The sequence below is a fragment of the Micromys minutus genome, assembly GCF_963924665.1.
Source record: "Micromys minutus genome assembly, chromosome: 2".
Taxonomy (NCBI): Eukaryota; Metazoa; Chordata; class Mammalia; order Rodentia; family Muridae; genus Micromys; species Micromys minutus.
In genome coordinates, this window is record NC_137971.1 from 88,223,491 (window position 1) to 88,295,579 (window position 72,089).

The 72,089-nt window shown below is 38.8% G+C and overlaps 1 protein-coding gene across 1 annotated transcript; it reads left to right on the plus strand.

Annotated features, from left to right (window-relative positions):
• Positions 1–4,865: 4,865 nt before the first annotated feature.
• OVCH2 (ovochymase 2) lies at positions 4,866–25,669 on the plus strand (the record flags this gene model as incomplete). The annotated part of the gene is made up of 16 exons (XM_080913030.1): positions 4,866–4,953; positions 8,577–8,686; positions 10,044–10,135; positions 11,695–11,867; positions 12,696–12,791; positions 13,054–13,205; positions 13,701–13,890; positions 15,379–15,402; positions 16,952–17,042; positions 17,162–17,286; positions 18,134–18,274; positions 18,621–18,751; positions 22,161–22,254; positions 23,044–23,175; positions 25,245–25,325; positions 25,554–25,669. 16 exons carry the CDS (start codon positions 4,866–4,868, stop codon positions 25,667–25,669), a joined length of 1,836 nt encoding a protein of 611 aa, XP_080769156.1.
• Positions 25,670–72,089: the final 46,420 nt, after the last annotated feature.

A 72,089-nucleotide genomic window follows, 5' to 3' on the forward strand; every position in this document is an offset into this window, starting at 1 on the left:
TTCCTAAATAGCTTATGAATATTAAATGTTTTAAAATATAATGCCATTTGGAGAGAAAAAAATCTAAACAATAAAGTTGAATTTCATTAAAGACAGAAATAATTATTTTGCATTTATATTAGTGAGTATGAGAGAGAGAGTTAGTTCATAGATTTATTTTATACAGCTGGAAATTTCATCATAAAGGAGTGAGGAGACTTTTAGATTGACATTCATTATTTTTGAATATGTGGTGTCTAGGAGGCTCGTAGAAGCATTTCATGTTCCTACGTGGTTATGGAACTGCCAGTCCACATGCATTTCTTGCACGTGATGTGTGCCTTAGTTGGGGTTTTTATTGCTATAATAAAATATCATAATCAAAAACAACTTGTGAAGGAAAATATTTGTTTCCTCCTGTTACAACTTGTAGTCAGTTCATCATTCAGGAAAGTCAGGGCAAGAACTCAAACAGGAACTGGTGCACAGGCCATGAAGAAGTGGTGTGTTCTTGCTGCTCATGGCTTATTCAGCCTTTATTATACTGTCCTTGGTCAGGAGCCATAACAGGACAAGCTAATAACTAGCAGACAATCATCCTGACATGGCCTGCTTCAAACTATTATATAATCTGCAACAGATTCATCCTTATTAGGCAAGGCTATAAGGAAATTCATTTTAGAAACGAGTCCTGCTATTAATATGCTTTTCCCATTATTAACAAACATATATAGCAATCACTAAGTAATACCATACTCCTTTAGAGCAGATCTCTTAAGATCTAAAAAGATGTCCTCTCTTGTATTAATGCCATATAGACAAATAGATGACTTAAGTCTTAATGATGATTCTATAAGAATTCCTAAAATTATAACAGTGATTATTTAGCTCTTTTATGGTGGAACTGCTATTAGGTCCTTTTCTGATAGTCAAAACTGCAATGAGAACTCTGCCAGTCTCCCATATGTCTATAGAGTATCACAATAATCAAACCCATATTATTACCAAAGTATTATTACTCATGATACTTAATTGCACTTAGATAGTAACCAGACTTTCTCATACTCAGAGCACATTCCAAGAGGATATAAATCAATTAACCAAAGGTCATAAAAAGGGAACTAAAATTATTATAGATGCTAGGACAGAGGATAAAATATTGGCTGTTTTTTTCTATATAAAACTTCACTGATAATTATGGTTTTAAACCTTAAGTGAATCTGTGGGGCTGTAACAGGTTATGAATGTTTAGCCAGATAATTACTCCTAATGGACATGCATGTAAACCTGTTTCTGTTGTAAACTTCTATTTCAATTTATGATTCAGTTTTTGTGTGAACTTGTGTTGGGCTTTGTAACATGTGATCATGTTTTCTGAATGATGTTTAAGTGCTGAGGACAACGAGAAGAGTCAGAACTGAGCTGAGAAGAAGTGAGCTGAGAAAGGAACGGAGCTGAGAAGTTTTCAGACAGAACTGAACTCAAGAACTTAAAGGTATAGACATATAGAAAGGACATTGAGAGTAAGAGCATTATTATGACATCAGAGCAGGTGAGAGCAGGATTAGAAGAAAAATGCAGAGGGGAATAACTTAGAGACTATGGGTAACATAGAACTCTAAGAGAGCAATGTGCAGAATGCAGAGGGGAAAGAGGAAAAGAGAAGAAGCTACAGAGAGCGGGGAGCAGGCAGGCTTTTCCTCACCATGCGACAGAACAGGACCTTTCTTAGTAACAAGGCAGGCTTAGTCTTGCTAAAAGAAGCAAATTTTTTTTCTTACAAACATGGGTTTGATTCGTTTAGCATTAAAGGGGTAGAAGCTTTTTCTCTCTATATGCAATAAAGAGTGGAGCTCATTTTTCATCCAGAATGAGTGAGTTCTTTCTGCACCAGTGCTTGGTCTTTTGCTCCATATGCATATGTAAGAATGGATGTGTGTGTGTGTGTGTGTGTGTGTGAGAGAGAGAGAGAGAGAGAGAGAGAGAGAGAGAGAGAGAGAATGTAATTGTGAGAATGCATACAAGTTGGAGCCAGATGGTTTGAGTAGAAATGTATAAATGCCCATTCTTGAATCCAAATATGAACTTGTGTGAGTTTACACATATTTGGCTATGTAAAAGTTGTTATTCTTCTGCAAGCGCTATTCTCTTCTTTTGGTTCAGTAGAAGTTTATTGCTCCAAACTTCTCCCTAACCTGACAGCAAAAGGCATCTGGACAAAAGTGAAAAGGCTGTAGCAATTAATCGTTTGCTTTATCACCTGCTGTTTTAGAAAAGGGTACTAAGTGCTGGAGACTGAAGTTTCTGGTCTCAAAGAAACACAGAAGGCAGGTCAGCTGTAGTAGCATAACTTAGACTTAGATATGTAAACTTTTTATTATACAGCAACTCTTAAGTATTTCATAAGAAAAAGCCTTACTCCGCCCTGCTGCCTCAAGAAGAACCAACAAGAAAGAAGAAACACTGCCCACCAGGCCTTGGCCCCCAGCAATCCTGGACCACCTGCCCAAGTGTACACTGCCCACAGTGAGCTGGACCCTCCCATGATTGTTAACTACTAAAATGCATCACAGACTAGCCTCTAAGCAAAGCTTATATGGCACTTTTTTTCAGTTGAGAGTTCCATGTGTCAAGTTGATAGAAAACTGATCAACACAATGTGCCAACCAATTCAGCCAGGAAAGAGGAAAACGTGGAAGTAATCATAGCCACTTTTCTGTGTCTAGACATCTACCTGGTACAGAAGTGAAGGTTGTTTGCCTTCTAGAATATGTGTTTTTTTTTTTTTTTTTTTTTTTTTTTTTTTTTTTTTTTTTTTTTTTTATGTTGGAAAGTGAAACTTCACAAACACTCCAATGAATGGCATCCTGGAATCCTAAAATAGTGTCTAGCAGTATGCCTTAGGGAATGTACTACTTGGCTAGTTTGTCTCTCCTCTCCCTCACTAATACAAGGTAAAGCAGTTACACTTGGAAAAGAACCAGAGTAAAGTGTTTTAAGAAATTCTGATGAGCTATTTGCAAACTGCTAAGAATGTCTATCCTTGCAAAGGGACAATGTTGATATTTGTTGTGTAGCAAATTTTTTAGGAGATAAAACATTTTATCATGGAAGGAACCTTTTTAAGACTTAGGATGTTCCAATGTCTGAGAGATCTCAAGGGTCCAGGTCCTCTTACAGGGTCAGGCTCCTTCTCAGCTTTCTCCAGCTTTTCCCTAAATCAACCACAGGGGTCAGCAGCTTCTGTTGTTTCTGTTTCTTTGTGCGAAAAATATCTGCATCTGACTCTTGCAGCTGCTTGTTGGGTCTTTCAGAGGGCAGTCATAATAGGTCACTTTTGGTGAATGTTTCATAGCCTCTGTAATGGTGTTGGGATTTGGGGCCTCCCGTTGAGCTGGATCCCCTTCTGAGGCTGTCGCTGAACCTTCTTTTTCCTCAGGTTCTTCTCCATTTCCATCCCTGCATCTCTTCACCAACCAGGCAGTATACACCAGCTGATATGATGCTCCCAACACATATACAAGAGTCTGTGCTCAGTCAGAGAAGATTCACCTAACCCTCAAGATACTGGAGGACCCAGGGAGTTTAGAGGGCCTGACTGAGTGGGTGGGCAGGGGACATCCTCGTGGAGACAGGAGGAGCGGGGAGGAGATATCGGATGTGGAACAGTAGGAGAGTGAACCAGAAGTGGAATAAAATCTTGAGTATAAAAATTAATTAATTTCTTAATTAAAAGAAGAAATGGGAATGTGAAACTATGTATATGTATTATCCTCCTTTCCTATGTAATACTGAAATAAAATGAGTTTTTAGCTGCTTGACAAAGAAAGCGGGGAGTGGAGAGGTGGCTCAGCAGTTAAGAACACACACTGCTTTTTTGAGAGGGTCTAAATGTGGCTCTCAGTAACAGCTCTCAACTATTTGCCACTATAAAAGCAGAATACCAGTTCCCTTTTATGGCCTCGGCTGGCACCACTACTGAGCATATTCCCCACAAAGATACATATATAAACACAATTACAAAATCTTCAAAAACTAAAAAAAAAAAAAAACAGACTTAGGATGTTGTAAAGGGAGCCTAGTTCAGGCTCAAGACGTAAACAAATCAAAGACTGTATGAAGTCCCTGAAACTGATCAGATTCATTAGGCCTCTCCCTAGCAAACATAAACAGTAAAGACAGCTGAAAGACGATCTTGGATCCACTGAGCTGTCTAGAAAGGCTCAAACCAATAAAGCTGCCTACAAAAGATACTATCCACCTTGTGTCTACAAACTACATTGTGTTCTAGGTTTTGAGCTTATACAATTTGTCACCCATGCTGGAGTCGGCTTTTGTTGCTGCACTGTCTTTGAGTCATTTCAGCTCCTGTGACTAACCCCTCACCCATATCCCTGTAAGTAATGCCAATAAAACTCATTAGTCGGACAATGTTGGATATTGGTTTTATCCTTACTTTAATCTGTTATCAGTTCCCTACCAGGGATGAGTAGAGAGTTGTTTGCATCTCACCAGAAGTAGTATTACACACCAAGATTCAATCCTCTTACAGAAAAATGAGCAAGTAACAATCACAACAAAACCTCAGACACAAATCGCTTTGCTAAGCCAGAAACACTGGAGGAAGCAACTTATTGATGTGGGTGGAATAGAATATGTTATGCTGCTCAACCAAGACTTCAGTTCTGTAGTTGATTCCCCACATCTTACAAAAGACATTTTCAAGAAACCACATGTAAAGACATCTTATGAACAAGGTTGAATGCCTCCAGTCTCAGTTAATAAATAAGCTTATTTTAAGTTGGATGACTGCTATTCTTCTAAAGCTGGCTGCCGTTGTTTTCATCGGCCTCTCTACATTTCACAGGAAAGCGATGAATCTCAACATGCCTATAAGCAAGGACAAGCTGATTTTAATATTAGGAATGATCTGCTTGGAACAAGGTCATTCTGCAACCTTTTCTTCTGTCAGAGGTAAGTTTCAAATTAACTCTATAACTACCTTCATTTTTCTTTCTGGTGGGATTACTCTTCTCCCCTTCTTGTTCCCTTGGGAATACAAGAGAAGTAAATTAGCTCATAAATGTGATTGGTTCTCAAAAATATTTCTTTGGAATTTTCTCCTGTGATAAGCATATGAAATCAAAATAATATGAAATAAATATAAACATCTGTAGGGGTGTTAAATATTTTCTCCTAGTTTTCCCAACTGACCTAGGATTGTCTGCTTATTTAATGCATTACACAACCTGCTATTCTTTCATGGAGCAAATGCTGGAGATCAGAACAGGTTTGGAAATATTTAGAACCTTCAGGGAAATTATTCCAATAGCCATATGACACATATTCACTAACATATAATATAAATATTTTTGCATTAATTATAATGAACTTAAAACAGTTGTTGGCAAGCTTGTCTGTAGTGAAACTTGTGCCAGAGAATCAACATGTTTTCTGTCTCTGCTTCAGTGACTTCAGGGAATATGAAGTTTTATGTCTAGCAGATTTATGGCTCATCCATCTGAAGTAGCTGGAGCACCTTTTGATCATACCTGCACCAGGCTCAGAATTAAAATACAATTGTTTGTTTCATGCTCTACTGTTATTAGCTACAGGTCACTTTGATTTTTAGTTCTCACGTCTTCTACATGAATATGTAAATACATTTTTCAGGCAAAAAGTGGGGATTAAGAAATAAGTTAAAGGCAAAAACTTTATATGATCTGAAGAGAAAACAGAGTATAGGGTCATTCAGTCCCCACGTTGTGACCTCCAGGTTGAGAAACCACTGTGATAGGACATCAGCTTAGCTGACATTTAGAAGATGGAAACACTGAGATGAGAAAGAGTCATTGTTTGTTCTATTCCACAAATAGTTTAGAAACGCAAACAGGATCTTTGGTGGCATGAACCTGTTAAAAGGAGCCAATGGAATTGCAGGGTGTGATTTCCAAGGACCACATGGCAATCTTTTATCGTAAAGATTATGACCAAATCCAGGAGAATAAATAAAATTGATCTGAAATTTGTTTTCATTAATGTTTCAAATCCCAGAGACTGTACCTTGAGAAAATAACAAAGGAAAAATGCACTGTGGTGGTTTGTGCTTTCAAAGTTTTCCATTCCACTAGTTAACAGTGATGGCTATTTCCCAGCTATTAATTTAACTTTTGGGTATTTTGTACTAAAAATAGAAAGAACAAAAATATCTGTTGTCACATTAAATTCTGTCACATCATTGAACAAAGTAATATGTATATTATGTGTGTATGTATAGGGACAGATATATATATATATATATATATATATATATATATATATATATATTGTTTAAAAGCAAAGCAAAATATAACAATAATTTATCAATAGTCCTTAAACAATGTTATTTTGTTTCCTTCATAAATATACTGCAATTAAATTTCAAAAAAAGAAAAAAGAAATAAGTTCTATTGGAGAGATGATTTAAGTAGCTGTCCTCTTAAGAATATATTCCCAAGAAAAGTCACTTGCTCAGTCAGTCATGCTTCTCAGGTGTAACTTGTAAGCCAGGAGCTGTGCTAGACATTAGAAGGGTGTATATATGCATTATACCCACATTCCTAAGTGTCTCACTGAAGAATTCCACAGTCCAACAAGGGAAGAAGACAATTTACTCTCAAAATGTAGCTTGGAAAGGACTGTTAAAGGGAAATGGGGAGTGGGGAGAGAGAGTGCTCTTCTGTGGGAGAGATCTAGAACCCAGTTTGAAGAAATCAATGAAGATTCTCAGATGAAGTGGTCAGTAAGCATTCAAAGAGACATCTAGGTGAAGAAGCTCAGTGGTGATGATATAGAGTTTTATATGTACTCCTGGAAACATCATAAGAAAAAACATGACCTCAAAGAACAAATTCACCACTGAATTACACAGTTTAAGTAAACAAATTTAAAATTACTGCTTACTTAAGGTATCAAAAGCCCATAATTAAATTTATGAACAGAAATAAGTCTATTTACTAATAATATTGATTTATTAGAAGATAAAGAAATAATAAAATCAATTATAAACAAAATACACACATATTGAAGTGTTGTCAGGGATCAAGTCTTTCTTGTAAAATTATTTCTTCTATTTACCTGACAAGCGCCTGTCTTAACACCAGTGTGTGAATTGAAACTATCATCATATCACTGTCCCTGAGCAATGTGTTTTCTGCCCTGTAGTAAATCTAATCAGATTTCTTCATATCTAACTGTCTGGCAGGCAGTCTATTCCTTAAGACTCAGTCTCATGGGCAGAGCAGACAGAGAGAGATAGACACAATTACAAAGTAGGAAGAAGTACAGCATCATCCATAAGTTAAATAAGCAACTCTGCATCTCAGGACTTGTAATACCATTGTGCATATGCCAGATGTGCTGTTACACACTTGTAATCCAAACCTTCCAAAGGCAAAGACAGGGAAAACATGAACTTAAGGTCATCCTGAGTTCCACAGTGAAATGAACTTGTCTCACAAATGAAGGAAGGAAGGAGGGAAGGAAGAAGGGAAGGAAGGAGGAAATACTGAGGAAGGGAGGGAAGGATGGAAGAAAGGAAAGAAGGAAGGAAGGAAATGGAGAGAGGGAGGGATGAAGGAAGGAAGGAAGGAAAGACTGAGGAAGGGAGGGAAATATGGAAGAAAGGAAGAAAAGAAGGAAAAAAGGAAAGGAAGAGAGGGAGGGAAGAAGGAAGGAAGGAAAGAAAGAAGGAAAGGGAGAGAGGGAGGGAAGAGGGGAAGAAGGAAGGAAAGAAAGAAGGAGGGATGGAAGGAAGGAAAGACTGAGGAAGGGAGAGAAGGATGGAAGAAAGGAAGAAAAGAAGGAAGGAAGGAAGGATTAAATTTCAATCATTGTGGAGTCCACAATCCAAATGGGTTGAAAGCCAGAAACAATCATCTCAACACACAGTGAGTGTCACAGGGTACTACAATGTGATATTAAGAACCTCTTTTCTTCAAGAGCAGAGAGCTCTGAAAGAACAGAAGCTGTGTTCCTAACAACTCAGTGCCATTATATCCCTGCAGCTCTTAACCTTGACATTAAAAGTCAGTCCTTGGTCTGGGGAGATGATTCAGTCAGCAAAATGCTTTCTATGTGAAGACAAAGGATCAGGCTAAATTCCCAGAAACCATCTTTTACAAGATGATGTAGTAATGTGCATTCCCAGATACAGGTCTTGAGAGTCTGTGAGAGGCAGATCCCTGAGACTAGCTGGAAAGTCCAAGCTAGTGAGAGAGCTCTTGTCTAAAAACAATTAAAAATGGGCTAAGGAAGATAGTCAAAGTTAACTTCTCCCCTTAATATGCACACAGGCGCATGTGTGCCCACACATGGATATATGGATGAACACACACACACACACACACACACACACACCATAGAAACTGTCTCTTGATAGTACACATCTTACATAGGATGAAACCTGAGTAATATCTAATCCCAACAATTATAACTTAAAGCCATGTTGTAATTTCTCTACATATCCTATATACTGCAGTTTGTTCTTGTTTAGAAGATTTTTTTATATCTTATTCCTAAAAACTAATTACTCAGTGCCTGTCTTGTCTTTTCTCCAGCTCCTGACTGTGGGCAGAGTCTGGTTAAGACCCAGCCTCAGAATCACTTTAACCTTTTCAGTCGCATTGTTGGAGGAAGCCAAGTGGAAAAGGGTTCCTATCCTTGGCAAGTGAGTTTTAGAATCCCTTCCCTAGTGGGTGAACTAAGGTATTTCAAGCTTGTGTCTCCCCAGATCACATGCTACCTCCTTTTGGTCACCCTCTCTCTGGGAAATAAAAAAATATACTCATAACATAAGCTATGCTTTCTTAACCTTAAAAGAAAATTTATATTCATGACTGAATTTGTGCTCAGTGGGTCACCTGAGTGTCACTGATAAACTTAACAAATACTTGTTTGAGTAGATGATTAGTCGCTTGATCATTAATTGATCATCTGTTTAATTCAGAAGTTCATATTCAAATTATAATAATGGTAACCCATTGGCTTTTCTTTTATGTTTTGCTGTTACATGCCTTCTGTCTTTAGCCTCTTCTCAGTGTTCCTCCTGAAGTTTGTTTTTCATTATTTTTTTTAGTTCAAAGAATTTACATCTAGAGCCTAAAAAGCTCTAAGCATTCACTGTACCAATGAGCCATATATAGCCTTGTCAGACTTTCTGTGTTGCTTTGTGTTTCATGTTTTCTTTTTTTTGATTTTTCATAAATAATTTTTGCTTAAAAGTGAAAAATCCTCAAGCTGGTCAGAGGTCCCCAGTGCATATGTAGCAGAGGACTGGCCTCACTGGGAGAGAATGCACCTAATCCTGTAGAGAATTGATGCCTCAGGGAAAGGAGATACCAGGCATGGAAGCACCCCTTAAAGATGAAGAGGAGGAGAGATGGGGTGAAGAAGAACTATGGGAAGGGGACTTGAGATGAATAAACAAAATAATTAATTTTTAAAAAGTGAAAATTTCTTATAAATTATCATTTTCTTATCCAAATAATGTGAAACTATTCATTGAAAGTATTTGCTAATTACAAGTCACCTTAGAATCAGATCAAATATAGATTGAGTTGAAGACAGATGTTACTAAGAATCAGAGACAGTTCATTGAGCAGACATGCTTTCTACCAAGCCTGACAACCTGAGTTTGATCCCAGGGGCCAAACAGTGGGAGGAGAGAATTGATGCCCAAGATTTGTCCTTTGATTACTACATGGACATTATGTGCTTTGTACATTCACACAGACACACACACACACACACACACACACACACACTCAAAGAGTAGGGAGGGAGGGATAAATAAATAGATAGAAGTAGCAGATTAAAGCACAGACTTTAAGTTCTAGGGGTCAAATAGTCCATTACGACTATATAAAAACAGTAGGTCCAAACTACTCTCATACACGCTGTCATGATGCCTGAGTCATGATCACTGAGGTTAAGCTAACAGTATCTTCTTTCAGAATATGCTCAGACATAGGTTTTGGGGAAACCCACAGGCTTAGCTTTCACCAACTTATATCTCTGTCATCTAGGTGTCTCTGAAACAAAAGCAGAAGCACATCTGTGGAGGGACCATCATCTCTTCACAGTGGGTCATCACGGCCGCTCATTGCATGGCTAACAGGTAGGAAAGCTTGTCTAATGGTGGAAGACCAGGTTACTCCATCCCTAACCTTAGAATCAGAATTGCTTACTCTCGTAAAACACAAGAAAGCTAATTAGTTGTCACAAAATAAGTTTTAGTAGCATTGTAGGCTGATTCTTGCTTTAGTAGGTAAAGGATTGTATGCAAAGGCAAGATGCTGTATTTACAAAAACCCACTGAAGTCATCAAAGAGACTGATTTGTGAAAGTTTCCTAATACTGTAGTAAAAAACCATTACCTAGTTCATTATACATGTTAAGAAAACAAAGACAGACTAGTAAAATACAGATGCTCGTGCCTGTATTTTTTGGACTTTTCTATTGGACTTGCTTCTCTGAGCTTCGACCTAAGAGCTTTAATTTTTAGAAGCTTTCTAGTGTGATTAAATACTCCACTGTTGGCATTCTATGCATATACCAGGCTGTATCCAAGATTATGTTCCCATAGTTGTCCTTTCATTTCAAGTCTGAAAGCATTCTTCAGATGCTAATTAATGGCCAGTTGCCAATGAGCACCAAAGACACAAAGGAGACTGAGGCATGATACCCCCCTGCCAGTAAGTCCATAGTTTAAAAGAGAAATTAGCCTGGAATGGTGGTGCACATTTGTAGGCACAGCTTCTTGAGCAGCTGAAGCAGTAAGATTGCATGAGTCCAGGAATTTGGGGGCCAACCTGAGAAACAAAGAAAAACTCTCTGTTGAGTAAAAATAAAAATAAGCAAGCAAACAAACAAATAAACAAATATTTGACAATGTCTTTACAATGTAGACAGTGGTAAATGAGAGTTATTCTATGTACTATATTAAGTACCCGATATATCCAAGATTCAGGAAATCATTTCAAGAGAAATGATAGTGCCCTATCTAATATTATATAAAATATCACCATTGGAAAAGAAGGGTCCCAAAGAAAGGAAAGTTCAAAATGCTTACTCCACTCTGACTCATCCTATCAAGTTCCTTCTAGATAACACTGACCTGAAGAAATGGCATTATTCTCATTTCATGGGAGAACAATAAATTACAAATATAAAGAAGGTAAAGAGACACTCTCAATTTCCCATTGTTGAGATTGATCCAAAATTCTTGAGTATGCATTCTCCTTGGAACATCAGAGTTAGGTTGCTGCCCTTCATAATACATACACCACATGAGATTTTTAACACTAATGTAACACCCTTACAAGGAATCACAAATAATTCACAAAATAACTCACTCGTATTATAACTAGAACTAGAACAACTTAATAAGATGCTTGAATAGTCTCTTTCACATATATTAATAATATATATTAGCTCCTTGAATTGCAATGCATGTATACTTCTCTAGCTGATTAAAAATAACACTGGCAAATATTAAATATATCATGACACTATCTCTACACTGTATTTTTAATAGCAATAAAGCCATTCTCATTCACTTTGCTCAGTCCTCTTGTGCTCCACATTGTCCACCCATGTCAATTTGAAGAGGCCAATTTTTCAACAATACTCAGCATCTCATTAAAACTCCATCTTTTCCCTTTTCCTTTTTTATAGAAATATTGCATTAACTTTGAATGTAACTGCTGGAGAACATGACTTGAGCCAAGCTGAGCCCGGAGAACAAACACTTGCCATTGAAACCATCATCATACACCCACAGTTCTCCACCAGGAAACCTATGAACTATGATATAGCCCTTCTGAAGATGGTTGGAACCTTCCAATTTGGTAAACATTTACAGGGTAGCCTGAGTAATCTACACCATAACCTTTGATCCATACTATACCTCCACAGATCACATTACGTAGCATGAGACCAGCTCTTCTGGATCATACACTGACAGCAGAGACTTGTCTGGAGAGTCCTCTTCCTAAAATGTCTTCCTCATGGTTCTGGGTTGTTCCAACCTGTGGGACAGTCAACGGGAACCTGGGATCACCTAGGGAAGAATGGGGGAACAAAAGGCCCAAAGAAGGCCAGCAAGTAAAGTGATCTGATCAAGCTGACAAATTTTTTTTTACATGCTAATTTTATACAGGTAGAAGAAGGAAATAAGGCATGGGAAAGTAAAGCATGGGACTAAAGGAACTTTCCAGTTAAAGGATTTCTCATAATACCCTTTGTGAAGAATTACTTGAGAGGGGGGACAACCTAGATGCAGGAGGGAATGTTTTGCCATAAAGAATTTGTTGCCTGACCGTTCTACTCAGCTAGCTACATGACCAAAGATAAATCACCTATTTTCTGGGAAAAGGCCTTTACAGTGGGCACAGAAACCTAGAATGAGATCTATGTAAAATGGTGTTACTCAGGCTAAGGAAGTTTCTTAATTCTGTCAGCTATCAGGCTAAGGGAATTTCTTAATTCTGTCAGCTCCTGGCACTGGGTGTAGAGTTATGTGGAGTCAGGAGAAGGAAGTTGACAAGTGACCCCTAAAGATGCCAGGCTGATCTATCAAAATTCTTAAGGGGGTTGGGGAGACGGCCTGCATGCCAATAGGTGTGACTGTTGTTAGCTTCTCCATAAGCCAAGTCCTGTCTTGATCTTTTCTTCAGGTCAGTTTGTGAGGCCTGTGTGTCTTCCAGAGCCAGGAGAAAACTTTAATGCTGGATTTATTTGTACAACTGCAGGCTGGGGTCGTTTGTCTGAAGGTAAGGTCTCCTGTACCTCTCCTTTTGATCAAAATCTTTCTGGTGGATAACCAGAAACCAGAATTTTTAATTAATTATTTATTACACTTAATTAACAACCAGCCAAACATTTCAAAAGTCAAAGAAATTCACAGTGTGCTTAAGAAATTGAGATCCTTCCAAAAAGACACAAACTTGCATCTGGCCATTGATGATGAAAGTACAGGGTATCTTCATCTCAAGAGGAAAAGCTTATCTTGATAGACCCATGTCTTCATTCCAGGTGGCAGCCTCCCACAAGTCTTGCATCAGGTGAACCTTCCAATTTTGACTCAAGAAGAATGTGAGGCCGTCATGTTGAACTTAAGGAACCCCATTACTGGGAAGACCTTTCTATGCACAGGAACCCCTGATGGAGGGAGAGATGCATGTCAGGTAAGTGGTTACAGCTAAGCTCCAGGCCCAGTAAAGTTTATTACCAGATGAGGAACCTAAGAATGCTGATACCAGATAAAACTAGAATCTGATTTCCTCCTACTCCAAAATAGAGATCTTGTCAAGGATGAGGCTCTCAGAGTTCTCCACCAATTAAAGTGTCTCCTTTTATTTTGAGGTTCCTAGATTAGAGGTGTTGGAAACATCACTATCCTCAGTTCTCAGCATCTAGGAAGACTGCAGTCAGTTGTATCACTGGGCAAAATGTAGCTGATTCTGTAGTATGAACAGGAATGAGAAGCGTTGATGAGCACCAAGGATGTGAAGAAGGAACAGTAATTGACAGATTATGATGTTTCATATCCTCTCAGAGTCTAAATTATTAGAAGCGAAGACATTGGTGCTTGTCATTTGCATCCTAGTGGGGAAAGTGAGCACTTTGAGGTACCTCTGCCAACAATCAAGTTAACAGAAGCTTCCTTCTTCCTTCCACAGGGAGATTCAGGAGGGTCACTTATGTGTCAGAATAGGAAAGGGGCCTGGACTCTGGCTGGAGTGACTTCTTGGGGTCTGGGCTGTGGTCGAGGCTGGAGAAACAATGCAAGGAAGGAAGAGCAAGGATCTCCTGGGATCTTCACAGATCTTAGGAGAGTGCTTCCCTGGATCCACGAACATATCCAGACTGGTAATGAAGTCATCCTGCAAGCTTAGAAAGCTGCAGTTCTACTGGGGTAAAGAGCATCAGCAAGCTAGACAATTGTGACTGGACAGGGCCATTTCTTTTCTCTGTGCAACGCTTGGGGATTTTGAAGTGCATGACCTAATACAAGATCAAAACAACATATACATCTAAGTATTAAAATAGTCAGTAAAGAATGAATGCATTCCTTATGAATTGATTAAACTTTGCCTAAGATAAAAACTATGTCAACCACTGATATATAGAGATAGATGATAGATAGATAGATAGATAGATAGATAGATAGATAGATAGATAGATAGAGATGATAGATGATAGATAGATAGATAGATAGATAGATAGATAGATAGATAGAGATGATAGATGATAGATAGATAAATAGATAGATAGATAGATAGATAGATAGATAGATAGATAGATAGATAGATAGATAGATAGATAGAGAAATAGATAGATAGATAGATAGATAGATAGATAGAGATGATAGATAGATAGATAGATAGATAGATAGATAGATAGATAGATAGATAGATAGATAGAGATGGTTGATAGATAGATAGATAGATAGATAGATAGATAGATTGATAGATAGATAGAAATTAGATAGATAGATAGATAGATTGATTGATAGATAGATAGATAGATAGGTAGATAGATAGTTGGTAGATCATAAATAGGTGGATAGATAAATATCCACATACTTTGCAAGCTAAAGCACAGCTCAGTAATGACCAACCAGTCATAATCTGAGTACCCAGAGAATAATATTACTCAGAAAATATTTTTTAGATGTCGCAATTAAAGAGACGACACTAGCACCTAGTGGATAGAGATCACAGGGGCTGCTAAGCCATGTACAGTACAGCAAATAGTGCTTACTATAATGAATAATGTCACCTAAATATAATAAGACAAAAGATTTAGAAACCCAGGTAAAGAAGCAACTGTGGTAAATCTGAGGGATGAGCTCTATGTGCTCCCTTCTAGTAGACCAGCTAGGAAAAAAAAGAATTCAACTTCATTTCTACCTCCAATCTGTTTCCTTAACTGGTGTCTTCAATCTCAACAAGGCTTCCATCATTTCTCAGTGGATTAACCAAAGTTAACTCAGAATTTTTTTTAAGAGTTTAGCACAATGGCAAGTTTCTGAACTTCAGTGTGTAACTATTCAAAATGTGCGTGGTTGGAGAAAGATCATCTCTATCTCTGGCCTCCACTTTTATGCGTTCTTGCCTCCTTTTGCTCTGTGTAATCTCCAAGTTAATCACTATTTCTTCATTAGTAAGAAGAAAGCAAGTGAAATCACCTCAAAACACCAGGACCCCGTCCTGCTTTGTCATTTTACCCATTTTGTTCTTTTCACAGATTAAATTCTCAGTATTTGCTTATTAACTTAAAGTGTTCTGCTTTTGAGTCAGTTTCCTGTCCAAGGTACCACAAGTTTAGAATTGCATCTTTCTTTTTCTTTCTCAGGCCGTCGAAGAAAGAGCACCAAAGGTGGGTGTTCCTTGTAGCCTGCACTCACAGGAGCATGAACTAACATCCTAACATTTCTGGGAGTCAGTTGCTGTTACCATCAAAAATCTTCCTCTGGTAGGGTTTCTGTGATCACTGATAGGCATCCACAGCTATCCCTGCCAGTTGGACAATTCCATGTCCACAGAACCCCATTCCCTTCCATATGTCTTCTTATCACATCATAGCTTCCTACAATTCAGCAAACACTAACTCTTGGGTAACAACAGAATAGGGGAGGTAATACAGAAATAGATCATAAGTGATATACTACCCCTGAAAGTTCCCGTAGTTACACAGGGAACCTATCCCCCATTCATCATGAGTCTTCAATGAACTCACTCTGAAGTTCAGGGCAAGCCTTTTCCTTAGTTACATTATTCATAAAGAAATGAGATTGGATCTTGGCTTAGCTGTCCACTTGGGCTTTGAGCCTGTAGGACTCTCTCTCAAAAAAACAAAATGGAAATTAGACTCCTCAGAGCTAGGCTGCTCACAGACGTAAGTGACCAATGTCATAGGCTTTGGAACAGAGACATCCTTATCCAGGATAAACCACAAAGGATAAAGAAGGAAAAGTATGGGCAAAACATCAAGTCAATCAAAGCAGCTTGAGTGTAGAGTGTATAATGAAGTCTCCCAAGAGAAAAGAATAGAAAGATAATTTAAAATCAAATTCTGGAAACTGCCCATGGCACTCAAAAACTGGCCTTCATTTTACCATGGAAAATTGATTGATTAAGGGAAAGAATAAGTCAAGTAGAATTCGTGACAGACATATAGATTATATTACATTTAAATATACATATATATGTGTGTAGATAGATAGATAGATGATAGATAGATAATAGATAGATAGATAGATAGATAGATAGATAGACAGACAGACAGACAGACAGACAGACAGATAGATAGATGAAGGATTAAAACAGGATAAGGGCCAGAAAATAAAATTGTAACCAATTTAATGAGGACTGAAAATGAAGTGAGGAATAAATACAATGACTCTTGATATCATCACAGCTTTGAACACAAGAGCCTGAAAGCTCATTCAACAATCAAAAGTAGCTGCAGTTTTGCTGAAGAAGGTTATTTCACTTGTACTGATGGTTGAGTTTGGGGGAATATAACTAGACATTAGTATAAGTCTGACCTAAAGTTCAGAAGAGCATTGGTAAGAGTTGAAACTACCAGTGTGACTAAGCCTATACTGAGGTCTCCAATAAGAAGGGAAAAGGAAAACTTAAAATCAAACGTAGGAGGTGCCCTCACCCACAGAATGAAACCTCTGGGTCGGAGTTAAAGGGGGATTGGGTGAGGTCACAGCATCTCAAGGGTAAACACGGCCTAAAATGGACAAAAATGCAAAACTTTGAAGCATTATAGAATTCAAGGTAGAAAGAAATGGTGCAGGAAAAACAGAAGTGGACAAAAGGAGAAACAGTGGCCCCCGTGCCTCCAGCTTCTGTTGGGATGTTTTGGTGATGAAAGCATTGGCTGCCATCTTTAATGCTGTGGTCTTCCCTCTCAGCCTCATGCAGTGAACCTAATGGTTTAATCAGTGGATCTGAGGGAGAGCTGCACTTCCCAGAAAGCCCCCACCTATACTATGAGAGCAAGCAGTGAGTACTCCCTCTGTGGCCTCCCCAGGCTCCACCTGTAGCCTGCCTGTGCCCATTAGCAACACTGTGACTGTCGCTTTCTGGGTAGAAGTTACACCTTCTCATGTATCTGCCTGCAGACTGTGTGTCTGGACTATCCTGGTTCCAGAGAACATGCACATGTTGCTCAATTTGTCACACTTGGATGTAGAGTCTTGTCACCACAATTACCTGGCAGTCTACACTTTAGAAGACAGACTCATTGGTAAGTGGTTCTTCACACTGCCATGTGGAAAGCAGGGCTAAGTAGACTTAACAATATGTGGTTAAAATATGTCTGACATGGAGCCATCCGTAAATGGAACACTCTCCTCCTCCTCCAGTTTTGAGAGTCTGCTCTAAAGCTGGGAGAATTTAGTCTGAGCCTGCTGATGAGCGGCTTCGTCTGATACTTTTAAAGCCAGGCTGCCTGGGTTTTTAGCCCCATTAGGAGTAAACTTTACATGTATTGCTGTGTCCCTCAGTCACCCCTAGTAAGACACTGCTTAACTATGGTGGCAAGTGGTTTATACCTGCTTCAAAATAGTGGGAAGAATGACACCAAGATATGGCCATGAGGAGACAAAGCTTATTTACATAATAAAAATAAAGCCAGGTACAGTGGCATGTAGCCATAAATTTAGAATTTAGAAATTCGAGGCATGAGATTTGCATGACCATGGCCATCCTGGTATACAAAGTGGTATCTTGTCTCAAACAAACAACAAATTACAAAAATGGAATAGGATTTCAGTGGGTCTCACCCTCAAGTAACTTTGCTCATCCCATTGACGATGTTTTAGAAGTATTCTTGGCTGGTATAACTGAAGAGAATACAGGAGATAATATCGAATATATGGAAGATTATATTAAAAGATAGTACATTTTTTTCAAGTCCTGCAAAAGTCAAAGAGCAACATAAACACAGCATTCTGGACAAAAATCCTACTAGTGCAAAAGCTGAGCAGTCAAATTCAGACAATCCTGAGCTTCCAGGACAGAATCACATCTCCTTAGGTCATGTTGTCATGCCATTTTCCTGACTCTGAACAAAGACTCTGCTCATGTTGCAGGGAAATTCTGTGGAGAAATTCTCCCTTCATCCATTCTCATTGGTTCCAGTTCTATCCAGCTGAGATTCATCTCAGATGCCACAGATTATGCCACTGGGTTTAATCTCACCTATAAAGCACTCAAGCCAAGCTACCATCCTGGTAATACCGTTTACTTCTGTTGTTTGTTGAATATCTAGGCCCTTTGCAGAAGCTCTAGCATCATGGGAGTTAGAGGTGGTAGGCAGACTTGAGGTCTGCGGGCTCCATAGTGTAGAAGGAATCTTGGGTAGATGAAAAATGTAGCCTCTCCTCCCTGACCCTGAAAGTTCCTGATCATTGGCCCAAGTGAGCTAGGAGGGCCTTAAGAGTTCTGTAAGCCAGAGCAAAGGACTCTCCCTTGGTGTGGGCCCTACCAAAAGATGTAATTTATCACATAGAGACAGGAGGGAGAACACAAAAAGTCTTTCTTGTGTGCTTGAGTTTGCTCTGCCCTCCTTTGTTTTAGATTCTGGCTGCAGGTCTCTAACTATTCTCTTTGAAGAAGGCACTATACAGAGTCTTCACTATCCTGAAGACTACACTGACATGACTAGCTGCACCTGGATTTTTCAAGCCCCCAGCCATTGTCTAATTAAGGTATTAATTGTATTTGTCCTAAATGACACACGATGTAGTCACAAGAGAGCTGGCAAAGGCACTGTTCAGGCAGAGATTTTATCCGATATGCTTACAGCCATATTTTCAGTCCTCAGTACCTGGCATATGAACACACTAAATATTCACACAAGTGGCCAGCCTTCTTTTCCCTGTTGCCACCACTAGATGGCACTTGCATTCTTTAGCTCTCATTCAAAACAAAATAAAATTTCCCACCGTTACCTTAATCTTTAAACTTGGTGGCTTTCACAAGTCCATATGTCCTTTTAGAAACAAACATTCTTCCTTATAAACTCAAATTCTGGAGAAAATAATTATGACTAATTATGAAGTCAGTAACAATCGTGTCAATGTACAACGAAGAGAAGCCAGCCCAGCCCAGGGTCAGGGAGTGCTCGACTCACAGAGCTGTAAAGTGTACTTGGAAGAGGATGTAAAAGTGAGGCTGAGGCCAAAATATAGGCCTGTTAATATCAAGTTTGATCTCAGTAGTGTGAAGGAAATTTGTTTGTTGCCATTTAAACAGTACTGAGTCCTCTGTGGAGATATATCACATGGGTGAAAGTAGGCCAAGATTCTGGAAAAGGATGGAGATAGGCATGTATTTGTTAAAATACATAAATGATCGGTGGGTAGGCTCAAGCCTTTAATCCCAGTTTTGGGGAGGTAGAGGAGAGGCAGGTGGGTCTCTGTGAGTTCAACGCCAGCTTGGTCCACAGAGCAAGTTCCAAGATAACCAGGACAACACAGAGAAACCATGTCTAGAATCACCCCCCTCTAAACTCCCTCCAAAAGAAAAACAAAAAATACAAACAAAAACCCTCAAAACAAAAACCCAATAACAACAAAACCAGCCAAATAATAATAATAATAATAATAATAATAATAATAATAATAATAATAATAATAATAATAATAAATGATCAAAAACTTTCGAAGAAAAAAAAGGAAAGGGAAAAGGGCTAAACCCTAAAACTCGTACACAGTGGATCCCACTGGTGTATACATTTGTATCAGTTATTTCTATTATTGCTGTGACTAGACCCCTGGCAAGAAGCAACGAGAGGACGGGTGTGCTTTGCTTTACAGCCTGAGACAGTACTGACAGTGACAGGGAAAGCATGTTGGCAGTGGCATAAGGTAGATGGTCATATTGTATCAGCACTCAGGAAGCAGAAAGTGGACACAAAGTGGTCACAAACCCCTAGAGCCTGTCACTCAGTGACCCACTTCCTCCGGTGAGGCTCCAGCCCCTCAAGGTTTCACACCCTTTCAACATAACACCATCATCTAAGGACTAAGTGTTCAAACATGTGAACCTACTGGGGACAGTTTATATTCAAACCATGGTATTATTACGTGTAATTACCTAAACTTAGACAAGTACGTCACTAGACAGTACAGTCAGGGAGATTGTCATCTTATACATAGGTCCTAGTTAACCACATTGTTATCGGTGCCTATGTCTGAAGAGGAAAGGGGTTTGAGATACAGGCAAAAACCCAAACCAAACACCCAAACCAATGAGGCCTCATGACAGGTCAAATAATGGAGTTTTTAAAACACAAAGCAAACCAAACAAATGTGGCCAATAGTTTGTGTTTACCACAAGAATTAAAATTTAGATTAAAATTAAAATTGGGAATTAACTGTTCAGTCCCTACCTCAAAAACAAGGCAGAATAACAGGACTAAACTATTGAACATTTAGGAGAAGCTGGGATTAATGTTACCTGAAATGTCAAATACAGTCAGAGGTTAGAAGCCTAAATAGATCCAGCCTGTTTTAAGAGTGGGTGAGGATGGAGACTGCAGGGCAGAGAGAGCATCTTCAGTGATTTCCATATCTGATCAAGTACTGAATCCAGAATCATCAGTACTGAAACTTATCCTTGCAAAAATACAAATATGGCAGAAGTATGTTTGGGGCCCTTTCAGAAATAGCTGGAATTTTTATCATGGCCCCAAGCCAAAATTCTATTTTTTTTTCTAATTTCAAGTCATAAACTCAAACAGAAGTTCTTAAGGTCAAATATTCTAACACAATCAGACCCAAGATCTGGTGATTTGACTCATGCCGAGGAATGGTGGTTGGGAAATATTCTGATCTGTCTTCTGTTATGAAGCTGTAAAGAGCAGGAAAACACTTTATTAGCAACAAAAGCACCTGACCTCCTAACAGGCACAGGGCTTGCTTCTAAGCCACGATGTTTCATGCCCTGTTCACCAGCATTGCATATGCTTAGTGCAAAGTCTACTTGTTATATATTCGAAACCAAAGCTGTGGTAGAGTCACATAATGCAACATAAGCAAGAACACCAGAAACACTGTGGGTTTGTACTGTGTTTGATTTTGAGTTATGTTTTGGTCACTGAACCTTAAAAAACAATAAACAAAAAACCTTTCACTGATGCCAAATTTTTCACAGTCCCTTCTTCCCCTCCATATGAAACTTCCTTGCCCCCCCTTCAAGTTTCATTGCTCCCCCTTTGTGTACCCCTCCTTGCTGAATATAAAACAAATGTACCACATAGAGACCAAGGCAGAGGAAGAAAGGTAATTGCATAAAGATAGCTTAGGACACACTTTTGAGATAACACAATGGTACCATGTGCAAGAGAGATAAGGGAGATGTGCTTCAATTTAACATCAGGATAACCGAAACTGTGGAGCTAGACTGGTCATACTAAGTCCTTAGTAAACTGTGGTGGTTCTCTCTACCCTTCACTAAGATTTCTGATTTGATCCGTGAGTTCTCCAAGTTCACTGTTCTGTTTCCAAGTTCCTTTTACGGGTGTTTCCAGTAGCTTCCAAGCAACACTTTGACAGCAGCTCTTTCACTTATTTGTAACTTGGCGAGGCACTGATACATACACATCAGGAGCAATAGAGAACAAATGTGAAGAGAAGTCAGAAAGGTCCTTCTGGGTACATCCTCCCAGGCAGTAAGACACACCTTGTGAGAGATATATCTACCTTCCACTTTGAGTCAAGTAAACTGGATATTAAATACCAAGAATAAGGTGAATGGTGTGTAATATCCCTAGAAAAGTAATATGTACCCAGACCAGCACTTACGTGTCCAAGCAGCACAATCCAAAGTTGTCTCTGAAGAAGACAGTCTCTTTAGGGTGGTTCTTTCAACCACTGTAGCTGCTACAGAGCTCAGACATTGGCACAGATCCCGACCCTTGCATGCAAGCTGTGTTTCATAGCTTCTATATTTCAAGAGCTTTGAGAATCTATCATCTTTCCCTAAGTAACTTAGCCACTTGTGAATATCTCTACAATTTTTTTAACCAAGATCTTACCCTAGAACAAGGCGAGTGACCGACAATCTCCTGCTCACTCCTTGAGCTTCTCTAGATGTAACCAGGCATCTTCTTAGCTGTCATTTCAGAGCCTAGAAATAGAAGAAAATGGAGACTGCACTTCTGATTACCTGGCTGTACATAGCGATGTCGAGAGAAAGAAGGAAATAGGTTTGTATTCCCCTTGAGCCACGGCTCCCCTTGGTTCGCCCTAGGGCCCAATCTTGAGATGAGGAATAAAAAGCTGTATCTTAAATCTCCTTTGTTTCCTGCACCTCCTCCATCTTTCCCTATGGTCTCACCACAGCTCCTTCTGCTTTTATGTAGGGGAGCAAAGAGCAAGGTCCCAAGAACTAGTTGAACCAAATGTGGAAGGCCAATGAAGAGGAGTCAGATAGAGATAAACCTCATGGGCTATGGAAGCAGCTCAGTGGTAGAGTGCTTGCCTAGCATTCATGATTGTCAATTCCCTTGGCTTAATCCCTAGCCCTACCACCTCAAAAAAATGCCTAGTATATCTTGTGGCTAGAGGCAATTCTTTCAGCATAGTGGTTGCCAACCTTCCTAATGTCAAGACCCTTTAATAACTAATGTTGTAGGGATCCCCCCAGCTATAAAATTATTTCATTGACACTTCGTAGCTGTGATTTTGCTACTGTTATGAGCAATATGTAAATGTCTGCTATGCCACTCCCAAAGAGGTCATGCCCACAGGTTGAGATCCACTGCTTTGGCAGTATTTCAGGAGTATTTGGCTGATGAAACAACCCTGAAATGCTGATGGGGTCAAATACCCATTTTGAAGAGGCAGATAGATCCCTTTATTTTGGAAATGGGCTGTGGTATTTGTCAAAAGCTGTCAGTGACGATCTAACGTACGCTTTGTTTTTATTTGTTTATTTTGTTTATCTGATGCCATCTCTATTCACCTGCCATCATTTGACCGGCCTGGGCTCATAGCTCGGTTCTGTGGCTATGTGGTACCCAGCCCTGTGCTGAGCTCCTCTAATGTGATGCTCATAAGCTTCCAATCAGATGAAAATGGCACCTCCAAGGGCTTCCAGGCTGATGTGTCCTTCATTTCTAAAGCAGGTAAGAAGTTAGAGGTTATCAGCTCTCAGGTTCCCAACTTAAATCCTCATATCATAGTAGAAGGAGAAATAAGCATAGACATCACTGAAGCTCTTTATTGGTAGGTGCATCCTATAAAGTCACCAAGAACACTGAATGGGGGGGTAGCCATATGCTGTTGCTAGGAATAGACACGGTTAGGTTTTACAAACCTTTGATATATATCTATCAACCAGTCAGACTACAAGCTTCATTAAGTACAACTTATTTAATATATATATATATATATTAAATAAATTCTAGAGAATGACACTACAGTGAATGTCTAAAGCAAAGCTTATCTGACACATGATTTGTTTGGTTTTGAGACTGGCCTGAAACTCGGTGTTTGTTTGTAGTATGAAAGATGCAACAAAAAGGGAGAATGTGAGACTAAAGAGATGGAAGTTAAGGACACTTTCTTCTCTTGTGGAGGGCCCAGGTTCAATGCCCAGTATTCTGAGGAGCTTACAACCATTTGTAACTCTGATTCCAGACAATCTAGCACCCATTTCTGGCCTCCATAGGCATTAGGCACATACAAAGTACATGTGTATATGAGTGAAACACTTATGCACATAAAATAAAATTAATTTAATTTAATTTTTTTTTTAAAAAGGAGGAGGCAGTCTCTGGATGTTCTCATTTCACCTCAGCTGGGTATCAAATAGTTCACAAAAGCACCATGTCTGTTGCTTATAGAGATGTCTTAGCAATATCCTATTGCTGTGAAGAGACACTATGACCAAGACAACTTATAAAAGGAAGCCCCTAATTGGGGGCTTGTTTCTATTTCAAAGATTTAATCTATGGTCATCATGGTGGCAGGCAGGCATGGCACTAGAGCAGTAGCTAAGAGCTTACTCCTGATCCACAAGCTCAGCAGTAAGGGAACATGACTAGGCCTGGAGTGGCTGTCTTAGCAATACTTTATTGCTGTGGCCAAGGCAATCCTTATTTAAAAAAACAGCATTTAGTTAAGGGTTTGCTTACAGTTTCAGATGGTTAGTTTATTATCAGCATGGTGGGAACCAGACAAACGTCACTACAGCGGTAGCTGAGAGATTTGCATACTGTTCCAAAGGCATCAGGTAGAGAAAGAGAGGGAGACTGGGCTTGGAGTGGGCTTTTGGGTCCTCAAAGCCCATACCAAGTGATACACCTCCTCCAACATCTTCCTCAACAGGTCCACTCCCTGGTGGCCAAGCATTTTAATATATTAGTGGGAGGAAGGGCAGGACATTTCATTCAAACCACAAAAACCACAGTGGGCTTTAGAAAAGTCTACCCTCAGTGACACACCTCCTCCAACAACATTCCAACCCCTACTCCTTTCTAAACAGTCTACAAACTGAGAACCAAACATTCAAATGTATGAGCCATTCTCATTCAAACCACCAAAGGTTACAAATAAGTTCATTAAAAATTACTAAATAAAAAAAATAGTGATTATTCCAAATATGGAATCTACAAAGAATGAAGATAGACTGCATGTCTGAATTTTGCCTAGTTTTGTCTAGATGTGTGGTTCTAAGTATTGCTTTTAATCTTAGGATGGGAGAATAATACATGTCTAAGGGTGGATGGGGAGCTTTGATCAGTGGTAAAGTGCCTTAGCATGCATGAGGCCCTAGGTCCAAGTCCTAGAACAGCTAAGAAGGGAAAGAAAAAGCAGAGTGAGCAGAAGGGCCAAATCAGGGAATTGCTTGGCTATGAGCAAATGTGTACCACATACACAGGAAGAAGGTTGTGAAGCATGTTCATTCAAGCCCAGGCCCTTTCCAATTCCCACATCTTCTTCTGTGTGGGGAATCCAAAGAGCCAGTTATCTACTTCCCAGGCTTTCCATTTTGGCTAGGCCTCAACAACTGTTGAACAGGAACCAGGTTGAATTTAAAATATTCCACCTTTCTGTTAAGGGACCCATGGAGGCCTGTTTACTGAAGTGTTTCCACAGTTCTGACAATGTTACCAGAAATCATTTTCTGATGTTCCAAACTTGACAGTCTATAAACCAAGCAACCATATTATGTTTATATGTTTATATTCAGATTTCAATATCTCTGTATCAGAGGATGAACCAGTGCCTCTAGAGACATGGGATGTGCCACCTGGAGCGATAGAAATTTCTGGTAAGCTGCTTTGAGGAATGTGATTAAGCAATCCACTGGGGACTCAGTAAAAGTGGGATAAATTATCCTCTAATATATGCTGGAATCCTAAACTGCAGTACCCCAGAAGGTGACCCTTATATTTTAAAATTTGTTATTTTTAGAAGTAACTGGCTTAAAATTAGAACATTAGACTATGCCTATCCTATATAACTCATATCCTCATAAAATGGGGACATTTGGATGCAGAGAGAGACACACATAGAAGAACACCATATGAAGACACATACAAGAACACCATCGGGGAGATGCCAGCAACAGACAGTGACTTGCTGGAACAAGGGAAGAGGTATGGAAAGCATTGAGAAGCATTGCAACCCTCAGAAAGAACCAACCTGCTGACACAGTGACCTTGGCCCTCTGTCCTCCAGAAATGTGAGACAATAAATCTCTGCTATTCTAGCCACTGGTACAGTTTTCAGTTGTCTCTTAAGGATAGCTTTAGCAAACGAATTCATCAGAAATGGCTAACACATTTGTCATGGCTGACTAGACATCCACAGCATGGGCAATCAGGAAGGAAAACCCAAAGGAGCACCTGAGTCCAGGGCTGAAGTTGTTCTCCACAGAAAGTCCCTCTCTCTCTCTCCCTCCCTTCTTTCTCTCTTCTCCCCCTCCCCCCTCTCTCTGCATCTCTTTGAAAGCAATATCAGACTTTTAAGACAAGGTCTGATATAACTCAAGGATGAGTTAAGCCAGGATGACCTCCAGGGAGTGATCCTACCTCCATCTCCAGAGTACCAGTAGGCACTGCCATGCTTGGTTTGTGCAGTACTGGGTATCAAACCCTGGGTTTCAAGCATGCTAGCCAAACACTATCAATATAGCTTCATACCTATCCCTATCCTCTTTTGTATGGGGACCACAGCCCTTCCTTTGAAGACTTTTAATAAATCAAGCCAGGCCAATGTAGTGAGTCCAGGGTGGTCTGTACCTGAAGGCAATGGATTAGGGATTTATGGGTGTCTGGTTGAAAAATTACAGGTGGCAGCCTAGCCAAGTTGATATATTACAAAGTTATCACAGGGCTATGCGAGATATGGTCATTGTCCTATCTTCTCAGAACAGCACAAAATTTTCCAGACACACAAAAAAAATTCTTTCCCACATTTAGTGAGAAGGGTTCACTCTGGTCAAGTAATAGCCTGTCTCATAAGACCTCTGCACTGGATACTGTTAGTTGCTCTGCTATGTTTTTGTGCTGGTAAGCACTGAGAGAGGCTAGTCCTTTCTTTTACTCGGTTTCTCAGTGACACCCATTAATACACGTGCAATGTGTATTTCATATAGAAGAGACACTAGTGAGAGAACCATGGATGTAGGGAGGGAGAGCTTTCATAATCTTCCATTCTGATAGCTTGCAGAGGGAGAGAGAGGGAGAGGTGGCGAGAGAGGGAGGGAGGAACAGAGAAGAAAAAAGAAGAAGAAGAAGAAGAAGAAGAAGAAGAAGAAGAAGAAGAAGAAGAAGAAGAAGAAGAAGAAGAAGAAGAAGAAGAAGAAGAAGAAGAAAAGAGGGGGACCCCTATTCTTTGACACATAGAGCCATAGAGTAATAAGTAGAGAGACAAGGCAGCATAAAATGTGAAAAGATTTGAGTAACTTGAACCTTTTTCCTCTGGAGAAGATGCCCCAGGTAAAGCAGGAATGCAGTGTTTTCTTCTATTAGCCACCAGAGGGCATATTTAGCAAACCTATCTTAGCATCATAAACAAGACTAGTATTTTCTAAAGTTACAACACAAGAATGAAAAAGACATTCATGATTTTATTCCAACAGACTACTAGGGTGCCCAGAAAAAATGCAAGTGTCAAATAATAATTTGGTAAGTAAAAATTAAATAATCCACAAATGGCCCCTGAAAGTCAAATTTCAATGAGGGGCTTTCCTGACTTTTCAATCACAGAGTTCAAACCTTCTTCACAAATTTCTTGCTTTATACAAGCATTACAAAAAATTAAAAAGAATAAGACAAAACTTTTACATGTGTCTTATTTAAGTTCCATACATGAAACAGGTAAGGACCTTAGCAAGAAGACAAATAGAAATTCTGGACCCTTCATCTGTTACTGAAACACTGAAAGCATGTCTCTGACAGCTTTGCCATAAACTCCAGGTTAGGCCACAATATCAGAGTGCTAACAGGCTAGGTTATTCTTAAGACTAGACTCAGATTAAACAACACAAAAAGAACAGAGAGGAAGAATTGTGATGCAACCCTAATAGCATCCTCTTAGAATCCACTCAGACATCTAGCAGTCAGTCAGAGCAAAATTACAGCCTCTTTGTGGTGGTTTGTTTACACTTGGCCCAGGTGTGGGCCTGGTGGACTAGGTGTGTCACTGTGGGTATGGGCTCTAGTACTCTTATCCTACCAGCCTGGAAGCCTCTCTTCTCCTAGCTGCCTTTGGAACAAGAGGTAGATCTCTCAGTTCCTCCAGCCTCATGTCTGCCTGAATACTTGCCATGCTCCCATCTTGATGATAATGGACTGAACCTCTGAACCAGTAAGCCAGCCCCAATTAAATGTTGTCCTTTATAAGAGTTTGCTTTTGGGCTGGATAGATGGCTCAGTGGATAAGAACACTGACTGTTCTTTGAGAGGTATTGAGTTCAAATCCCAGCAACCACATGGTGGCTCACAACCATCTGTAATGAAATCTGATGCCCTCTTCTGGTGTGTCTGAGGACAGCTACAGTGTACTTATATATAATAAATACATAAATCTTTTTTTAAGAGTTGCTTTTGTCATGGTATCTGTTCACAGAAATAAGACCCTAACTAAGAAGCTCTTCATAATAGATCTCTCTTCTACTGTTACCACAAAGCCGCCAGCATCATTATAGTCTTAGGTAACTTAAAAATCACTAAGCATGTGCAATACATTAGCTTCCCACTAACTTCACTGTAAGGAACAGCTTTAACATGTGGATATGGTAACAGTTCCCTGGGTTACTCTACGAATACTTGAAGACTACCATTGTCCATAGCAGTAATACCTTATGAGCCTAAGATACATAGCAAATGGCTAAATTGGAATGAAAGGCTATGCATCTATATGTTCACATTCTCTTGGCTCCATTGCTTTTTGACCTTTGGGTCAGTCCCTTCTCCACTCTGCATACAGACATATTGAACATTCAAATTGGTTTTATCAAGGCTACAATAATTCAGGACTAAGTTGGCCTATCATTTGTTGGAACTGGTGTGTGTTTCTCCTACATCATCCCATGCCTTCTCCATAGCTCAAGTACCTGATGTGCCTCAACCTTATAAACTCTTGTACCTTGCCCAGAGAAATCCATAAGGTCAGGCTATTTATGCACAATGATGAGTCATTCTACAGTTGGTGGATTAAATTACCACCTGTTAGCCTGCAAAGCCCAAGGCCAGAATGCTAGCTCAAAAGACACAAGAATCTTTTGAAGTTGTATACATTATCAGTAGATAACTCCACCAAACTTTAGTCCACCAAGAGAATCAACAAAAGATTGCTACTTCTATTGTTTCCCATGTAGCTGTTTGACACCTCCTCACACACCCCATCTCCCCATCTATCACAATGTCTATTTACATTACTCCACACCCTAACATCCCATTCTGTGTTAAGTTATAATGATGAAACCCAGTGATTGTCCCTGTGCTTTGCATATAGCATATATTGCAAAACAAGTAAACTATGCACTGTGTTATTAACATACATGAGGGTAATATATAATTCTGCAATTACATGGACAAAATATCTATTTCTTGAAAGCTTAAAGATAATTGTTTCAATTTCTTTCACACTGACTTTTTCATTAGTTTATTTATTCACTTTACATTCTTACACACTGAACTTTCTATTTAAAATTTTCTTCAGATAATTTGGGATAATTTTTCATCTCCTAGTGAGAGCTACTCTGTTCAGATTTTCCTACTCATTGCCTTGAGCTGTACAAAACAATCCCTGTTGGTCAACCTCTCCTACTTTACAAATAGCTTCTAATTTATATTCCCAATTATATATATTTTTAAAATACTTTTTGAAAAGTAGACTAACTAGTATTTTTATCATTGGTCAAGTTTGTTTAATTTTCTTTAAAAATGTTTATGAATTTTTAATAACCCATATAAACTTCTGTTGTTTATAAATTACCAACAGACTAACCTGTGGAACCATTATAAGAGTAAAAACCAAACGAAAACACACATGCACACACACACACACACACACACACAAGATTTCATTGCTTACATCCTGGCTGGGCTTCAGGAAGGCCCTCTTCCCTGCACTAGATGAGCCTCCCTTATGTTTTCTTGCAAGTCTACAGGACCAGCAACACTCATAGAAAACCCTCCCCAGCCTCACCTTCCACCTGGGGCTGGGTGGGACCTAAAGGAGGAGGCAGCCACCACCCCACAGGGTGGTACCAGGTACAGAAGCTGAAAGTTGGTTCCTCATCAGAAGAAGTCAGGCATCCCAAGCCTTATATTCCTCCATCAACAAGTGAGTATACTTAACACATTTTTATCTTATCTTATCATAAAAGGCCCATCAAGTGTGTAATTATACACCCTGCCTCTGGAGCATCATTGTGGACTTTGACTTGGTGCCACAAATTCATCTAATCTGTGCCAGTGCACTCACCTACACTCATCTGACCTGTCTGTCTGGGAGAGGCCCAGAGACGACTGTTTTCTGGGTATGTAGAGTCACAAGATGGCTGACCTGCAGGCCTGAGATAAGCTTTCTCACCATGTCCTTGCTACCTGAGTTCTCAGCTTTTCAACATTTCCACGTGTTTTAGCGTCATTTATCTTTGGTTCCTTCTAAAGTATCTTTTACTGGTGTGAAAGGTGGAGATAATTGTCTTGATGTCTAAGGAAAGTGGGTGGGTTGGTGAGAGTGCTTAGTAGGCAAGCAAACTTCAGTCAAGCATTATGACCTGACTCCAGTCCCTCAGGCACACATGGTAGAAGAAAAAAAAACAACTCCTAAAAGTTGATTTCTAATACACACGCACAGACACACACACACACACACACATGCGCACGCGCGTGCATGCGTGCGTGCGTGTGTGTGTGTGTGTGTGTGTGTGTGTGTGTGTGTGTGTGTTGAAAAAGAACCAAAGGTTTTGTTATGGTTCAAATAAGAAACCCCTCAAAAAGTCATATATTGTGTCTGGAGAAACAGCCCAAATGGTTAGAGAACTTGTTGCTCTTGCAGGGGACCTGAATTAGTTCCCAGTGCCCACCTGGTGCCTCACAATTGCCTATAATTTTAGTACCTACAGATCCAAAGCCTTCTTCTTCCCTCCAAAGACACTGACTGAATACATACAGTGCACAGAAATACATGCAGGCAAAACACCCATACACAAAAATACATAAATCTTTTTTTAGGACTTCACATATCAAAGGCTAGTTCCCCAGCTGGGTGGAAGATGGTTCAAAATAATTTTTCCTCCCTTGAGCTGTCTTCTTAGATTTGTCATAATGATGAGAAGTGACTTGCTAGACATGTGAACTTACAGGGGGGCACAAAGTCACACAACTGCTGGAACCCTAACTCTCACTGGCTAATTCAAATGAAGCTCAGTGATATTCCTCTGCCCGTAAGCTGCACACCCTAGAGAAGGTAATCCTAACTCCACACCTTCACAATTCCTAACCACCCTCTCCTTCCCCATCTGCATTCCAAACATAGATCATGTGGTTCATCCATCCTTTCCCTAACTCCTGTGAAAATCATAACTGCATGTTATCTTCCTGAAAGGGATCCCTCTTAGTCCCGGAGACACAAAGACTAACCTGAATTCTGGTTTCAAACATCCAATTTGAGAACTGAGTACAAATGATATTCCCCTACTTCAAGATGATGAACCCATAGTCTCGGGAATATTAGAGAAGGCTTCAGCAGGGCATTGGCATCTATCTGTATTGTATTTAAGAAGAACTCCAGGTTAACAAAAAGAAAAAAACATACAGGAGAACTGGCATAAGGTAAAGATAAAAAAGACATTGTTTTTACTTTATTTTTTCTATTCATGTATTTAATTTACATTACATCCTTTGCTCCCCCTTTGAGATCCCCTCTTCCACAGTTCCTCATCAAATTCCTCTTCCTCCCTGCCTCTAAGAGGGTGTTCTCCCCCCCCCCCACCATACCTCCTTTTTCCATGGAGCCTCAAGTCTCTCAAAGATTAAACACATCTTCCACTGAGGCGTAGACCAGGCAATCCTCTGCTATATATCTGCCAGGGGCCTCAAACAGCCTTTGTATGCTACCTGGTTGGTAGCTCAGTCTCTAGGAGCTCCTTGGGATCCAGGTTAGTTTAGACTGCTGGTCTTCCTATGGGTTCACCCTCCCCTTAAACTTCAGTCCTCCCCTGATTCAACCATAGGGATTCTTAACTTCAGTTGAATGGTTGGATGTAGGTATCTGCATCTTTCTCAGTCAGCTGCTGGCAGGGCCTCTCAAAGGAAGCCATGCCTGGCTCCCATCTGTAAGCACATCATAACATCAGTAACAGTGTTAGGCCTCGGTGCCCTCCCCATGGGATGGATCCCAAGTTGGGCCAACAATTGCAGCACCTTTCCTTCAGTCTTTTCTTTATTTTCGTACTTAAATCTCTTTTAGACAGGAACAATTCTAGGTCAAAAATGTTGACTGTGGGTTAGTAACTTCATTCCTCCACTTGAGACCCCCTGTCGATCTACTGGAGTGGACTCTTCAAGTTGCCTCTCCTTATTGTTGGGCATTTTGGTTAATGTTATACCCATTGAGTCCTGGGAGTCCCTCACCTCCAGGATTTCTGGTTTATTTATAGGCCCCATATTTTATGCCCCCAATCTTGTTTCCCCCGAGTCTGCATATTCCTGTTCATTCTCTTGACCCCCTGGATTTCTCTCCTGTCCCTTCCCCACCCACCCCATAACTGATTCTGTTCCCCTTTTCCCTTCCTCCTCCCATCTCTAACCCAGATTCTTACTTCCCTCTGTCTTTCACACCTTTAATCTGGGACATACCTTCAGTTGGAGACATTGGAAGAAGAAAGGCTGGCTCTCTTCACCTGCTTGCCTTGGGGGACTGAGTGTCTGCTAGATCCTTGGACTTCACAGCTGCTACTGACCATTGTTAGGGAGTTGGGCTACAGACTACTAGTCACCAACAAATTCTTTGCTATATAGAGACTATCCATAAGTTCTGTTACTCTAGAGAACTCTGACTAATACAACCATCAAGAGAAGATTTTCCTATGACCCATTGCACACCCATCATTTCTCCTAAACTCCAGAGAAGAAAAAGAAGTCAAAAAAACAAAAGACCTACCTAACAAAGAAAAATCTAGGTATCTGCACCTAGAATTACAAGTTTCCCAAACCCAGATGCCTAGACACCAGCATAAAAACATAATTTATCAAGAGCAATATGTCTAAACTACAGTCCAGCAACTCTACTACAGCAGGCCCTGAATATTTCAACATATTCAATATACAAATAAAAGACCTAAACCAGCCTTTATGAATATTATAGAGATTATTAAACATGAAATAAATAAATTTCTTAAAATAGTATGAAAACACAAACCATGGGGAAAAATGAATAAAACATTTCAAGACCTGAGAATGGAAATAGAATCAATAAAGACTCCAAATTGAGGAAAAAAGCTGGAAATGAGAAAATTTAGGAATTCGAACAGGAAGAACAGAGGCAAACTTCACCAACAGAAAACAAATGATAGAAGACACAATCTCTGAAGAATTAGATAAAAGAAATAGATCAGTCAAGATAATGTCAAATCACCTTGCACCTTCTGGTTTCTACCTGTGCCAGGATCAGAGCTCATACCCCAGGTGCAGCTCAGTTTCCCAGGTACTCAAACACATCCAGGTTCACAGGTGAGACCCTAAACCCCACCTCAATACCTGGCATACTGGGACCCCTGGGACCCAGAGATGCAGATTCTGGTTTCCACCTGTGTAGGGAACAGTGCCCCAGCATTGGACACAAACCCACATAGCCCACACCCAAGTTGCAGCTCAAGCCTCCAGGTGTTCTGACACAGCCAGGATCACAAGATAGCTCATGGTCTCACAGGAAGGACAGGCACCAATCAGAGACAAGTAGTCCAGATAACACCAGACATAAACAGAAAGTAAGAGGAATGCTCAAGACCATAAGCAACAAAAACCAATTTGAATTGGGGACATCAGAACCCAGTTTTCTCACCACAGCAAGTCCTGGATACCCCAACACACCTATAAAGCAAATTCAGACCTAAACTGTCACTTCATGAAAATGATAGAAAGTTTTAGGAAGGACACAAATAACTGCCTTAAAGAAACACAGGAGAACAGAAGTAAAAAATGGAAGTAAAAAAAAAATCATAAATCCCTTAAAGAAATAAAGGTGAACACAATTAAATAGATGAAGGAATTGAGCAAAACCATTCAGGATTCAAAATTAGAAATAGGGTCATTAAAGAAAACTCAAAAGAAGACAGTCCTAGAGACGGAAAACCTAGGAAAAAGAAAACAAGTCATAGGTGCATGCATCACCAACAGAATACAAGAGATAGAAGAGAAAATCTCAGTGGCAGAAGATAGAATGGACTACATCAACACAACAGTCAAGAAAAATACAAAAAGCAAAAGATTCCTATCTCAAAACATTCAAGAAAATATACAATTAAAAGACCAAACCTGACAATAATAGGCATAAAACATAGTGAAGAATCCCAACACAACAGGCCAGCAAACATCTTCAGCAAAATTATAGAAGAAAACTTTCCTAGCCTAAAGAAAAAAAATGCCCACAAACATACAAGAAGCCTAAAGAACACTAGACAGATGGGACCAGAAAACAAATTCTCCTGAACACATAATAATTAAAACACCAAATGCACAGAACAAAGAAACAATAATGAAAGCAGTAAAGGAAAAATGTCAAGTAACATATAAAGGCAGACCTATCAGAATTAAACCACACTTCTCAATAAAGACTATAAAAACCAGAAAATCCCAAACAGATGTCATCCAGACCCTATGAGAACAAAAAAATGCCAGCCCAGGCTACTATACCAAGCAAAAAATCACAATTACTATAGATAGAGAAACCATGGTATTAAAAGATAAAAACAAATCTAAACAGTATCTTTCCACAAATTCAGCCCTACATAGGAGGATAGAAGAAAAAGTTCAATACAAGGAGGAAAACTACATCCAAGGAAAAGCAAAAAATTATTCTTTTCACAATAAAACCAAAAGGAGAGAAACACATAAACATAATCCCACCTCTAACAACAAAAATAACAGGAAGTGACAACTATTGGTCCCTGCTATCTCTCCACATCAAAGGACTTAATTCCCCAATAAAAAGACGTGGGCTATCAGACTGGATACATAAACAGTATCAGGCATTTTCCTGCATATGGGAAACACACCTCAGAGTCAAAGACACACTGCAAAATAAAAGGCTAAAAAAATGGTCCCAAGAAACAAGCTGGAATAGCCATTCTCATATTCAACAAAATAGGCTTTCAACCAAATGTTATGAAAAAGATGGGGAAGGACACTATATACTTATCACAGGAAAAATCCACCAATATGAACTCTCAGTTCTGAACATCTATGCCCCAAATGCAAGGGCACCTGCATTTGTAATAGAAACATTAATAAAACTCAAAGCACACATTAAACCTCACACAATAATAGTAGGAGATTTCAACACCCCACTTTCATCAATGGACAGATCATGGAAACAGAAACTAAACAGAGACATAGAGAAACTAACAGAAGTTATGCAGCAAATGGATTTAATTGATATCCACAGAAATTTCACCCTAAAACAAAAGAATATACCGTCTTCTCAGAAACTCATGGTACCTTCTCAAAAATCGACCATACACTTGGACACAAAGCAAACTTCAACATATACAAGCACATTGTATTAATCCTATGTATTCTATGAGACCACCACAAACTAAGACTGATCTTCAACAGCAACAAAAACAGCAGAAAGCCTAGATACATGTGGAAGCTGAACAACTATCTACTCAATGATAACTTGGTCAGGGAAGAAATAAAAAAAGAAATTTAAGATGTTTTAGAATTCAATGAAAATAAAGACACAACATATCCAAACACAAGGAACACAATGAAAGCAGTACTAAAAGGAAATCTCATAGTTCTGAGTGCCTCCATAAAAAAATGAAGAGATCATACTCTTATGGATTAACAGCTCATCTGAAAGCACTAGAACAAAGAGAAGGAAATACACCCAAGAGAAGTATTCAGCAGGATATAATCAAACTCAAAGCTGAAATCAACTAAATAGAAACCAATAGAACTATGCAAATAATAAACAAAACTAGGAGCTTGTTCTTTTAGAAAATCATCAAGATAGATCAATCCTTATCTAGACTAACCAGAGAGAAGATAAATAGCATCCAAATTAACAAAATCAGAAATGAAACAGAAACATACCAACAGTAACTGAGGAAATTTGAAAAACTATCAGATCCTATTACAAAAGTATATACTCAACAAAACTGGAAAACCTGGATGAAATGGATCATTTCCTAGACATATACCAGGTACAAAAGTTAAATCAGGATCAGATAAACTATCTAAAGAGCCCCATAACCCCCAAGGAAATAGAAGCAGTCATTAGAAGTCTCCCAACCAAAAACAGCCAAGTGCTAGATGGTTTTTGTGCAGAATTCTATCAGATGTTCAAAAAAGATCTAATACCAATACTCCTCAAAGAGTTCCATAAAATAGAAACAGAAGAAACACTATCCAGTTCTTTCTATGAAGCCACAGTTATCTAAACCACAAAAAGACCCAACAAAAGAGAAGTACAGATCAAATTCCCTTATGAATATATGTAAAAATACTCAATAAAATTCTCACAAACCAAATCCAAGAACACATCAAAACAATCGTACAGCATGATCAAGTAGGCCTTATCCAAGGAATGCAGGGATTGTTCAATACACATAAATCCATCAATGTAATCCACTATATAAACAAAGTCAAAGAAAAAATCTGCACGTGATCAGCTGGTTCGGCACCCATTCCCAAAACACCCAGAGGAAGCCTGTCACCCAGGTGTTCTAATATGCCTAGGATCACAGGTGAGAAGAGTACAACATCCATTCCAACAACCAGAGTAACTGGATCCCCCATGATCCAGGAACCAAGGACACCCTCCCTCAGCTAGTGACATGGGTTGCTTCCAGTCTTAACTGGTGCCCTGAGCAGACCTTGGGAACTGGTTCCACACCCATTAGCCTGAGGAAGTTCATCACCCAGTTGATCTAACACTCAGGTACCCAGGAACACAGGATCACAGGACCACAGGGCAATCTCCACTCCCAGGAGACCGGACATACCTAGAAGCACTGGAGATATGACACACTCAAGATCATAATTGATGCCATAAAATCCAGCATAACTGGGATCCCCACATGAACCAGGGAAGCATAAACCCCAGCCTAGGCAAAAGCACAGGTTCCTTCCAGTTCATACCTGTGCCCATAGCAGACTCATGGCTCTGGTCCCCCACTCACTCCTGCAACACCCAGAGTAAGCTTAACTCCCAGAAGCTCTGACATGACATGACCTCAGGTGTTTGATCACACTATAATTTCAATATCAGAGAGGCAGCTTGACTCCCAAGAGCTCTGACACACGCAGGATTTCAGGATCACAGGATCACAGGATCACAGAGACAGCTAGACTCTGAGGAGTTCTGACACAACCAGGATCAAAAGAGGGACAGGCTCCAGTCAGAGACAGCAAGAGCAGGTAACACTAGAGATAGCCAGATGGTGAGAGGCAAGAACAAGAACATAAGCAACAGAAACCAAGGCTACTTGGCATCATCAGAACCCAGTTTTCCCACGACAGCAAGTTCATGGATACCCCATCACACCAGAAAAGCAAGATTTTGATTTAAAATTACATCTCATGATGATGATAGGAGATTTTAGGAATGACATAAATAACTTCCTCAAAGAAATACAGGAGAACACAGGTAGAAGCCCTTAAAGTGAAAACACAAAAATCCCTTAAATAACTACAGGAAAACACAACCAAACAGGTGAAGAAATTGAGCAAATACATCCAGGATCTAAAAATGGAAATAAAAACAATTATGAAATCACAAAGGGAGACAATCCTGGAAATAGAAAACTGAAGAGATCAAGAGTCATAGATGCAAGTATCACCAACAGAGTACAGGAGTTAGAAGAGAGAATCTCCAGTGCAGAAAATACCATAGAAAACATTGACATAACAGTCAAACAAAATGTAAAACACAAACAGCTCCCAACCCAAAACATCCAGGAAATCTAGGACACAATGAGAAAACCAAACCTAAGAATAATAGGTATAGAAGAGAGCAAGATTCCCCACTTAAAGGGCCAGTAAATATCTTCAACAAAATTATAAAAGAAAACTTCCCTAACCTAAAGAAAGAGATGCCCATGAACATCCAAGAAGCCCACATAACTCCAAATAGACTGGACCTAAAAATAAATTTCTCCTCTCACATAATATTCAAAACACAAAATGCATAAAACAAAAAATATTAAAAACAGTAAGAAAAGGGGGTCAAGTAACATATAAAGGCAGACATAACAGAATTATACCAGACTTCTCAACAGAAACTCTAAAGCCAGAAAATCCTGGGCAGATGTCATGCAGACCCTAAGAAAACACAAATGCCATCCCAGGCTACTATACCCATCAAAACTCTCAATTAACATAGGTGTAGAAAACAAGATATTCCAAGATATTTACACAATATCTATCTACAAACCCAGCCCTACAAAGGATAATAGATGGAAAACTCCAACATAAGGAGGAAAACTACACCATAAAAAAGCAAGAAAGTAATCTTCTTTCAACAAACCAAAAGAAGATACCAACACAAACATAATTCCACCTCTAACACCAAAAATAATAGGAAACAACAATCACTATTCCTTAATATTTCTTAACATCAATGGACTCTCTTCCCCAATAAAAAGCCATAGACTAACAGACTAGATACATAAAGAGTTTTGATTTAAAATTATATCTCATGATGATGATAGGGGACTTTAGGAATGACATAAATAACCCAACACTTTTCTGCATTCAGGAAATGTACCTCAGAGAAAAAGACAGGCACTACCTCACAGTAAAAGGTTGGAAAAAAAATTTCCAAATAAACGACCTCAAGAAATAAGCTGTAGTATCCATTCTAATATTGAATAAAATTGAATTTCAACTAAAAGTTACCAAAAAAAACCCAAAAAGGTAAGGAAGAATATTTCATACTACCAAAATGAACTCTCAATTCTGAACATCTATGCTCCAAATGCAAGGGCACCCACATTCATAAAAAAACTTTTACTAAATCACAAAGCATACATTACACTATACACAATAAGAGTAAGAAACATCAACACTCCACTCTCATCAATAGACAGATCATGGGAACAGAAACGGAACAGAGACACAGTAAAGCTAACTGAAGTTATAATCCAAATGGATTTAACGGGTATCTATAGAATATTTCATCCTAATATTCTTCTATACCTTCTTCTCAGCACCTCATGGTATCTTCCCCAAAACTGACCATATAATTGGTCACAGAACAGGTGTCAACATATATAAGAAGAATGAAATAATCCCATGCATCAGAGTGAGAGGCCTTGAAACACTCAACTGTAAATGAAATTTTTTTCATCAAATCTCTTCACTTACAACTCAGGGAACAGAATGTAAGAGTTAGAAGGGATGAAAGACACCAAGAAAGCAAGTCTCTCTAAATCAATATAAGAAAGCTCATATAAACTCCAATACTGAAATAGCATTTAGGTCTGCATGGGTCTGTACCAGGTCTTCTACGTACATACATACATATACATACATACAGACACACATACATACATACATACATACATACATACATACATACATACATACATACATATTATATATATGTATATAATATATATGTATATGAAATATATCTATATTCCAGTTTTATAGGAATCCTGAGTGTGTGAAATAGAGGGTTTCTGACTCTTGTGTTCTGTTCCTGTCTCTGTCTCTCTGTCTTTCTGTGTGTGTGCCTGTTTTTTCATTTTGTTGTAGTTTAAAATGAATGGATGAATGAAACCTAGCACTAGGGTAAAAAATAACAATGGGACTGTCTTTTATATCTGCTAGAAGAGGGAAAATCAATTTTCTGAGTAGGAGAACATTGAGTGTGTCAACCTCTCCAGGCAGATCCTGTATTCAGGTGTAGTTGACCTGAATAATGGACTCTACAATATTCTAGGTGGTACTTTTCTAAGGTTAAAACTTGGTGATTTGGTTGTTGGTAGTTTTTGGTTTTGGTTTGGTTTATTCTTTTTGGGTGGTAGTATTTTCTAGGTAATGAATATTTTGTTATACTGAGTTTTCACTTGTTTTTGAGAAATAATGTTATTTGCATGGGAACCAGAAGGAGACCTAAACAAGCTTGGGGGAAGAAAAGAATGTATTCAAAATAAATTTAGTTTAAAATGTGTTTCAAATAATAAAAATTTAAAATATAAAATAATTTTTAAAGTGAGGAAGATTTTTAAATTACAAATTAATATTCTAGATTTTGATTTCACAAGAAACAATTTCCTTTGTATATTTACTGCTTGGCAGGATGGTGTGGTATAGGGATACAATGATATAGGGATACTGCAATGGATGGAAGTTGTCATATAGAGATACAATGGTGGTGGGATGTTGTGAGATAAGATGCTATTGTAAAGGAATGCTACAGTATGTGGATGCTATGGTATAAGAATGTCATAATGTATGGATGTTGTGATGTATGGGTTCGGTTATATAGGGGTGATTTGGTATAGAGATACTGTGGTATAGGGGTGTTGTTGTGGAGGGATAGTTTGATGTAAGGATGCTGTGGTATGACAAATCTGTAGAACAAAGATGTTCTGATGTAGTTATACTGTGGTATAAAGTGCTGCTGTAGAAGGTTACTGTGACAGAGAAAGGTTGTGATGTGGAAACGGTGTGGTATAGGGACATTGTGATGTCAATAATGTCATAAAGGGACATTGTGATGTAGGGATGATGTGAAAGAGGGACATTGTGATGTAGAGATGAAGTAATAGAGGGACATTGTGATTTAGGGATGATGTGGTAGAGAGACATTTTGATGTAGAGATGATGAGATAGAGGGACATTGTGAGATAGGGATGATGTTATAGAGGGACATTGTAATGTAGGGAATATGTGGTAGAGGGACATTGTAATGTAAGGATGATGTAAAAGAGAAACATTGGGATGTAGGGATGATGTGATACAGGGACATTGTGAAGTAGAGATGATGTGGCATAGGGTCATTGTGATGTAGGAATGAATTGGTATAAGGTCAATGTGATGTAGGGATGATGTGGTAGAGGGACATTGTGATGTTGGGCTGATGTGATAGAGGGACATTGTGATGTAGGGATGATGTGATAGAGGGACATTGTGATGTAGGGATGATGTGATAGAGGGACAATGTGATATAGAGATAATGTGATAGAAAAACATTGTGATATGGGGATGATGTGATAGAGAGACATTGTGATATAGAGATGATGTGAAAGAGGAACATTGTAATGCAGGGATGATGTGATAGAGGGACATTGTGATGTAGGGATGATGAGATAGAGGGACATTGTGAGGTAGGGATGATGTTATAGAGGGCCAGGGTAATGTAGGGATGATGTGGTAGAGGGACATTGTAATGTAAGGATGATTTAACAGAGAAACATTGGGATGTATGGATGATGTGATACAGGGACATTGTGAAGTAGAGATGATGTGGTATAGGGTCATTTTTATGTAGGAAAGAATTGGTATAAGGTCAATGAGATATAGGGATGATGTTGTACAGGGACATTGTGATGTAGGGATGATGTGATAGAAGGACATTGTGATGTAGGGATGATGTGATAGAGGGACTTTGTGATATAGGGATTATGTGGAAGAGGGACATTGTGATGTAGGGATCATGTGATAGAGGGAAAATGTGATATAGAGATAATGTAATAGAGAAATATTGTGATATGGGAATGATGTGATAGAGAGACATTGTGATGCAGGGATGATGTGAAATATGAACATTTTAATGAAGGGATAATGTGATAGAGGGACATTGTGATGTAGGGATGATGTAGTAGAGGGACATTGTGATGTAGAAATGATGTGGTAGAGGAACATTTTGATGTAGAGATGATGTGATAAAGGGACACTGAGATGTGGGGATGATGTGATAGAGGGATATTGTGATGTCGGAATGATGTTACAGAGACATATTGTGATGTTGTAATGTTGTGATATAAGGACATTGTGATGTAAAAAAGATGTGATAGAGGGACATTGTGATTTAGGGATGATATGATAGAGAGATATTGTGATACCAGAATGATGTAATAGAGACACGTTGTGATGTCGAAATGATGTGATATAAGGATATTGTGATGTAGGATGATGTGATAGAGGGACATTGTGGTGTAGGGATGATGTGATAGAGAAATATTGTGATGTAGTTATGATGTGGTAGAAACACATTGTGATGTAGGAATGATGTGATAGAGAAACGTTGTGATGAAAGGATGATATGATAGAGTGACAATGTGATGTTGGGATGATGTGATAGAGGGACATTTTGATGTCGGGATTATGTGTTAGAGGGAAATTGTGATGTAGGGATGATGAGATAGAGGGACATTGTGATGTAGGGATGATGTGATAGAGAGACATTGTGATGTAGGTATTATGTGATAGAAGGAAATTGTGATGTAGTGATGATGTGGTTGAGGGATATTGTGATGTTGTGATGATGTGATAGAGAATCATTCTGATGGAGGGAATATGTGATAGAGGGACATTGTGATGTAGGGATGGTGTGGTAAAGGGACATTGTGATTTAGGGTTGATGTTATAGAGAGACATATTGATGTCCAGATGATTGATAGAGGGACATTATGATGTAGGGATGATGTGATAGAGGGACACTGTGATGTAGGGGTGATGTGATAGAGGAACATTTTGATGAATGGATGCCATGATATAGGGATATTGTGATGTCGGAATGATGTGATAGAGGGACACTGGATATCAGAAATATGTGATAGAGGGATTTGTGATGTGGAAAATTGTGATAGAAGGACATTGTGATATAGGGATGATGTGATAGATGGACATTGTTATGTGGGGATGATGTGATAGAGGGATATTTTGATGTAGGGATGGAGTGGTAGAGGGACACTGTGATGTAGGGATGATGTGATAAGGGGACATTGTGATGTAGAGATTATGTGATTGAGGGACATTGTGATGTCTGGTAGATATGATAAAGGGACATTGTGATGTCTGGATGACGAGATAAAGGGACATTTTGATGTCAGATTTATGTGGTAGAGGGAAATTGTGATGTAGAAATGATGTAATAGAGTGATATTGTGATGTTGGGATGATGTGACAGAGGGACATTAGATGTAGGTATGATGTAATAGAGGGACATTGGGACATAGGGATGATGTGATAGAGAGACATTGTGATGTAGGGATGATGTGATAGAGCAATATTGTGATTTCAGAATGAATGATAGAAGGATAACCTGATGTAGAGATGATGTGATAGAGTGATATTTTGATGTCAGGATGATATGATAGAGGGACATTGAGTTGGAGATATGAGGTGATAGAAGGATAGTGTGGTGTCGGTATGATGTGTAGAGGGATATTTTGATGTAGGGATAATGGGATAGAGGAACATTGTGAGCTGGGATGATGTGATAGAGAGATATTGTGATGTAGTTATGATGTGGTAGAGGGACATTGTGATGTCAGAATGATTTGTGAGCAGAACAGTGTGATGTGGAAATTTTGTGATAGAAGGACATAGTGATGTCGGGATGATGTGGTAGAGGGACATTGTGATGTAGGGATGATGTGATAGAGAGACATTGTGATGTAGGGATGATGTCATAGAGGGACATTGTTATGTAGGGATGATGTGATAGAGGGAAATTGTGATGTAGGGAAGATGTTGTAGAGGGACAATGTGATGTAGGGATGATTTAATAGAGAAATATTGTTATGTCTGAATGATGTGATAAAGGGACATTGTGATGTCTGGATAATGTGGTCGAGGCATATTGTGATGTAAGGGTGATATGATAGAGGGATATTGTGATGTAGGGATAATGTGATAGAGTGATATTGTGATATACGGATGATGTTATAAAGGGACATTGTGAATTTCAGATGATATGTTAGAGGGGTATTGTGATATCGGATGATGTGATAGAGGGACATTGTGATGATGGGAAGATATTTTAGAGGGACATGGTGATGTTAGGATGATTTGATAGAGCTACTTTGTAATGTAAGGATGATGTACAAGCGGGACATTGTGATATAGGGATGATGTGATTGGGGACATTGTGATATAGGGATTATGTCATTGAAGGCCATTGTGATGTACGTATGATGTGATAGAGGGACATTGTGATGTAGTGATGATGTGGTTTAGGGATATTGGGATATTGGGATGATGTGATAGAGAAACATTGTGATGTAGGAATGATGTGATAGACGGACGTTGTGATGTAAGGATGATGTGGTAGAGGAACATTGTGATTAAGGGATGGTGTGATAGTGGGACATTTTGATGTCGGTAAGATGTGATAGAGAAATAATGTGATGTAGGGATGATTTGCTAAAATGACACTGTTATGTCGGGATGATGTAATAGAGGTACATTGTGATGTAGGGATTATATGATAGAGGAACATTGTGGTCTGGGGATGATGTGATAGAGGGACATGGTGATGTAGGGATTATGAGATAGAGGGACATTGTGATGTATGGATTATGTGATAGAGGGACATTGTGATTAGGAACCATGTGATAGAGGGAAATTGTAATGTAAGAATGATGTAATAGAGAGACACTGTGATGTGGGAATAATGTGATAGAGAAACATTGTGATGAAGAGATGATGTGATAGAGAGACATTGTGATGTAGGGATGATGTGATAGAAGGACACTGTGATGTAGGGATGATGTGATAGAAGGACATTGTGATGCAGGGTTGATGTGGTAGAGGGATATTTTAATTTCGGGATGATGTGTTACATGGATATTGTGAGGTCGAAGTGATGTGATAGAAAAACATTGTGAGGTAGGGAAGATTTGATAGAAGGACATTGTGATATAGTGATGATGTGATAGAGCAATATTGTCATGTAGGGATGACCTGATTGAGGGACATTGTGACTGAGAATGATGTGAATGAGGGACACTGAAATGAAGGGATGGTGGGAGTGGGACACTGTTAGGTAGTGATGATATGGAAGAGGGACCTTGTGATGTTGGAATGATGTGAGAGAGTGATTTTGTGATGTCAGAAAATTGTGATGGAAGGACATTGTGATGTAGGGATAATGTAGTAGAAGGACAGTGTGATGTAGGGATGATCTGATAGAGAAATATTGTGAGGAAGAATAATGTGATAAAGGGATATTGTACTTTCGTGATGATGTGATATAGGGACATTGTGATGTAGGGATTATGAAATAGAGGAACATTGTGATATGCGGATGATGCTATAGAAGGACATTTTAATGTAGGGATGATGTGATAAAGAGACATAGTGATGTAGGGATGATGTGACAGAGGAACATTGTGATGTAGGAATGATGTGATAGGAGGACACTGGGATGTGGGGATAATGTGATTTGAGGGACATGTGATATTGGAATGATGTGATAAAAAGACATTATGTTGTCAGAATGATGTGATAGAAGTACATTGTGATATAGGGATGTTGTGATAGAGGGACATTGTGATGTAGGGATGATTTGGTAGAGGGATATTGTAAGGTAGGGATGATGTGAAGAGCTACATTGTGATGTAGGGATGATGTGAAAGAGGGATATTTTAATATAGCCATGATGTGGTAGAGGGATATTGTGATGAATGGATGATGTTATATAGGGATATTGTGATGTGGGATTGATGTGATAGAGGGACATTGTGATGTCAGAATAATGTAATAGATGGGCATTGTGATGTAGGTCTGATGTGATAGAGGGATATTGTGATGTAGGGATGATGTGGTAAAGAGACATTGTGATGTAGGGATGATGTGAGAGAGGGATATTGTGATATAGAGTTGATGTGATAGAGGGACATTGTGATGTGGGAATGATGATAGAGGGGCAGTGTGATATCTGGATGATGTGATACAGGGATATTGTGATGTTAAAATGATGTGATAGGAGGACATTGTGATGTAGGAAAGATGTGATAGAGGGACATTGTGATGTAGGGATGATGTGATAGAGGGACATTGTGATGTAGTGATAATGTGGTTGAGGTACATTGTGATGTTGCGATGATGTGATAGAAAAACATTGTGATGTAGGGATGATGTTATAGAAGGACATTGTGATGTAGGGATTATATGATAGAGGGGCTTTGTGATGTTCATAGGATGTGATAGATGGATATTGTGATGTAGGAATGATGTTAAATGAGGACATTGTGATATAGTGATGATGTGATAGAGGGACATTGTGATGTAGGGATGATGTGATAGAGAAACACTGTGATGTGGGAATGATGTGATAGAAGGACATTTTGATGTAAGGATGATGTGATAGAGGGACATTTTGATGTGGGGGTGATGTGATAGAGGGATATAGTGCTGTAGGGATGATGTGATAGAGAAACATTGAGATGGAGAGATGATGTGATAGAAGAACATTGTGATGTCGGGATGATGTGAAATAGGAACATTGTGATGTAAGGACGATGTGATAGAGGGACATTGTGATGTATGGATGACTGGTAGAAGGACATTTTGATATAGGGTTGATGTGATTGAGGGACATTGTGATTACGGCCATGTGATAGAGGGACATTCTAATGTAGGAATGATGTGATAGAGGGACACTATAATGAAGGGATGATGTGATAGAGGAACATTGTGATGTCGGAATGTTGTGAAGGAGGGATATTTTGTTGTCGAAATGATGTGAAAGACGGACCTTGTAATTTAGGGAAGATGTGATAGAGGGACATTGTGATGTAGGAATGATGTGATAGAGGTACATTGTGATTAAGGGATGATTTGGTTGAGGGACATTGCTATGGAGGGATGATGTAGTTTACAGACATTGTGATATAGGGATAATGATGTAGAGGGACAATGTGATGTAGGGATGATGTAATAGAGAAACATTTTGATGTGGGGACGATGTGATAGCAGGACATTTTGATGTAGGGATGATATGGTAGAGGGACATTGTGATGTAGGGATGATGTGATAGAGGGGCATTGTGATATCTAGATGATGTGATAGAGTGATATTGTGATGTCTAAATGATGTTATAGAAATACATTGTGATGTAGGGAAGATGTGATAGGGGGCCATTGTGATGTAGGGATGAGGTGATAGAGGGACATTGTGATGTAGGGTTGATGTGATAGAGGGACATTTTGATGTCAGGATGATGTGATAGAGGGATGTTTTGATTTTGGGTGATGTGATAGAGAGACATTGTGATGTAGGGATGATGTGATAGAAGGACATTGTGATGTCAGCACGATGTGATAGAGAAATATTGTGATGGGGTGTTCATGTGTTAGAGGGAGATTGTGATAAAGTGATGATGTAATAGAGGGATATTGTGACATGGGATGATGTGTTAGAGGGACATTGTGATCTAGGGATAATATGATAGTGGACACAGTGATGTAGGAATGATGTGGAAGAGGGATATTGTGATATAGGAATGATGTGATAGAAGTATATTGTGATGTCGGAATAATATGATAGAAGTATATTGTGATGTAGGGATGATGTGATAGAGGGACCTTGGGATGTAGGGATGCTATTATAAAGGGACATTGTGATGTAGGTATTATGTAATAGAGAGACATTTTGATGATGGGATGACATGATAGAGGTACATTTTGACGTCGGGATGATGTGATAGAGGGATGTTGTGATGTAGAAATGATGTGATAGGAAATTGTGATGTAGCGAACATGTGATAGAAGAACATTATGATGTACTGATGATGTGATAAAGTGACATTTTGATGTTAGGATGAAATGCTAGAGGGACATTGTGAAATAGGGATGATGTGATATAGGGACATTGTGATTTAGGATGATGTGATAGAGAGACATTGAGATGTAGGGATGATGTGATAATGGGACATTTTGATGTAGAAATGAGGTGATGTAGGAAGATGTGAGAGAGGGACATTGGGATGTTGGGATGATGTAACAGAGGGACATTTTGATGTAGGGATGATGTGATAGAGGGAAATTGTGAAGTAGTGGTGATGTGATAGAGAGACATTGTGATGTATGGATGATGTGGTAGAGAAAAGTTGTGACATGGGTATGATGATATATAGAAACAATGTGATTTGGGATGATGTGATAGAATGACATTGTGATGTAGGGATGATGGGATAGAAAAACATTGTGATGTAAAAATGATGTGGTAGAGGTACATTGTGATATCGGAATGATATGATAGAGGGACATTGTTATGTAGGAATGATGTGATAGATGGACATTGTGATGTAGGGATGATGGGGAAAAGGAACATTGTGATGTAGCTATGATGTGATAGAGGGACATTGTGATGGAATATTGATGTGGTAGAGGGACATTGTGATGTAAAGATGATTTGATGGAGAAATATTGTGATGTTGGGATGATGTGATAGAGGGACATTATGATTTAGGTATGATGTGATAGAGGGACATTGTGATGTAGGGATGATGTAATAGAGGGTCATTGTGATGAAGGGATGATGTGATAAAGGGACAAAGGATATAAGGATGATGTGATAGAGAAATATTGTGATGTAGAAATAATGTGACAGAAGGAAATTGTGATTTAGCGAAGATGTGATAGAGGGATCTTATGATGCTGGGATGATGTGATAGAGTGATATTGTGATTTGGATGATGAGATAGAAAGACATTTTGATGTAGGGTTGATGTGATAGAGAAATATTGAGATTTTGGAGGATGTAATAGAAAGACATTGTGATGTAGGGATGATGTGATAGAGGGACATTTTGAAGTCTGGATGATGTGATAGAGACATTGTGATGTCGACATTATGTGGTAGAGGGACATTTTGATGTAGGGATTATTTGATAGAGGGACATTGAGATGGGGTGTTGATGTTGTAGAAGGAGATTGTGATTTGGGATGATGTGTTAGAGGGACATTGTGATGTATGGATTATGTGATAATAAAACACAGTGATGTACGAATTATGTGGTAGGGGACATTGATATATAGCAATGATGTGATAGAAGGACATTGTGATGTCAGAATGATATAATAGAAGGACATTGTGATGTGGGGATAATGTGATAGAGGGACATTGGTTGTAGGGGTGTTCTGATAGAGGAACATTGTCATGAAAGAATGATGTGGTGGAGGGAAATTGTGATGTAGGGATGATGTGATAAAAAAACATTGTGATGTAAGGATGATGTGGTAGAGGAATATTGTGAGGTAGGGATTATGTGATACAGGGACAATGTGATGTAGGAATGATGTGATAGAGGGACATTGTGATGTTTCAATGATGTGATAGAAGGACATTGTGATGTAGAGATGATGTGATAGATGGACATTGTAATCTGGGTAGATGCGATAGAGGGACATTGTGATGTATGGATGATATGGTAGAGGGACATTGTGATGTAGAGATGATGTAACTGAGGGTCATTGTGATTTGGCATGATGTGTTAGAAAGACATTGTAATGTAGAGATGATGTGATAGAGAAACAATGTAATGTGGGGAAGATGTGATTAAGGAACATTGTGATTTCGGAATGATTTGATAGCGGGACATGTGATATCAAAATTACGTCATAGAAGGATATTTTGATGTAGTGAAGATGTGATAGAGGGACATTGTGATTTATGAATGATGTGGAAGTCCGACATTGTGATGGAAAGATTATGTGGTTTAGGGTCATTGAGATGTAGGGATAATGAGGTAGAGGGACTATGTAATGTAGGGATGATGAAATAGAGAAACATTGTGATGTGGGGATGATGTGATAGAAAGACATTGTGATTACATGAGGATTGAATAGAGGGATATTTTGATCTCAGGATTATTTGGTAGAGGGACATTTTGATGTATGGATGATGTGATAGAGGGATATTGGGATGGGGAGTTGATTTGGTAGAGGGACATTGTGATGTAGGGATGATGTGGTAGAAGGACATAGTGATATAGGAATTATTTGAAAGAAGGACATTGTGATGTCGGAATGATATGATAGAAGGACTTTGTGATGTAGGGATGATGTGAAAGAGAAACATTGTCATGTAGTGATGATGTGATAAAGGGACATTGTGATGTTGGGTTGATGTGGTATAGGGTCATTTTGATGTAGTGATGATGTGGTATAAGCTCATTGTGATGTAGGGATGATGTGGTAGATGGACATTGTGATGAATTGATGATGTTATAGAGTGACATTGTGATGTAGGGATGATGTGATACAGGGACATTGTTATGAAGGATTGATGTGATAGAGGGACATTGTGATGTTGGAATGATGTGATAGAAGGACATTGTGGTGTAGAGATGATCTGATAGAGAGACATTGTGATGTGGGAATGATGTGATTGAGGGACATTGTGATGTATGGATGATGAGGTTGATGGAAATTGTGATGTAGAGATGATGTGATAGAGGGACATTGTTATTTCTGAATGTTTTGATAGAGGGACATTGTGAGGTCGAAATGACCTGATGAAGGGTATTTTGATATAGGGAAGGTGTGATAGAGGGACATGGTGGTTTATGGATGATGTGGTAGAGGGACAATTTGAAGGAAGGATGATGTGGTGTAGGGTCATTGTGATGTAGGGAAAATGTGATAGAGAAAATATGTAATATAGTGATGATGTGATAGAGGGACATTTTGATGAAGATATGATGTGATAGAGATACATTTTGATGTCTGGATTATGTGAGAAAGAGACATTGTGATGTGAGGATGATGGGATAGAGGTACATTGTGATGTAGGGTTATTGTGATAGAGGAACATTGTGAAGTAGGGATTATGTGATTGAGGGACATTGTAATGTTGGCATGATGTGATAGAGGGATATTGTGATGTCCAAATGGAGTGTTAGAGGGACATTGTGATGTAGGGCTGATGTGGTTGAGAGACACTGTGATTTAGGGATGATGTTATAGAGCAATATTGTGATGTATGGATGATATAGTGGAAGGACATTGTGATGTTAGGATGATGTAATAGAGGGATATTTTGATGTAGGGATGATTGGTAGAGGGACATCGTGATTTGGTATGATGTGATAGAGTGACATTGTTATGTCACGATGATGTGATAGAGGGACAAGGTGATGTGGTGATCATGTGATAGAGGGACATTGAGATGTAGAGATGATGTGGTAGGGGGAAATTGTGATAGAGGGATGAGGCGGTTTAGGTACATTATGATGTAGGTATAATGTGGTATAGGGACAATGTGATGTATGGATGATGTGATAGATGGATATTGTGATGAAGGTATGATGTGATAAAAAGATATTTAGATGTTGGGATTACGTTATAGAGAGTCATTGTGATGTACAGATGAGGGGATAGATGGACATTGTGATGAAGGGATGATGTTGTAGAAGGACATTGTGATGAAGTGATGATGTGGTAGAGGGACATTGTGATGTAGGGATGATGTGATAGAGAGACATTGTGACATAAGGATGATGTGAAAGTGGAACATTGTGATGTAGTGATGATGTGGTATAGGGTCATTTTGATGTAGAGATTATGTGTTATAAGCTCATTGAGATGTAGGGATGATGTGATAGAGGGATATTGTGATGTATTGATGATGTGATAGAGGGAAATTGTTATGGAGGGATGATGTGATACAGGGACATTGTGATGTAGGAATGATGTGATAGACGGATTTTGTGATGTTGGAATGATGTGATAGAAGAACATTGTTATGTAGAGATGATGTGATAGAGAAACATTGTGATTTGGGATGATTTGATAGGGGACATTGTAATGTAGGGGTGATGTGAAAGAAAAACAAAGTTTTTGGGGATGATGTAAAAGAGGAAAATTGTGATTTCGGAATGTTTTGATAGAGGGACATTGTGATGTCAAAATGACATGATAGAAGGATATTATGATGTAGAGAAGATGTTATAGAGGGACATTTTGATTTAGGGATGATGTTGTAGAGCAATACTGTGATGTAGGGATGATGTGGTAGAGGGACATTGTGATGTGGGGATGAGTCGTAGAGGGACATTGTGATGTAGGGATGTTGTGTTAGAGGGACATTGTGATTTAGGGATGATGTGATAGAGGGATATTTTGAAGACGAAATAATGTGAAAGAAGGACATTGTGATGTAGAGATGATATAATAGAGGGGTATTTTGATGTAACGATGATGTGGTAGATGCACATTGGGATGTAAAAATAATGGAATAGAGGGATATTGTGTTTTGGGATGAATTGATAGAGGGACATTGTAATGTAGGGATGATGTGATAGAGGCACACTGTGATATGGGCATGATGCAATAGAGGGATAATGTGATGTCGGAATGATGTGATAGAGGGACATTGTGATGTCTAAATGATGTGATAGAAGGACATTGTGATGTAGGAATGATGTGATAGAGAGACATTGTGGTGTGGGCAAGATGTGATAGCTGGACATTTTGATGTAGGGATGATGTTGTAGAGGGACACTGTGATGTAAGGATGATGTGATAGAGGGACATTGTGATGTAAGGATGATGTGATAAAGGGACATTGTGATGTTGGGATAAGGTGATACAGGGTTATTGATTTCAAAGTGATGTGATAGAAGGATATTGTGTTGTAGGGCTGATGTGATAGACGGACATTAATATGTGGGGATGATGTGATAGAGGGACATTGTGATGTAGGTATTATGTTGTATAGGGTCATTGTGCTATATGGATGATGTGGTTTAGGGGCATTGTGATGTAGGGATAATGAGGTAGACTAACAATGTGATGTAGGGATGATGTCAAAGAGGGACATAGTGATGGAGAAATGATGTGATAAAGAGATTTGTTGATGTCAGCATGATGTGATAGAGAAACATTGTGATGAATAGATGATGTTATAGAGCGACATTGTGATGTAGGGATGATGTAATAGAGAGACATCGTGATGTGGGAATGATGTGATAGCTGGACATTGTGATGTGTGGATGTTGTGATTGAGGGACATTGTGATGTAGGGATGATGTGATAACGGGATATTGTGATGTTGAAATAATATGATAGAGGGATATTGTGATGGCAAAGTGATGTGAATGAAGGACATTGTGTTGTAGGGATGATGTGATAGAAGGACATTGTGATGTAGGGATGATGTGGTAGAGGGAGCTTGTGATGTAGTGATGATATGATAGAGGGATATTGTGATATGGGATGATGTGATAGAGAGACATTGAAATGTAGGCATGGTGTGATAGGGGGACACTGTTATGTGCGGAATATGTGATAGAAAGAAATTGTGAAGTCAGAATGATGTGATAGAGGGACTTTGTGATGTATGGATAATGTGGTATAGGGACAAAGTGATGTAGGGATAATATGATAGAGGGACATTGTGATATGAAGATGATGTGATAGAGGGATATTGTGATGTAAAAATGATGTGATAGTATGAAATTGTGATGTAGAGATGATGTTGTAGAGCAATATTGCAATGTAGAGATGATGTGAAAGAGGGATATTGTGATGTTGGATGATGTGATAGAAGGAAATTGTGATGAAGGTATGATGTTATAGAGAGATATTTTGATATCGGGATGATGTGATAGAGAGACATTGTGATGTATGGATGAGGGGATAGACTGACATTGTGATGTACAGATGATGTGGTAGAGGGTCATTGTGACGTAGGGATGATGTGATAGAGAGACATAGTGATGTACAGATGATGCTGTAGAGCAATACTGTGATGTGGGGATGATGTGGTAGAGGTACATTGTAGTGTAGGGATGATGTGGTAGAAATATATTGTGATGTAGGGATGATGTGATAGAGGGACATATGATGTTATAGAGGGACATAGTGTTGAAGTGATGATGTGATAGAGAAATATTGTGATGTAGGTATGATGTTATAGAGGGACATTGTGATGTGGGGATGATGTGATAGGGGGACATTTTGATGTAGGAATGATGTGGTAAAGGGACATTCTGATGTAGGGATGATGAGATAGAGGGAAAAGGTGCTATATGGATGATGTGATAATGGGACACTGTGATGTAGCAATGATGTTGTAGAGGGACAATGTGATGTAGGGATGATGTGATGGAGGGACATTGTGATTTGGAATGATGTGAGATAGGGACATCTTGATGTGATAGAGGGACATTCTTATGTAGGGATGATGTGGTATCGGGTCATTCTGATGTAAAGATAATTGGTAGGGTAACAATGTGATGTAGGGATGATGTCATAGAGATAAATTGTGATGAAGGAATGATGTGATAAAGAGATAAGTTGATGTCAGCATGATGTGACAGAGAAACATTGTGATGTAGGAGAGATGTATTAGTGGGACATTGTGATGTACAGATGTTGTGGTTGATGGACATTGTGATGTAGGAATGATGTGATAAAAGGATATTGTAATGTTGAAATAATGTGATAGAGGGATATTTTGATGTCAAAGTGATGTGAATGAAGGACATTGTGTTGTAGGGATGATGTAATAGAGGGACATTGTGATGTTGGAATAATATGATAGAAGGACACTTTGATGTAAAGATTATGTGATATAGGGATATTGTGACATAGGGATGAAGTGATAGAGGTATATTTTGATGTAGGGATGATGTGGTAAAGAAACGTTATGAAGTAGAGATGATGTGATAGAGAAACATTGTTATGTAGGAATGATGTGATAAAGGGACATTGTGATGTAGGGATGATGTGGTGTGAGTCATTGTGATATACTTATGATGTGGTAGAGGGACATTGTGATGTAGGGATGATGTGATAGAGGGACATTGTAATGTAGGAAGTCTGTGATAGAAGGATATTGTGATGTAGGCATGATGTGATATAGGGAATTTATGTTGTCGGAATGATATGATAGAAAAACATTGTGATGTAGAGATGATGTGATAGGGGGACATTGTGATGTAGGGATGATGTGGTAGAGGGATATTGTGATGTAGTGATGATATGATAGAGGAATATTGTGATTTGGGATGATGTGATACAGGGACATTGAAATGTAAGCATGATGTCATAGAGGGACACTGTTATGTGGGGAATATGTGATAGAGGGAAATTGTGATGTCAGAATGATGTGATGGAGAAAGTTTCTGATGTATGGATAATGTGGTACAGGGAAAATGGGATTTAGGGATAATTTGATAAAGGGACATTGTAATGTGGGGATGATGTTGTTGAGCAATATTGCAATGTAGGGATGATGTGGAAGAGGGATATTATGATGTAGGGATGATGTGGTAGAGAAATATTGTGATGTAAGCATGATGTGATAGAGGGACATTATGAAGTAGGGATTATGTGATAGAGAGACATTGTGATGTAGTGGTGATGTGATAGAGGGACATTGTGTTGTAGAGATGATTTGATAGAGAAATATTGTGATGTAGAGATGATGTGACAAATGTATATTGTAATGTCGGAAAGTTATGATAGAAGAACATTGTAATGAAGAGATGATGTGATGTGGAAATATTGTGATGTATTGATGATGTGGTAGAAGGACATTTTGATGTAGGGATGATGTGATAAAGGGACATTGTGATGTAGAGATGATGTGATAGAGGGATATTTGATGTCAGAATCATGTGATAGAGGAATATTTTGGATTCAAAATGATGTGATAGAAGTACATTGTGAGATAGGGAAAATGTGAAAGAGTGACTTTATTATGTAGGTATTATGTGATAGAGCAATGTTGTGATGTAGAGATGATGTGGTAGAGCAACATTATGAAGTAGTGATTATGTGGTAGACAACCATTGTGATGTCGGGATGATGTGATAGAGGGAAATTGTGATGTATGGATGATGTGACAGGGATACATTATGATGTGGAGATGATGTTATAGCGGGACTTTGTGATGTAGGGATGAGGTGGTAGAGTGACATTGTGAAGTAGGGATGATGTGATAGAATGAAAAATTGATGTAGGTATGATGTGACAGAGAAACATTTCAATGTAGAAATAATGTGATAAAGGGAAAGTGTGATGTTGGAACGATGTGATAGAGGGATATTGTGATTTCGAAATGATTTGATAGAAGGACATTGTGATGTAGGGAAGATGTGTTAGAGGGACATTGTGATGTAGGAATGATGTGATAGAGAGATATATTGATGTCAGAATGATATTATAGAAGGACATTGTGATGTAGAGATGATGTGATAGAATGACATTGTGATATGAGGATGTTCTGATGGAGAAATTTTGTGATATAGGTATGATGTGGTAGAAGTACATTGTGCTGTAGATATGATTTGATAGAGGAACATTTTATTTTGGGATGATGTGATAGAGGGATATTGTGATGTCGGAAAAATATGATAGAAAGACATTGTGATGAAGAGATGATGTGATGTGGAAATATTGTGATGTGAGGATGATTTGATAGAGAAACATTGTGATGTAGGGATGATGTGGTATGAGGTCATTGTGATGTAGAGATGATGTGGTAGAGGGACATTTTGATGTAGGGATGATGTGATAGAGGGACATTCAGAAATAGGGATGATGTAATAGAGGGACATTGTAATGTAGAGATGATGTAGTACAGTGTCATTTTGATGTAGGGATGATGTAGTAGAGGGAAACTGTGATGTAGTAATGATGTGATAGAGGGACATTGTGATGTCGAAATGATATGATAGAAGGACACTGTCATGTAGGGATGATGTTATAGAGGGACATTGTGATTTAGGAAAGATGTGATGGAGGGACATTGTGATGTAGGGATGATATCGTAGAGGGACATTGTGATAGTGAAATGATATTATGGGTGGACATTGTGATGTGGAAATGATGTGATTGAAAGTCATTGTGATGTAGGGATGGTGGGAAAGAGTGGAATTGTGATGTAGAGATGATGTGTAGGGGAACATATTGATGTAGGGATGCTGTGATAGAGGGACATTGTGATGTAGTGATGAATCTTATAGGGTCTTTTTACTGTAAGGATGATGTGGTTGAGGGACATTGTGATGTCGCAAAGATTTGATAGAGACACATAGTGATTTAGGGATGTTGTGATAGAGAATCATTGTGATGTAGAGATGATGTGATAGAGGGACATTTTGATGTGGGGATAATGTGATAGAGAAATAATGTGATGTAGGTATTATGAGGTAGAAGTACATGGTGATATAGGTATGATTTCATTGAGGTACATTGTTATTTGGGATGATGTGATAGAGGGACATTTTGCTGTAGAGATGACGTGATACAGGACCACTGTGATGTGGTGATGATGTGGTAGAAGGACATTGTGATGGAGAGATGATGTGTTTTAGGATCATTGTGATGTATTTATAATATGGAGGAGGGAAAACATGAAGTAGGCATGATGTGATAGAGGGACATTGTGATGAAAAGATGATGTGATAGGGAGACATTTTGATGTCGGGATGATGTTTTAGAGGAATATTGTGATGTAGGAATGATGTGATAAAGGGACATTGTGATGTAGGGATGATGTGATAGAGGAACATTGTGATGTAGGATTAATGTGGTCGAGGGACATTGTGATGTATGAATCATGTGATCAAGAAACTTTGTGATTTAGGTATGATGTGTTAGAGGGTCCTTATGATGAAGTGATGATGAGATAAAGAGAAATTTTGATGTCGGGATGATGTGGTAGAGGAATATTGTGATGTAGGGATGATGTGGTAAAGTGATATTGTGATATCAAAATGATGTGATAGAGGGATATTGCGATGTAGGGATGATGTGATAGAGGGACATTGTGATGTAGGATTAATGTCGTAAAGGGACATTGTGATGTATGGATGATGTGATCAAGAAACATTGTGATGTAGGGATGATGTTATACAGGGACATTGAGATTTCGAGATGATGTGATAGAGAGACATTTTGATGTTGGAATGATGTGATAGGGGGATCATTTTGGTGTAGGGATTATGTGATAGAGAGACATTGTGATTTCGGGATGATGAGATAGAGTTACATTGTGATGTAGAAATGAGGTTATAGAGGGACATTGTGATTTCAAGATGATGTGGTAGAGGGACATTGTGATGTATTGGTGATTGATAGAGGGACATTGTAATGTCGGAATAAATTGGGAGATGGACATTTTTATGTCTGGATGATATGATAGAGGAACATTGTTATGTCGGGATATTGTGAGAGAGGGATATTGTGATGTAGTGATGATGTGATAGAGAAACGTGATATCGGGATGATGTGATAGAGAGACATTATGATGTCGGGATGATGTGATAGAGGAATATAGTGATGTAGGGATGATGGGATAGCGGGACCTTGTGATTTCGTGATGATTAGATAGAGGAACATTGTGATGAATTAATTATGTAATAGAGGGACATTGTGATTTCAGGATGATGTGATAGAGTGATATTGTGATGTATGGATGATTGATAGAGAAACATTGTAATGTTGGGATGAAGTAAGAGAGGGACATGGTGATGTCGGGATGATGTGATAGAGGGACATTGTGATGTTGGAATTTTGTGATATAGGGACATTGTGATGTAGGGAAGATGTGATAGAGGGACATTGTGATGTCAGAATGATGTGATATAGGGACATTTTGATGTTGAAATGATGTGATAGATGGACATTTTCATGTCGGAATGATGTGATAGAGGGACATTGTGATGTAGAAAAAATGTGATAGAGAAACATTGTCATGTAGGGATGATGTGGTAGAGGGACATTGTGTTGTTGTAATGATGTGTTATTAGGACATTGTGATGTCGAAATGATGTGATTGAAGTACATTGTGGTGAAGGAATGATGTGATAGAGGGTCTTTGTGATGTAGGGATGATGTGGTCGAGGGACATTGTGATGTAAGGATGATATGATAGAGGGACATTGTCATGTAGTGATGATGTGATAGAGGGACATTGTGATGAAGAAATGATGTGATAGAGGGACATTGTATTGTAGGGATGATTTTATAGAGTGAATTGTGATGTAGGGATGAAGGGATAGAGTGGCATTGTGATGTAGGGATGATGTGATAGAGGGATATTGTGATATAGGGATGAGGTGAGAGAGGGAAATTGTGATTTAGGAATGATGTGATCAATGGACTTTGTGATGTCAGGCTGATGTGATAGAGGAATATTTTGAAGTCGAAATGATGTGATAGAAAGACATTGTGATGTAGGGATGATGTGATAGAGGGACAAGGTGATGTATGGATGATGTTGTATAGGTCCTTGTGATTTTTGATGGATGTGGTATGAGGTCATTGTGATGTAGAGATGATGTAGTAGAGTGACATTTTGATGTAGAGATGATGTGATAGAGGGAAATTCATATGTAGGGATGATGTGAAATAGGGACATTATGAAGAAGTGATATTTTGATAGAGAGATATTGTGATGTAGAGATGATGTTATAGAGGGACATTGTGAGGTTGGGATGATGTGAGAGATGGACATTTTGATGTAGTGATGATGTGATAGAGGGATGTTGTGATGTAGAGACTATGTGATAGAGGGACATTGTGAAGCCGGGATGATGGGTTAGAGTGACATTGTGATGTAGAGACGATGTGATAGAAAGACATTTTAATGTCAGGATGATGTGATAGAAGGACATTTTGATGTAGGAAAGATGTGATAGAGAAATATTGTCATTTAGGGATGATGTTGTGGAGTGACACTGTGATGTTGGAATGATGTGATAGAAGGACATTGTGATGTCAAAATGATGTGATTGAAGGACATGTGATGAAGGGATGATGTGATAGAGGGTCATTGTGATGTAGGGATGATGGGGTAGATGGACATTGTGATGTAAGGATGATATATTAGAGGGACACTGTCATGTAGTGATGATGTGATAGAGGGACATTGTGATGAAGAAATGATGTAATAGAGGGACATTGTGTTGTAGGGATGATATTAATGAGGGTTATTGTGATGTAGGGATGATGTGATAAAGAAACATTTTGATGTAGAGATAAAGTGATAGAGGGAAATTGTGATGTGGGGATAATGTGATAGAGAAATAATGTGATGTAGGTATTATATTGTAGAAGTACATTGGGATATAGTAATGATTTCGAAGAGGGAAATTGTTATTTGGAATGATGTTTTAGAGGGATATTGTGATGTCGGGATGATGTGATAGAAGGACATTGTGATGTAGGGAAGATGTCGAATATGTTCATTTTGATGTAGTGATTATGTGGTAGAGGGACATTATCATATCGAAATGATGTGAGAGAAGGACATTGTGAGGTCGGGATGATGTGATAGAGGGACATTGTGATGTAGGAATTTTGTGATAGGGAGACATTGGGATGTCGGGTTGATGTGATAGAGGAACATTGTGATGTGGGATGATGTGATAGAGAAATATTGTGATGTAGGTGTGATTTGATAGAGGAACAAAGTTATTTGGGATGATGTGATAGAGAGATATAGTGATTTAGGGATGATGTGACACAGAACCACTGTGATGTGGTGATGATGTGGTAGATGGATATTGTGATGGAGAGATAATGTGGATTAGGCTCATTGTGATTTAGGGATGATGTGACACAGAACCACTGTGATGTGGTGATGATGTGGTAGATGGATATTGTGATGGAGAGATAATGTGGATTAGGCTCTTTGTGATTTAGGGATAATGTGATGGAGAGACAATTTGAAGTATGTATGATGTGATAGAGGGACATGGTGATAAAGGGCTGATGTGATAGAAAGACATTTTGATGTCAGGATGAGGTGATAAAGGGACATTGAGATGTAGGAAAGATGTGATAGAGTGACATTGTGATGTAGGAATGATGGGGTAGAGGGACATTGTGATGTAAGGATGATATATTAAAAGGACAATGTCATGTAGTGATGATGTGATAGAGGTACATTGTGATGAAGAAATGATGTAATAGAGGGACATTGTGTTGTAGAGATGATGTTATAGAGGGTTATTGAGATGTAGGGATGATGTGATAGAGAAATATTGTGATGTAGAGATGAAGTGATAGAGGGACATTTTGATGTGGGGATAATGTGATAGAGAAATAATGTGATGTAGGTATTATGTGGTAGAAGTACATTGTGATATAGTAATGATTTCATTGAGGGAAATTGTTATTTGGAATGATGTGATAGAGGGAAATTGTAATAAAGGGCTGATGTGATAGAGAGACATTTTGATATCAGGATGATGTGATAGAGGGACATTGTGATATCTGGATGATGTGATAGAGGGATATTGTGATGTAGAAATGTTATGATAGAAGGACACTGTGATGTAGGTAAGATGTGATAGAGGGACATTGTGATGTAGTGGTGATGTAATAGAGGGACATTGATATGTAGGGATGATGTGATATAGAGATATTTTGATGTAAGGATCATGAGATAGAAGGACATTGTGATGGAGTGATGATATAATATAGGGAGATTGTGATGTAGGGATGTTTTGATGAAGTGATATTGTGATTTGGAGATGATGTGTTAGCGGAACATTGTGATGAAGGTATAATGTCATAGAGTTACATTGTGATGTAGTGATAATGTGATAGAGGGACATTGTCATTTAGGTATGATGTGATAGAGGGACATTGTGATGTAGGAATGATGTAATAAAGGAAAACTCTGATATAGGGATTAAGTGATAAAGGGATATTGTGATGTAGGGATGATGTAATGTAGAGACACTGTGATATAGGGATTGTTTGATAAAGGGACATTGTGATGTAGGGATGATATGGTAGAGGGACATTGTGATGTAGAAATGATGTGTTAGAGCAACATTTTGATATGGGATGATGTGATAGAGGGACATTGTGATGTAGGGATGATGTGATAGAGGGATACTATGATGTAGGGATGATGTGGTTGAGGGACATTGTGATGTTGGAAAAATGTGATAGAGGGGCATTGTGATGTTGGAATGATGTGGTAGAGGGACATTATGATGTAGAGATGATGGAATATAGGGTCCTTGACATGCAAGGATGATGTGATATAAGTTCATTGTGCTGTAGAGATGATGTGGTAGAGGGACATTGTGATGTCTCAATGATGTGATAGAGAGACATTGTGATTTCGAAATGATGTAATAGAAGAACATTTTGATGTCGGCATGATGTGATAGCGGGTCATGGTGATGTAGGGATGATGTGATAGAAAGACATTGTGATTTAGGGATATTTTAATGTCAAAATCATATGATAGACGGATATTGTGATGTAGTGATGATGTGATAGTGGGACATTGTGATGTGGGGATGATGTGATAGAGAAATATTGTGATTTAGGTATTATTTGGTAGATGTACATTGTGATGTAGGTATGATTTGATAAAGGAACATTGTTATTTTGGATGATGTGATAGAGGGACTATGTGAAGTATGTATGATGTGATAGAGGGACATTGTGATGAAGAGATTATCTGATAGCGGGATATTGTGATGTAGGTATGATATATTAGACGGACATGTGATGTAGGGATGATGTGGTAGAGGGACACTGTGATGTAGGGATGATGTGATAGAGCAATATTGTGATTTGGGATGATATGATAGAGGGATATTATGATGTAGGGAAGAAGTGGTAGAGAGATATTGTGATGTCGGAATGATGTGTTAGAGGGACATTGTGATGTAGGGATGATGTAATAGAGGGACTTTTTGATGTAGGATTGATGTGGTACAGGGACATTGTAATGTAGGGATGATTTCATAGAGAAACAATGTGATGTAGGGATGATTTCATAGAGAAACAATGTGATGTAGGGATGATGTGATAGATGGACATTTTGATGCGGGATTATGTGGTAGAGGGACATTGTGATGTATTGATGATGTGGTATAGGGTAATTGAAGTGAAGTGATGATGTCCTATAAGTCACTGTGCTTTAGAAATGATTTGATAGAGGGACATTTTGATGTAGGGATGATGTGATACAGGAACATTGTGATGTCGGGATGTTGTGATAGAGTGACTTTGTGATGTAGGGATGATGTTCTATAGGGTCATTTTGATGTAGGGATGATGTGATAGAGGGACATTGTGAATTCAGAAATATGTAATAGAAGGACAGGGTGATGACAAGATGATGTGATAGAGAAATATTCTGGTGTACGGATGATGTGATAGGGAGACCTTGTAATGTCGGGATGATGTGAAAGAGGGACATAGTGATGTAGAAATGATGTGATAGAGAAACATTGAGATGTAGAGATGATGTGATAGAGGGATATTTTGATGTCGGAATGCTAAGATAGAAGAACATTGTGATTTGGAGATGATGTGATAGAGGTATATTAGGATGTGGTGATGATGTGATAGAGAAATATTTTGATGTAGGTATGATGTGGTAGAAGTACATTGTGATATAGGTATGAATGCTAGAGGAACATTTTTATTTGGGATGATGTGATAGAGGGATATTGTGATGTAGAGCTGATGTCATACTGGGCAACTGTGATTTGGTGAGGATTTGGTAGAGGGACATTATGATGGAGAGATGATGTGGATTAGGGTCATTGTGATGTAGGGATAATGTGGTAGACAGACAATGTCAAGAAGGCATGATGATGTAGAGGTACATTGTGATGAAGTGGTGATGTGATAGAGAGACATTTTGATGTCGGGTGATGTGATAGAGGGACATTGTGATGTAGGGATAATGTGATATAGCAATATAGTGATCTGAATATGATGTGATACCGGGACATTGTGATGTAGATATGATGTGGTTGAGAGACAATGTGATATAGGAATGATGTGATAGAGGGACATTGTGTTGTCTGGATGATGTGATATAGGGATATTGGGATGTAGAAATAATAGGATAGAAGGACTCTGTGATGAAGGTAAGATGTGATGGAGAGGCATTGTGATGTATGGATGTTGTGATAGTGCGACATTGTGATGTAGGGATGATGTGGTAGAGGATCATTGTGATGTAGGGATGATGAGATAGAGGAACACTGTCATTTGGGATGATGTGATTGAGGGACATTGTGATGTAGGGATGATGTGATAAGGGATATTCTGATGTCTAAATGATGTGATAGAAGGACATTTTGATGTAGGGAAGATGTAATAGACAGACGTTTTGATGTAGGGATGATGTGATAGAGCGACATAGTGATGTAGGGATGATGTAGAAAAAGGAAATTGTGATGTAAGGATGATGTGATAGAGCAACATTGTGATTTGGAATGATGTGGTAAAGGGACATTGTGATGTAGGGATGATGTGATAAAGTGACAAATTGATGTAGGGATGATGTGATAGAGAAATATTTTGATGCAGGGATCATGTGATAAAGAGATATTGTGATGAGGGGATGATGTAATAGAGGGATATTGTGATGTCGAAATTATATGATAGAAGGACATTGTGATGTAGGTAAGATGTGAGAAAGGGATATTGTTATATAAGGATGATGTGATAGAGCAACATTGTGATGTAGGTATGATGTGGTAAAGGGACATTGTGATGAAATGATGATGTGATAGAGGGACATTGTGATTTGGGATGATGTGATTGAGAGACATTGTGATGTAGGGATGATGTGATAGAGGGACATTGTGATGTCAGGATGATGTGATACAAAGTCATTGTGATCTAGGGATGATGTGGATTATGGTCATTATTATTTAGGGATAAAGTGGTAGAGAAACAATGTGATGTAGGGATGATGTGATAGAGGGACATTGTGATGAAGGGATGATGTGATATAGAGATATTTTGATGTCAGGATGATTTGATAGAGGGATATTGTGATATAGAGATTATGTGATAGAGAGACATTGTGATGTAGGGATGATGTGATAGAGGGGCACTGTGATATAGGGATTATGTGATAGAGGGACATTGGGATTTAGCGATGATGTGATAAAGGGATTTTCTGGTGTCGAAATGATGTGTTTGAAGTACATTGTGATATAGGGAATATGTGATAGAGAGATATTTTGATGTAGTGATGATTGGATAGAGTGACATTATGATGTAGGGATGTTTGATAAAGGGATATTGTGATGTAGGCATGATATGAAGTGAGACATTGTGATGTCGAAATTATGTAATAAAAGGAAGTTGTAATGTACAGAAGATGTGATATAGGGACATTGTGGTGTAGAAAAGATTTGATAGAGGGACATTGAGATTTCGAAATGATGTGATAGTGGGTCATTGTGATGTAGGTATATTGTGATAGAGGGACATTGTGATGTAGGGAAGATGTGACAAAAGGAAATTGTGAGGTAGTGATGATGTGCTACAGGGACATTGTGAATTTGGATGATGTGATAGAGGGACATTGTGATGTGAGGATGATGTGATAGCTAGACATTGTAATGTAGGGAAGATGTGATAGAGAAAAATTATGATGTAGAGATGATGTGATAGAGGGACATTTTGATGTCGGAATGACATGATAGAAAGTCATTGTGATGTGCAGATGAAGTGATAGAGGGAGATTGTGATGTGGAGATGATGTGATAAAGAAATATTGTGAGGTAGGTATGTTGTGGTATAAGTACATTGTGATGTAGTTATTATTTTATAGAGGAACATTGTTATTTGGGATAATGTGATAGAGGGTCATTGTGATGTAGGCATCATGTGATACAGGGCCACTGAGTGTGGTGATGTGGTAGAGGGATATTGTGATGGAGAGATGATGTGCATTATGGTAATTTTGATGTAGAAATAATGTGGTAGAGGGACAATGTGAGGTAGGTATGATGTGATAGTGTGACATTTTAATGTCAGAATGAGGTGATATAGGAACATTGTGATGCAGGGATGATGTGATAGAAGGACATTGTGATGTAGGTAAGATGTGATAGAGGGACAATATGATGTAGATATGATGTGATAGAGTGACATTGGGATGTATGGATGATGTGGTTGTGGGACATTGTGATGTAGGGATGATGTGACATAGGGACATTGTCATATAGCAATGATGTGATAGAGGGACATTGGGAAGTAGGGACGATCTGATAAAGGGAAATTGTGATGTAGAGAAGATGTGGTACAGTGTCATTTTTATGAAGAAATTATGTGGTTTATGTTCAATATGATGTAGGGATAATGTTGTAGAGAAACAATGTGAAGTAGGGATGATGTGATAGAGGAAAATTGTGATGAGGGGATGATGTGATATAGAGATATTTTGATGTCTGGATGATGTGATAGAGGAACATTTAGATGGAGGAATGATGTCATTGAGGAACACTCTGATATAGGGATTCAGTGATAGAGGACATTGAGATGTAGGGATGATTTGAAAGAGAGACATTGTGATGTAGGGATGATGTGATAAATGGATATTGTGATGTTGGAATGATGTGATATAGGACATTGTGATGCCGAAATTATGAGATAAAAAGACATTGTGATGTATGGATGATGAGATAGAGGGACATTGTGATAAAGAGAAGATGTGATAGAGGGATATTGTGATGTAGGGATGATGTGATAGAGGGACATTGTGATGTAGGGATGATGTGGTACAGGGTCATTGTGATGTAGGAATGATATCGTTTAGAGTTATTGTGATGTAGGGATACTGTGGTAGAGAAACAATGTGATGTAGGGATGATGTAAAAGAGGGACATTGTGATGTAGAGATGATGTGATATAGAGACATTTTGAAGTCTGGATAATGTGATAGGGGGACATTGTGATGGAGAGATGATGTGTTAGACGTACACTGTGATACAGGGATTATGAGATAGAGGGACATTGTGATGTAGGGATGATGTGATAGACAGATATTGTGATGTCGAAATGATGTGATAGAAGGACATTGTGATGTAGGGAAGATGTGATAGAGAGACCATGTGATGTAGGAATGATATGATAGATTGAAATTGTGATTTAGGGATGATGTGGAATTGGGACATTATGAAGTATAGATAATGTGATAGAGGGATATTGTGGTGTGAGGATGATGTTATAGCGGGATATTTTGATGTAGGGATGATGTGGTAGAGGCATATTGTGATGTAGGGATGATGTGATAGAGAAACATGTGATGTTGGGATGATGTGATAGAGGGACAAATTGATGTAGGGATTATGTTATAGAGAAACATTGTGATGTAGGTATCAGGGGAAAAAAGGACATTGTGATTCAGAATGATGTGATAGACAGATATTGTAATGTGGAAATGATAAGATAGAAGGACATTGTGATGTAAATAAAATGTGATAGAGGGACATTGTGATGTAGTGATGATGTGATAGAGAGATATTGTGATGTAGGAATGATGGGATAGAGGGACATTGTGATGTGGTGATGATGTGATAGCGGGATATTGTGCTGTAGAGATGCTGTGCTAGAGGGATGTGTTGATGTAGGGATGATGTAGTACAGGGTCATTGTGATGTAGAAATGATGTAATAGAGGGACATTGTGATGTAAGGATGATGTGGAAGAGGGATATTGTAATGTAGCAATGATAGTTTATAGGGTCAATATGATGTAGGGATGATGTCATATAAGGTCATAGTGATGTAGAGATGATTTAATAGAGGGACATTTTGATGTAGGGATTATGTGGTACAGGCTCATTTTGATGTATGTGTGATGTTGTGTAGAGTCATTGTGATGTAGGGATAATGTGGTAGAGAAACAATATGATGTAGGGATGATCTGAAAGAGGGACATTTTCATTAAGGGATGATGTGATATAGAGACATTTTGATGTCAGTACGATGTGATAGAGGGATATTGTGGTGTTGAAAAAATGTGATAGATGTAAATTTTGATGTAGGGATGATGTGATATAGGGACATTGTGATTTAGGGATGATGTGATAGAGGGACATTATGATATAGGGATGATGTGATATAGGAACATTGTCATATAGCAATGATGTGATAGAGGGACATTGTGATGTACGGATGGTGTGAAAGAGGAATATTGTGAAGTCGGAATGATATGATAGAAGGACATTTTGATGTCAACATGATGTGATAGAAGGACATTTTGATGTAGGGATTATGTGATACAGGGACATTGTGATGGACGATGGTGGGATAAAGGGATATTGTGATGTAGGGAAGATGTGATAGAGGGATATTGTGATTTAGTGATGATGTGATAGACGGACATTGTGATGTAGGAATGATGTGTTAGAGAGACGTTGTGATGTAGGGACAATATGATAGAAGGACATTGTGATTTGGGATCATGTGATGGCGGACATTGTGATGTAGGGATGATGTGATAGAGGGACATTGTGATGTCGGAATGATAAGATAGAGGGATATTGTGATGTAGGGATGATGTGAAAGAGGGACATTGTGATGTAGGATTGATGGGGTTGAGGGACATTGTGATGTAGGGATGATGTGATCGCGAAACATTTGAAGTAGGGAATATGGGATATAGGGAGATTGTGATGTCATGATGATGTGGTAGAGGGACATTGTGATGTAAGTATGATGTGATATGAGGATATTTTGATGTAGCTATGATGTGATAGAGGGACATTGTGATGTCGGAATGAAATGAGAGAGGTACATTGTGATGTCTGGATGATGTTATAGAGGAACATTTTGTAGTATGGATGATGTGATAGAGGAACATTGTGATTTAGGGATGATGTGATAAGGGCCACTGTGATGTGGTGATGATGGACTAGAGGGACATTGTGATAGAGAGATGATTTGATAGAGGTATATTTTGATGTGGGGATGATGTGAAATTGGAACATTGTAAAGTACGGCTGATGTGGTAGGGAAACATTGTGATGTAGTTATGATGTGGTAGAGGGATATTGTGATGTAGGGATGAAGTGATAGACGGACATGAGATTGGGATGATGTGATAGAGAGACATTATGTTTTAGTGATGATGTGGTAGAGGGACACTGTAATGAAGGGATGATGTGGTAGAGGGATATTGTGATGTCAGAATGATGTGATAGAGGGATATTATAATGTATGGATGATATGATAGATGGACATTTTTACGCAGGGATGATGTGATAGAGTGACATTGTGATGTAGCGATGATGAGATAGCCAGGCTTTCTGATGTAGAGATGATGTGATAGAAGGAAATTTTGATGTCTGGATGAGGTGAAAGGGGGATATTGTGATTTCGGATAATGTGATAGAGAGACATTGAAAAGTAGAAATGATGTGATATATGGACATTGTGATGTATAACAGGATAATTTTGATGTAGGGATGATGTAGTTTAGGGTCATTGTGATGTAGGGATAATGTTGTAGAGAAAAAATGTGATGTAGGGATGATGTGATATCGGGATATTGTGATGTAGGGATGATGCGTAGAGGTACATTGTGACGTAGGGATGATGTGATAGAGGGATATTGTAATGTAGAGATGATGTGATAGAGGGACATTGTGATGTAGTGATGATGTGATAGAGGGACACAGTGATATAGGGATTATGTGATAGACAGACATTTTTATGAAACAATGATGTGATAGCGCAACTTTGTGATATAGGTATGATGTAGTAGAGGGACATTGTGATTTGGTATAATGTGTTAGAGGGACATTTTGATGTAGTGATGATGTTGTATATGGTCCTTGTGATGTAGGCATGATGTCGTATAAGGTAATTATGATGTAGTGATGATGTGGTAGAGGGATCTTTTGATGTAGGGATGATGTGATAGAAGGACATTATGATGTCAGGATGATGTGATAGAGGGACATTTTGTTGTATGGATGGTGTGATAGAGGGATATTGTAATGTCAGGATGAAGTGAGAGAGGAACATTGTGATGTTGGGATGATGTGATAGAGGGACATTTTAATGTAGGGATGAAGTGATAGAGGGACGTTGTGAAGTTTGGATGATGTGGTAGAGGGACACTCTTATACAAGGATATGTGATAGAGGACATTGTGATGTAGTGACGCTGTGATAGAGGAATATTTTGATGTCGAAATAATGTGATAGAAAGACATTGTGATGTATGGAAGATGTGATAAAGTAACATTGATGTAGGGATGATGTGTTAGAGTGACAATGTGATTTAGGGTTGATTTACTGGAGAGACATTGTGATGTATGGATGATGAGATAGAGCAACATTGTGATTTGGGATGATGTGAAATTGGAACATTGAGATGTAGGGATGTAGTGATAGAGGGACACTGTGAAGTAGGAATGATGTGGTAGAGGGACAATGTGATGTCTGAATGATGTGATAGAGAGACATTGTGAAGTAGTGATGATGTGATAGGGGGACATTGTGATGTGAGAATGATGTGATAGAGAAATTTTGTTAGGTAGGTATGATGTGGAAGAAATAGGTTGTGATGTAGTTATGATTTGATAGAGGGACATTTTTATTTGGGATGATGTGATAGAGAGAAAATTGTGATGTTGGGATTAAGTGAGTGAGGAATATTGTGATGTCGGGATGATGTTATAGAGAGACATTGTGATGTCGGGATGATGTGATAGAGGGACATTGTGATGTACGGATGATGTGATAGAGGGACACTGTGATGTCGAGATGATGTGATAGAAGGATATTGTGATGTAGGGATGATGTTGTTTGGGTCATTTTACTGTAAGGATGATGTGGTAGAGGGACTTGTGATGTCGAATTCATCTGACAGAGGTACATTGTGATGTGGGGTTGATATGATAGCGGGACATTGTGATGTAGGGATGATGTGGTTTAGAGACAGTGATGTAGGGAAGATGTGAAAGAGAAACATTGACATGTAGGGGTGATGAGGTAGAAGGACATTTTGATGTAAGGATGATGTGATAGAGGGACATTGTGATGTAGTGGTTATGTAATAGAGCAACATTGTGATGTAGGTATTATTTGAGAAGGACATTGTTATTTGGGATGATGTTATAGAGGGACATTGTTTTGTAGGGATGATGTGATACAGGGCCACTGTGATGTGGTGATAATGTGGTAGAGGGACATTGTAATGGAGAGATGATTTCATAGAGGAATATTGCGAAGTGGGGACGATGTGAAAGAAGGACATTAAGATGTAGGGCTGATTTGGCAGAGGGACATTGTGATGTAGGGATGATGTGATAGAGGAATATTGTGAGGTCGAAATGTTTTGATAGAAGGACATTGTTATGTAGGGAATATGTGATAGAGAAACATTTCGTTGTAGGTATGATGTGATAGAGGGATATTAAGATGTGGGGATGATGTGATAGGGGGAAACTTGATTTGGGATGAGTTGATAGAGGGACATTGTGATGTAGGCATGTGTAGTAAAGGGACATAGTGATGTAGAGATGATGTGATAGAGGGACATTTTGATGTCGGAATGATATGATAGAGGGAAATTGTAATGTAGGGATGATGTGATAGAGGGACATTGTGATGTAAGATTGATTTGTTAGAGGGACATTGTGATGTAGGGATGATGTAATCGAGAAACATTGTGATGTCAGAAAGATGTGGTAGAGGGACATTGTAATATAGGGATTATGTGATAGAATGACATTGTGATTTCTGGATGATGTGATAGAGGGACATTGTGATGTATGGATGATGTGATAGAGGGATATTGGGATTTCGGGATGAAGTGAGAGAGGGACATTGTGATTACGGGGTGATGTGATAGAGGGACATTTTGTTGTATGGATTATGTGATAGAGGGACATTATGATGTGATGATGTGAGAGAGGAACATTTTGATGTTGGTATGATGTGATAGAGGGACATTTTGAGTAGCCATAATGTTGTATAGGGTCTTTTTGATGTAAGGATGATGTGGTATAAGGTCATTGTGATGTGGAAATGATGTGGTAGAGGCACATTTTTATGAAGGGATGATGTGATGAAAGGCCATTGTGACGTAGGGATGATGTGATAGAGGGACAATGTTATATATGGATGATGTGGTAGAGAGACATTGTGATGTCGGGATGAACTAGAGAGGAACATTTTGATGTCGGGATGATGTAATTGAGTTACATTGTGATATAGGGATGATGTGATAGAGGGATATTGTGATGTGTGGATGATATGATTGCAGGACATTGTAAAGTAGGTATGATGTGATAGTGGGACATTGTGTTTTGGGATGATGTGATAGAGGGACATTGTGATGTCAGAATGTAGTGAGAGAGGAACATTGTGAGGTAGAAATGATGTGATAGAGGTACACTGGGATGTCGGGATGAAGTGAGAGAGAGAGACATTGTAATGTCGGGATGATGTGATAGAGAGATATTGTGATGTCGGGATGATGTGATAGAGAGATATTGTGATGTCGGGATGTTGTGATAGAGGGACATTGTGATGTAGGCATGATGTGATAGAGGGACATTTTGATGTAGGGATGATGTGATGCAGAAACATTGTGATGGGGGATGATGTGATAGAGGGACATTGTGATGTCGGAATGTA